This window comes from Vigna unguiculata, chromosome 3, assembly GCF_004118075.2.
Source record: "Vigna unguiculata cultivar IT97K-499-35 chromosome 3, ASM411807v1, whole genome shotgun sequence".
Taxonomy (NCBI): domain Eukaryota; kingdom Viridiplantae; phylum Streptophyta; class Magnoliopsida; order Fabales; family Fabaceae; genus Vigna; species Vigna unguiculata.
This window is the reverse complement of record NC_040281.1, coordinates 35,529,144-35,601,232: the sequence shown is the minus strand read 5'-3', so window position 1 is coordinate 35,601,232 and position 72,089 is coordinate 35,529,144. Positions and strand designations below refer to the sequence as shown.

Genomic DNA, 72,089 nt, shown 5'->3' with positions numbered 1-72,089 from the left:
AGGGATGGAAATGATTTGGTTGTGACACAAAAAATCTTACTTGTAGAGGCTCTTGTGGGAAAGACTCTCAACTTAACAACCTTGGATGGAAGAGAGCTCACAATTCAAGTGACTGATGTGAAACCAAAATTTGTGTTGGTGGTCCCAAATGAAGGAATGCCCATCTCAAAGGAACTTGGAAAGAAAGGAAACTTGAGAATCAAGTTTGATGTTATGTTCCCATCAAGGCTTACCACACAACAGAAGTATGAGCTGAAAAGGATTTTGAGCAACACTGATGACTAGTTCAGTCTTTCATGTCTTGTGGCTTTTTCCCAATTAACACACATGAGGTGAGAGCTCAGTTTACGGTGTAAATACTTGAAATACAACTTTAGTCTTAGACATGAAAAGTGTGCATAATACAAATAAACCAAGCATGTTACTACCATGTCTGCAGTGAGGTGTAACTTTGGAATAAAGCGATTTCAGCTGCTGTAAGGGTCCTGGACTGTGTTCAATCAATATTACAATACAATGCATTATTGAATGGATGAGAATATTTACAGTCCTAATATGTTTATTCACCCTTTTCTTCTTTTCACCTTTTCCTTCTATTCATATTTAAATCTTGACTTAAATAACTTTTAGCCTCCGTAATTATGTTTATCATTTTAGAATTTGATGTTACCGTTTCTGTTAACAATGCCATCATTTATTAAAGACATCAACTTCAGCGAAATAAGAGGTCTTTTCCATCAAAAGAATGCAAAGAGCACGAGAGACTCTGCAATTGGCATCAAGTCAAATAATATCAATAAATCAAAACGAGTAGCTAAAAAGACAAAAGGGACAAAATCAAACCCAAATAAGAATAAACTATTTGAACCTATAATTTGAATATTTTTATAGAAGTCGGTAGCTATGATCTAAGGGAGAGATTTCCACCAACCAAACTCATTTAAGGAGTGAGCTTTGTTGCAGCAACATTCAAGTTCTTGGTTAGATGAAAACAATTAGACCACTTTTGTTGAAGTCTTTGATTTTGAGTGGCTTAGCAAATTCAACAATGGAAGATATCATGGAGGAACTGATTGTGTTTTCAGTGAGATGACCTTCCTAATGATTAGGGAGATAACATTCTGCACTGAGTTGTTGGAGTGTCTTGTATTGCTGCAATGCTAAGTGGCCCAAAGATCAAAGGTGATATTTTTTTACAAGCTTGAGGACAGAGAATAAATATTTTCCTAAATGGCTACCCGTAGAGGGTATGAAATAACCTCTCAACCAAATCTTGGTGTTCATTGCTATGAAAATGACTAGTCTGTAGATATTTGCTGATAAGAATCTACATTCATTTTACAGTGGCCGTGCATTTGGTCCCATGATATGTCTATCAATTTCTGCATTTACTTTATCAGAACTTTGAAAATAAATTCCTTTTCTTTTTCTGAGAGAGGTGTGGTGTTTTGCTAATAATGTTGATTGTAATGGATACTGATAAAGTGTCAAATATCACTAACCAATCCAATGGATGTGACCTTTTAAAACATATATATTATATAGAAATTGGATGCATCAGAGCCCTTTTGTGTCGTTTTTCATTCATGGCTTAAAATCAGCACCGACACATTACAAATTGCAAATAGGTCTAAATATTAAATTGTGATGTGAACATTAAACAATGACACTTGTTTTTACTTGAAATAATGGTACCAACTTATTCAGCATCCTATGAGTTGTTGGCTTTTCCTTTTGTTTATTTTCTCAAAAAAAAAAAAAAACAGAAAATTGGACTAAACTAGAATCCACGAGGGAACGAAACATGACGAGAAACATCCCCAAAGAAAGTATTCAGGACACTCAATATTCTCTGGCCGTGACTATGAAAGATTGTGCATAGCAAGAAGATCCTGTAAAAATATATGTTGAAGTGAACTTGCTGATTTTAGTTTATTGCTTGATGACACATTCATTTTCTGTGTTGTTCAATCAACCTTTGTAGCTCCTCCTTTTTTACTCCCACCACTTTATCAGTCACTTTTCCTTTCTTAATTAGCATGAAAGTTGGCATTCCCTGTACTTGGAAAAGTTCTGCTACCTCCTGTTTTCACAATCCAAATCATAAAAAGAGTAAACTTTTGATCAAAATTGACCTTGGATAGATGATTTTAATTACTTAGTTTCACCATTTTTTATGAAACTTATCATATTAAAACGAGAGATGAAATTTACCAAGTATATAAATATGGAAACTCAGACAAATTTTTACCAAAAACTAACACATGTGATCCATAATAGAGTTTTGTAATGTATGATTTTTGAAATTAGAACCTAATGAGTTAAAGTGAAAAGGACTGAGTGATCATACCATTAACTCATCCACATCAATCTTGACAAACTCAACATCTCTGAATGTGGCAGCAAACTCTTGGATAACCGGGTCCATGAGTTTGCAAGGTCTGCACCATGAAGCAGTGAAATCAACCACCATCTGTATCAATGAAAAATTATCTCAGTAAAACCTTAGTAGTTTTGGGGTGAAAAGTAAAGCAAAACATTTCACCACTTCAATATGCTACACTAATTAACCAAAAGACAGTTTCCGAACAAACCAGTTTGTTAGTTTTTTTGAAGGCATCAAAGTGCTCATTCCATTTAGTAGAGGAGTGGAAGGTGAGGACTTGAGATGGGAGTGAAGTTGTTCTACCACCATACACCATGGCCATGTCAGATAAGTCTGATCCCACGTAGGTTGTTGAAAAAACCCTGTATGAATCAAAGTTAATAAGTTGAAAAAAAAAGAAGAGGTTCTTTGTTTCTGATGATGGAAAATTAAAGTGGAGGGAGAGGTTTATATATAGAATAACTAAGTAGTGGGAAACTAAGATATGATTTCTTTGAAACGTATCAGATTCTGGTGTTTGTGGCAAGCTGTAAATTGGACCCTCAAAGCTAGCAAGTTCAGGGACACAATGGAGAGCATAAGTACCTGCAAAAAATGGATGGTCCCAACATCATTCTCGTCCCATGATGTTAACATGAAAGTACAGTAACCTCTTTCAAATTCTCATTTTTTGGTTGTTAAGGTTTCTTTTTCTAGACACCACAAGGTTATCCTTGTATGCAAGAAGCTTCCCAAAGTACACATATTCATGATTGGCTAAACCAGGAATTTAACAAGTGAACGTTTCTGCTGAAAGATCAAGCCAATGTTTTGGAATTCAAAGATGGTGAATAAGAAGAAATCTGTACTTCAATCTCTGATATATTGTAATTGAGTTTGGTGTTTTAGTATTATTGTTAAAAATACACTCAAATTATCACAGCATTTTTAATTTTACAAAGTTTCACCTTTATTTTTCTGATTGAATATTCCGTTATTAACTAAGGATTAAAACCGAAATTTGATTGAAATACTGGTGTAAAAAAAAAACTCAACACCTAAAAAGAATACCAAAACAATATAAGTGGCAAAGATAAAAAAATATATAAAAGACCAGAAGGGAAAAATAAAAAGTATGATCCAAAGTAAAATATAAAATTTTGTATTGATGATGTGTAACTGACATGAAGTATCAGAAGCAGAGTTTGACTTTGAGTTGTTACACGGTTGGATTCAGCTAAAATTAATGCTGTAAAAGAGTTTGATGATAATGGAAAACATAAACATAAGTACAAAAACAAACTTTTCTATCTCTGCAACTTCGCCAAACAAAGGAATCATACAACCACCAATTTGCTGTCATTTATGGAATAAAAATGTCTCTGCCAATTCCTATATACGTAGATGCTGCCAATTACCGAACCAATTGCACTACATCTTTTTTTGTCTTTGCATCACCTTTTTCCTTCAAATTCTTACGTTTTCTACTATTTCAATGTTTCAATCTTCATAACACGTGTTCTAGCACAAGTTTCTCATATTATTATAACTAGGAAATGGTATCCTATGAAAAATAAAGTAACTTTTCTTTATTTTAGAGTTTTTTTTAATCGGAAAATAAAATAAATTTTACATATATTATATGAAAACATTCATTGTAAACTACTTTATTCTACCGATAGAACTTCTTCTTATAAAATAACTCATATTATCTCCTTCCTTGTAAGACACATTAGAGATTAATGCTTTTTAAACCATACAAGAACATGACAAAGTTACTCGACCCAACTTTCAGAACCTAATTTATAAGCTTTAAACATTGACATCCCCCACCCCGAAAGTATCTTTTATATTGACCACAAATAAAAATATATACAATTAAAAAACTAACGCCAAAGCATATGTCTTACACGAATGGTTCAAAGCTATAATTAGAAAGTGTAATACAAACCAACAAAAAGAAAAAAAGAAATTCTTCCTTAAAGTCGATTTTGAGAATAAGTTTAAAAAATTCAACAATAGGTCATCGACAAGGGTTTCCTCTAAAATATATATTATTTAATGTAGCAAAATAGATGATAGGCAACAATCCTGGTTTAACCAAGAGGTACTCGGTCTAATGAGATAGAAGCATTCGATATTTATGTTTTTTCATGACTTAATTTCTATTTTATCATTTTTGTTTTTTTCCTATGAAAATTTTCTTATTATGACCTTTATTCATCGTCCCCAACTCTTCAATGTTATCTATCCTTACAGATCTTAAATTGTCTTAAAATTTATGTAAAATTATTCGATTTTTTTCCCTCATAGTCAATTCAATTGGCATTATTACGGAATTAGGCACATTTTAAAAAAATTATAAAAATGGACAAAACGTGTGTGGATAGAACGTTTTTGTATGAAGAAATCGTCAGGCCCACAAACGATTTCTGGTCAAAATTAGTCAACAGGCGAAATCGTGTGGGGGGTGCACTATTTTTAAAGAAAGTCGTGTGGGGGGTGCACGTTTTTACATGAAATCGTGTATGGGGTAACGTTTTTCATGCAATAATCAATTACTGTATGATGTAATCGATTACTGCATGCGTTGTAGTGTTCTGGGTATAATGTAATCGATTATGCACGAATTGTAATTGATTACATGCGTAATTTTTTGAAAAAAAATGTTAACAAAAATTTTACTGGATAGGAAAGCAATGACATATGATATAGTTGAATATGAAACAAAAAATAGTGATAATAATGAAAAAAAAACATTACAATCAATTAAAGTACTAACATAACAAATAATAATGTCAATGTGAAAGTGCATTAAACAAATACAAAGTTTTTGAATGAAATAAAGATCAAAATGAATCTAAGAAGGAGGAAATTGGCGCCACACATAAGCCATGTCTTCCTCAAGTTGACCAACCCGAGCATCTATACTATCAAATCTTGAACCAACAAAAGTCCGAAGATAGCAGATTTCGTGGATAATATCATTAAGCATAGTAGCAGATGCATCGTGGGTAGGCTGAGGCGGTGGAGATGGTGTGTGGTCATCATGAATAGGTGCATCTTGCACATCACGTTTATGAATCCATTCACCGTTTTGGTTTTTTACAAAACCAAAGGAATGAATAACTTCAGCACCAATTGGACCTGTTCTCCAATTAACCTCCTCAAATGGTTCATCTTCTAGAGGAACATTAAACTTAATAAAAATGTCAATAATGTGGTTTGCATATGGTAAAGGGGCATGGTCTCTTAATGCCTTTTTCATGCGATATCTAACCAGATGACCCCAGTTAAGCTGCCTTCCAGTCATCATTGCCCACATTAAGATAATGTCTTCTTTAGTAGCTTGGGCAAGGTTAGTTGATCGGGGCACCAGGCATCGACATAGGATGTAGTGCAGGATACGTGTTTCCACTTTCATTTGACCTGCCAGTATTCTTCCTTCAATATTTACATTGTCACGAAAAATCATTAATTTTGCATTGTGACTAGAATAATCATCTCTCCATTCCTCCACCATGTTTCCCTTAAAAAAGACACCTTGAGTCCCCAACTGGGTTATACAATAAAACATATTTATATCCATTCTAATCTTGACATGCTTAACTTACTTAAAATAACCCCTTCATCAGTAATTTGTAAGTTAGAATAAAAGACTCTAACTAACTCCAGATAATAACATTGACCATTAGTCAAAAAAGGTAATAATCCCAAGTTGTGCAGTATATCATAACACTCAAAGTTTTGCTCAGCAATAAAATCATCAGGATATCTGGGTTCAATAATATCTCTGCCGGAAAATTTTGAAGTATACCTTTCATATTGTGCTACAGAAGAGAAGAGTCTTTGTGGCTGTGAGGGTGCAATCATTTCATCAAGTTCGTTGACGGCGGCACCACGGCGGCGATGAGCACCAATTTGAGTATTGCGTTTTCTTGAAGATTCAGCCATTTTTGGGTGTTTCTGAAGATTTTAATCGGTGGGTTTTGTGGAGAATTGAAAATCGAAAAGATTGTAATGAACGGGAGTTGATTTGGTTAAGAAATGAAGGCACAATGGTGAAAACAAGGTGGAGGCAATGGGGATGCGATGAAGGTTTGTGGTGTGTTGCGGCAGAGAGAGAAAATGTTGTTTTTATAGTGGAAGACGAGCTGTAATCGATTACACTAAGGGTTAGTGTAATCGATTACAACATGAAATTTTTTTTCCCAAAACCTCCAGTCAATAGATTACAAGGCTTCTGTAATCGATTACCAAGTTAGAAATTCTTATCCAGGAGCTCCTGTTAGTTCGTTAATCAATTACAGACTTTGTGTAATCGATTACATTTTATAATTTTGTTACAGGACAACTCGTTAATCGATTACGGGTATTATTTAATCGATTAAGGTAAGCTATAATCGATTAACTTAATCTGTAATCGATTACCTTCGCATCAGATGTCAAAAATTGATGATGGTAATCGATTACACTATGAAGGTAATCGATTATAGTACATATTTTTGCACCAAATTAATTGTGGTCATGGATAACATGGTCCATATAATTGATTACAACATAACATATTTTTGTCATATCATTTGTACTGCATTAATAAAAAATTTTAAAATATTGTACTAATTAAAGAAAAATAAAATGATTAACAACTTGCACATAACTTAAAATGGAAAGTAAAGAAAATAAACTAAATGAATTACGACAACCATCTATATCTTGTTCTCCCCGGTGATCCACAAACCATCCAGAATTGATATCTTCGTATTCTTCGGCAGGTGTTGGTGGTCTGATGTCTCTAGTTCAGATGAAAAGCTCGATATAAGAAGAGATACGCAGTTTTTTGATAGATTGGTCTAAACTTTGTACGTGGTTCCAACGACTGATCATCTGTGACACGTTAAAGTCACATTTGATTTCCGCGGTGTCATGAACTAGTCACCTGTTGCGTATTGTTGTAGGGCGACAATAGTCAATTTGTTTGACAACTTTGCGATCACCATACTCGACTAATTGAGTTATGGTTTGTAATAATTCATTGTAGGTGCAATCATGTCTGATGGAGAAGGTTTTCGTGGCAACCGAACCAAACTCAAGACCAAAACCAGATGGACTCTTTGTGATACCAGCACCTCTTAAAGGTCCACCATAATAAATAATAGTTGGTGAAGTTGGGACAGAGTTTGAGGATGATGTTAATGGGGTGTTTGTAGTTAAAAGAGAAAGGATTTCTTCAGGTGATCTTGTGAAGGTGACATACAATTCAATCATTGTGTTCAAAGGAAAAGAAGACTTACATTGCAACATTTGAAAAACATGTTCATCTGTTTTTAATTCAAAATGAGTCATAGACAATATTTCCTTCAAAAGTCATGGTGGGTCGTCTGAAGTATAGGTTGTTTATGGATGTGTTTGATTGGCATGGAATGGTTGCACAAACTCTTTGTTTCAGCATGTTGTATGTGCAGTTGTATGGAATGCGAAATATCTGAAGACTCTGACATATGAACTTCACCCCATCCTCACAGAGTTTCATTTCACCGTTTGTGTATAAGGCAGCTATGTAAGAATTGGTGAAATCCTGAGACTTTGTGATGCCAAACATTTCAGGGGGAAAATGTTCCATGTTAGGGTTTTCAATTAAGAAAGAAAAGGTAGAAGGAGATGGTAAACAATGGATGTGTTGGACACTTGAAAATTTGCATTTCATGTAGTGTAGGGAGGTTGTATTTATAAGCATAGTAGTGGCACCATTATTGAGTGAAAAAACAAAGAAAAAGTTATAGAGCTTCAATTGATTACGTACATATGCGATTGTCATATTGAAATAGTACAAATACATAGTACAATATTCTCCCATAATGTGATAATTTTATTTGACAATAACATTGTTCAACGATGGCTGCCTGTGCCGCATGGTGGCCTCCGTGTGGGTCGTCGTGGTCGTCTCTCAGGTTGTGGGGGAGGAGAGGGTGACTCACTTTCGTCGTCAGTATCTTCCACTTCCACAGATTGAGAACCTTCTTCTGAAACATGAAATGAAATTTCTAGTTTATAGTATTGTTGTGAAAATGACGGGCCTCGGTATGCAAATGGTGGAGTCAGTGATGATGTCCTAAATATTTGTGATGGAACACCCCTATAGCTGGAAAATTGTGGGCCAGATGAACCACCATAATATTGGGATGGACTCGCTCCAAAGGTTGATGGCGGTGGGAAAAAACCATATGAAGTCGGGACTTGCTGAGATGACGATGGAGGTTTCATTCTTTGATCCCAATTCCCATAACCCGGAGTTAGATTTTTTGGGTGAAAGAGGCCAGAAAAGGGTCTATCAGGACGAAGCTGTTGATATGAAGGCGGATTTTGATATTGCTCAGGCATGTCATACTGGAAGAAAATTAATAATTAATTGATATGTTTGAAAATCAATAATAATAAAAAGTTAAATTTAAGAATATGCATGAAATAAATGATTCTCACTTCATCATCGGATGATTGCACAATAGGCGAGATATAACAGATGGTATGATTTATGTACCATTGCATGTAGGGAAAGTTATCATGTAGATGACCACTTTTTCTGAAAGGTTCGCCCTGAACAACGAAATTATGACGATTATTCCATAGCATTATAAACCGATGATGATATTGCCTCTAATTAATTTCCCCCTTCCTCGGAGATCAATTCGGCGAACCTCATCCAAGTTCATCGGGTCGGCTGGGATGCTTTATCGCCAACCAAACTGTCTGACTACCCGATCGACTTGGTGAAATTTAACAGTCGCAAAACAGATAAGAGAAACCAATGCTCGACTTATGGGAGAAACATTTATGATTATCATGCGACTAACATGGGCTTGTCGATATGGTGTCCATAAAAACTGCAAAAATTAAGGTTAATATTAAACATAAAAAAACAAAGAGAATTTCAACAAACAAAGTAGTAGGGCATTGGTGATAATGAACCTGCTTTGGTTGAATATGATCAAATTTTTTTCGGAATTTCACCACAGTAGTTTGGTCATGGAAGACGAAACGTGTTTTTCGACACCACCTCCCACTTAAGGGGAGCGCAAGACCAGCCACAATCTCGTCATCCGTGACTGGTTGTATTTCTGGAGAGATACATGTGAATCTCTCCCACGCCCAACACTGCAGCAATAACATGCATCCATCAATGTTGTCTTGTTGGAATTTTGTGTTGTGATCCAGTGCACAATACAGACATGCCAACACTGCGCATCCCCAACTAAAATTTGAAACATGATCCAATTCTCTTAACAATGGCAAGAACATAAAATGCATGAGACTGGCTGATGTATCTGACATCAACATGCTGCCAATCAGTATGAGGATGTGTGCTCGTGCATACTGTCCAATTGTTGCTAGGTTTGCGTCATCCGGTAATTCTCGGAATTTTCTATTTAGCCATGATAGCTTTATCTAGTTCCCTGTGATCATATTTTCGGGTGGAATATCCCCCAATAAATCTTGACACAATTGCAGAACTTTCACTGGTGACGGGTTCACCATCAATTGGCACCCTAGTTGTAGTGAAACATCCTCCAATGTAACAGTTGTTTCTCCTAGTGGCATGTGGAAGGTGTGAGTTTCAGTCCTTCACCTTTCACATAATGTTGTTACCATGAGGTGGTTAATATCCATATTACTCACTTTCAAAACGTGACCAAAACCAGCTTCATCAATTAACATTCTGACCCTAGGGTCAATAAGATCTGTATGTTTTAAAATCCAGATAGAATGGCATCGTGGCCGGAGCACTCTCTCGTTTCCTTCCCAAATCTGGTTCGTGATGTAGTCGTCTTGATGACGCAATACTGACAAGTTTGCTAGCAGGTTGTTGTTCTGGGCCATAATAAACTACGTAAAAGAATATGAAAAGATTACCAGAATATCATTTAAACTTGATGAATAAGAAAACGTACACAAAAAAAAAATCATAAAAATGATCGAACCTGTGAAATTGATGGATGAGAAATTATTTTTGATACGCTGCAAATCCAACTACAATGGCAAAGCTATGAAGTCTTTTGTGATGTGAAATAAGTCTTGCACCTAACATGCCTATTTAAACTACATCACCATAGTATTCATTCACATACCTTCCCTTTCCATTTTTCTCTTTCTCTCACATACCAAATGAGTTGTCTCACCAATGACAGCCTATTGTCCTACACCACATGGCTTCTTCTATTCACCACACACACCTTTTTCTTCAATAATAATGACCTTCTGAAAGATTCTCACACCATTTTTCAAAGTTGCAGGTGAATGAGAGAAAGAAAAAGCATGCATTATTGTGAATAGTATTGTGCAGAAGAGAAAGCATGCTTTATTTTCAATAGCATTGTGCAGAAGCGTGAATTATTGTGAACAACATTGTGCAGAAGCGTGAAGTTCAAATAGTAATATGGCAGATTGCAGGTGCAGCAGACGTCCAGAGATCACGTTGAAGCGGGAAAATAAAGGAGGTGTAAGAAGAAAATGTCATGGGGGTAGAAAGTGTATTTTTAAATAGAAAACGTTTGGGGGGTACACGTTTTCTATATGAAAACGTGATAGGGGTGTACGTTTTCTTTATAAAAACGTGGAGTGGGTGCACGTTTTCTATAAGAAAACGTGTAGGGGGTGCACGTTTTCTTTAAATCCTTTTTTTTTTTGCTTTTCGTACTCCCAACCCACTTCTTTCGATTCTGGAAATTGAAATGCTTATATATACAATCACACTACCATTTGTTCTTCTATCAATACTTCTCTGCATACCAAGCTTCACATCTCAAATCTCCTAAAATATATTTGCATACTAACGTGTTCATAATGAGTTCGTGGAATTATGGAAGATCTTCTTCGTCTAATCCAATCAAAGATGAAGCTGTCATTCCAAACATTGTCGAAGAGTTTACTTCCGATGTTTTTTATGAAGACAATGCAGATGATCAAGAAATTGTTCTGGTTCCTACTATGGATTACAATCCATATGGGGAAGTCGAACTACAAGAACAGATGCAATTTGATTCAAAAGAGGCAACGATGTCTGCCATCAAACATTATCACATCACCAATGGATACAACTTCAATTTGGTAGAATTGAAACCCCATCTTTACGTTGCACGATGCATCCATTACAACAATGGATGTCAATGGCGTTTGAGGGCTAGTTACAGTAAAATCAGACATCATTGGGAAATCAAGTCCATTGATGGTACACATACATGTTTCTCTACATTAATTTCACAAGATCACTGCAATCTGGATTCCACCTAAATTGCTTCCATTTTTTTTTATTTGGTCCGGACAAATCCAAGCATTCGCATCAAAAGCTTGGTCGCAGACATAAAAAGTCGTTACGAATACACGGTCACATATAAAAGAGCATGGATTGCGAAGGAAAAAGCAATTACCATGGAGTATGGTGATTGGGACCAATCTTATAATGAAGTTCCCAGATGGTTACAAGCTTCCCAACAAACGAATCCTAGGACAATTTTTCAACTTTCCTGTCCTCCAGTTAATGTTGATGCTGAGGATGGGACATCCACATACATTATGGAATGTTGCTTCTGGGCATTTGGACCATGCATTGAAGGTTTTAAGTATTGTAAACCTGTTGTTCAAGTCGATGGAACTTTTTTAACAGGCAGATATCATGCCACCTTGCTAACTGCAATTGCTCAGGATGGAAATAGAAACATATTTCCTTTGGCATTTGCAATAGTAGAAGGTGAGACAAAAGAGACATTAATTTGATTTTTTCAACTACTACGAGAGCATGTAACTCCTCAACCAAATCTATGCCTAATTACTGATAAAGGCAAGGGCATTTTATCAGTCCTACGATCGGAAGAAGTTGACTGGGAATCAGACAATCTTCACTCTGTCTACTGCATATGTCATCTGGGTTCCAACTTCAACAACCGCTTCAAAAATGAAGATCTCAAGAAACAATTCATTAACTTGGGTACGACATTTTCCTAACTTTACATTCCACATGCACAAAATATTTCCTTCAAACAAAATATTTTTTCATTTCATTTTATATTTCTTTTTCACAGCTTACGAAATCAAACAACCTACCGTGCAAGCAAAACTTTCAGCTATGAGGTCCCAATTCTCACAAGCAGTAGCTTGGATTGATAAAATCCCCTTACATAAGTGGTCTTAGGCTTATGATGGGGGCGGAGGTACACGCACATGATAACAAACTTGGCGGAGTGCGTGAACTTTGTGCTTAAGGGGGCTCAATCATTACCTATTTGTGCACTATTGAAAATTACATTTCAAAACATAAATATTTGGTTTGTTGAATGCGGCTTAAAGGCAGACTCTATGTTAAGAGCTGGTCATCAATATCCAGAAGACGTCACTGCCTTGTTCCAACAAAATCACCAGAAATCTGCATATTGTCATGTTCACGCTACGATCGAGATAATTCTGAATTCGAGGTGCTAGAGATATCGAGCCCCCATCAATATCGGTCAAAACCAATCTCATTCACTGTCAGATTAAATGATTGGTGATGTGATTGTGGTCACTTCCAAGCTAGTCGGTTACCCTGTCATCACGTCATAGCTGTTTATTCTTTTGGTCATATGCCACTTTCAAATTTTATCGATCCAGTTTACAGCCTTGATTACATAAATAAGGCTTATTAAGTCCAATTCCACCCCCTACGAAATGAGGACTATTGGTCAACATATACAGGTCCTAATTTCATTCCGGACCCCCAAACTAGGATCCATAACGAAATGGATCAACCCATTACGGATAAGCCAAAAGAATGCTCTTATTGACACACTGAGGGTCATCATAGAGGACAATGTCCATTTCGCCAATAATTTGTACATTTTTAATTTTAATTAATTTACTTTTTCAATGTTTTTTTCTTCTTTCTTCAATGTCAAAATTAAGACAATTTTTATGACATTAACATTTCTTATGCCTTCATCCACTATAATTTCAAATACTTTATTCTTTGGACAAAAAAACTCTGTAAAATCATTATAAATTATTATGCTTGCCTCTATATCCAATTCTAATTTAATCAATTTTTTTAAAAAAAATTGGGACTGTAATCGATTACAATACCTTTGTAATCGATTACATTTAACCCGGACATAATGCATTACGCATGTAATCGATTACAGTTCGTCTGTAATCGATTACATTAGACCCAGAAAACTGCAACGCATGTAGTAATCGATTACATCATATGGTAATCGATTACTGCATGAAAAACGTTACCCCCTTGCACTATTTCATGTAAAAACATCCTGCCCCACAACAATTTTCTTTAAAAACAGTACACCCCCATACGATTTTGTCCTCTGACTAAATTTGACCAAAAAATGTTTGGGGGCAAGGCGATTTCTTCATATGAAAACGTTCTACTCCTACACGTTTTGCCCATTTTTATATTTTTTTTAAAATGTGCCTAGTTCCGTAATAATGCCAACTGAAATGCCTATAAGGGAAAAAAAACCAAAATTATTCATATTAATCTTCGTCAATGCGATTGACTTATATTTTATTAATCTGATATATCTGATATTGAATCTATCACCACACAAACCTTAAGCCTTAACTTTAAGAAACGTGAACTTGAGAGTTTGAGCCATATCTTGTTAATCTAACATACCAACATTAGATATCTCTCCACAAATCCAAAACATAGAGCAATTTGAAAACCTAACAAGTGTACCAAGTGTAGCAAGACATCCTAATGTTATTGATAAAAGAATAACAAAATAGCATGTGGTTGAGCCATGCTTCCATCTATTTAGAAAATGGGTAGAATTATTGGTTGAGAGTCATATTTCGCTTCCTTGGATTATATTTTTATGTAATCTATTATGTAATTCTTCATGCAAAATAAGATGTATTTTATCTTTACTATTTTCCTGAAGGTGAATCAAATCAAATGCATATTTTACTCTACAAATAATCCTCCATTCGTATGGATATTTTTTAAAACAAAAAGCCACATGAACTCGTAATAAAAATGAGATATTTTCCCTCTCATCCACGATTAAGAAGTGAAGAACACTTGTTGCATCACAACAATTTTAATTAAAGACCCTCCTCAAAAAATGCATTCATTTATGTATTTCCAAACCCACCTTCACACAACATGTAAAATAAATCTCCATTTCTCATTTTTCTATAATTGAAATCTCGTAAGTGCTTCCTGCCAAAAAGTGTGCTTAAGATAGATATATGAAATTATATGAACCTTTTTCCAAGCATGACATTTGATATGCACCTAAGTTGCCAAATTACATGTGAAGAGAATATTGGAAATAGATTCCATCTCACGGAAGCAAAATGGACACTTGTAATAATTGGGATCGCTCAAGCGGTGTAAGATATCATTTGAAGAATTTTAACAATTTCAAAAAATTAAAATGCATGTTATGAATAACTTGTAATTAAATATTTTTTAATTTTTAATTTTGTTTTTAGGTAGACTAATTAAAATATCTTATATTTTTATTTTTTATTTTAGATTAAATAATTAAATTTAGATTTAATTACTCTTTTGGTCCCTGTTTTTGTCCATAAAAGTCAAATTAGTCCTTCAGTTTGTTTTTTAAGTTTCAATTTGGTCTCAATTTTAAAAAAATTAATGCAATTTGGTCGTTTGGTTAAATTTATTGAAGCGAATCAATGATTTTTTTTTATCAAAATTGACACTATGATTATGTTAATCGCATCAATAAAGCCAATTATCCTTATTAACAACTTTAATTTTGATGAAAAATCATTGATCAATTTCAAGAAATTTAATGAAAAGGACCAAATTGCATCAATTTTTAAAAAATCATGACCAAATATAAACTTAAAAAAACTAGAGGATTAATTTGATATTTTTGGACAAAAACATAGACAAAAAAGTAATTAAACCTTAAATTTATCTTCTAAGATCAAATTTTCATTTTAAAAATATTTATTTTAAAATTAAAATTTTGAAATATTATTGGTTAAATATAAATGTTAATATCATATATAACAGTTTAATTTTCTTTTTCCGATATGAATATGTGTATAATGTGTATAGAGAGCACGATTGTCAATTTAGTCCAATCCATAGGGATTGTCCATCTTGTTGTGATAGAAACGAATATGAATAAATAAGTTTTAACTAGTGTAATAAAGATACCAATTATCATTATAAAAAACTCTATATGTTTTATTTATTTCAAAAAAATTAGAAACAAAGATGTTCAGAATATAAAGATTTGAACTGCCAAAATAAAGAATGATTACAAATAAGGAAGAAACGAATAGATTTAAATAGGAAGCAATATAAAATAAACTAATGCCTTGGTTCACATGCCTCGGAACCAAAAAAAAATATAAAGTAAAAGACTGGTAAGGCCAAAAGTGTAATAAAACTGAAGTAGTCAATTTGGGTTGAAAATTGAGCTGAGTCAATTCGGACCAAAAATCGAGCTGAGTCAATCCAGACCAAAAATCGAGCTGAGATGGCCAGGAACGAAGATCGAACCAAGTTAATTGGGCTGAGTAATTAAGCTGAGCAAGACCGAGCCAAAAGTTGAGTCAATTTATCCTGAAATTTAAATCAAGTCCATTGAATCAAAACTTGAAGTCAAAATTAAATAAAATCAATTTAATAAAATTTGTCCAAACTAAATATCAATCAAGTTAATTATAAAAAAAAATTCAAATTAGTCCAAGCCAAATATTAAAACAAGTTAATTCAGCAAATGTTGGTTCAAATCAACTTATAAAGGATTTACTCGAGTCAATTTGATCGAATCGAGTTGCTGTGACCAAAAGTTAACCCAAATTGGTCAGATGAATTAATAAAATTTTGAAATGAGAGATTCAAATAGTCAAACCACGCGGTCTTAGTTGTAATTGCAGTTTTTCGGAAGCATCTACTGTAAACCACTGAAATATTGAAAGTCAAAGTTGAGTTACCGATAAGTATTACAAAATTGTTGAGATGTTATAGTGATATGATTGTTTAAGAAATCAACACACTTTTATGTTGTATTACTGTTATAATTGATATGAGAAATGGTGTGCAGATAACATTCTAAGAGTTAAGAGTATAATTTTGAAAAATTTATATATATTTTAGAAACATGAAATTTCATAATATTGTGTTAAAATATTATATATATATATATATATATATATATATATAATATAATATAATATAATTAAGTTTTAAAATTATAAATCTAAATATTTTAATTGAATCTTTTTTAACAAATTTTGTTTTAATTTTTATTTAAATATCTTATTATTTGATTTTGTCATTAATAGATGATATAATAATATTTTTCTTCAAATTTTTTTCTTTTAATTATGAAGTAGAAAACATGAAATAGCTACTTCTGGTTTTAGAAGAATCCATCTGCATAATACTAATATCCCGAAGATTAAAAATATATAAAGAAAATAGAGAGAAAAAGTATAAAAATACAAAATAGATTCTTCAAGCATTAACAATCAAAGCATTATACATATTACTAAGATAAATAAATTTAATGAAACTTTAACAAAGTGGAAGTGGAATAATTCGAAAATTAAGCTCGCACATAGGCATCTATGAGAATACTAAAATAGAACATTATCTTTGTGCCATAAAACTAATAATCAACTAGATGCCAATAAACAAAGGTGTTTAACACTTTTTGAGTTAAATCATATCTGCCAGCTGTTACACCAATTGACTTCACTGTCATTAGGCATATTAATTCTTTTGGATCAAAATAAAGCTCATTATTTCACACCACCATAGTGTCAAAATAAAATAAAATCAAAATGAAAAGAAGATAAAGGAGATTGTTGACATTGTGTGTGGAGTATTAGCATCGACCAACTTTCCTAAAACATTTTATTAATTTAGTTCCTTCATTTTCATTAAATTATTTTTTTTCCTAAAATTGTTGTAAAGTTATATTTAATTTTTAAACAAAATTATAAAATATTTTTATCTTTATATTTTATAAAAAATGTAAAATATTATATTTTTAACTATTATTACGTATAAAATATTTTATATATTATTTGTTAGAAAAATATTTTATATAAATAAACGATTAAAATTTAATTTAAAATGAAAATATAATTTGAAAATAAAAAACATATTTAACCGTTTTCATTGTATTCTAAAGTTAATCTCTTAATATATTAATTCAAACAATTATATTATATAAAATATTATAGAATTTGCTATATCAAAAATAGTATAATGATAAACAAACATCAATACAATAAAGCAATAAAGACTTTACATTAAGAAAAAATATTTTTTTAAAAATAGTATTTTTTTTTATAGTGATGGATGTTTGGTGATGGGATAAGCTCATTTGTGTCGGCAACAACAACATGCAGTCCTTTCCTTTCCCATTTCATACCCTTTGTTTGGCACTTGGTGTCGGCAAAACATTCACCTCCATGAAATCTAAGAGTCAGTTACAATAGATAGTGTCATAAAACAAACAAAAATAAAAATAAATTGTTTCATACAAGTAACATGATAATAAATATTACAAGAATACTTGGAAAACTTCAAAAAAGATAAATGAACTCTACAACCCTTTTAAAAGAACAATTTAACTATACTTTTAAAATATAAATGGTGACAAGTAGGAATTTAAGCTTTTAATATTGTAATAAGTAATAAAGACACCTTTTAAGATTTTGATTGAAAATATAACCTAAACACTTGAAGTGAAAGAGGTTTTGATAATGATAAAATTAACTTAGCTTTTTTTTTTTTTTTTAAATGGGTTATTCTTTGTAAGAAGAAATAAGGGTAATGAAAGTTTAAAGGAGAAGTATTTTGACAATTTCTGGTTGTGGTGGTGTTTTAAAGTTGACTAGTCTGGGTGAAGAAGGTATAAAAGAATAGGTTATTAGTAGAAAATATAAGTGTTCTTTTAAATTTTAAGTTTTAAGGAAAAGTATAAAAAAATAAATTGATGAAGAATAGATTGTGAAATTACTTTGTATCTCTCGTAATTATGAATACAATGGTCCATTGCTTGTTACCATATGCTTTATCATCAACCTCTTTTAACCAGCTCAAACGTCACCATCCTTGCACTCTCTGGTTTCTATAGCTATTGCAACACAATCAACACAAAAATCAAAGGCATTTTTGACTTTTGGCGTAAATTATGTAGCAAATGAGCGGGTGCAGAAAGGGAAAGCAAATTTAGCATTTTAATTGGTCCAAAAACATTAATGGGTCAAGACTAGACTAATCAAAAACAAATGGGTTGGCCCGTTTTAATATTGGTCATTTCTTCCAGCACCCTATTGTTTCTTCTTGCACGCCTAACTTTGAAAATACCCCTTTAATCCTCGGTGACACTAAAAATCCTAATTCTTTTTTCTCTCTTATCTTCCCCTTTCTTTTCCATGCCGCCGCACTATACCCCATCACCACACAGGTCTCCTCTCGCGAACAACGCACACATCTCCCTCTAATGTGCATATGCTGCATGATGAACATTATCATCGGCAATGGTAGCATACGTTATTTGGGCAATGATGTCCTTGTTAGTTTCAGTTATTCACATGATAAAACACAACAATTCAAGCACATATAACAATTTTTTCATAAAGTAGGATACAAATCGAACCACAAAATGATAATCGGGTTTTACCTCATCAGTAAATTAAATCACAATTACAAACTATGTTTGCGAAAGAACAAGACATATTTTGAATGCAATGTGTACTGGGATGCGTAACCCAGAATACACTTTTGAAATGGCTAATCTAGAATGTATTACCCGATCCAAGATTGTATTCCAACAATTATTCAATCCAAAACTCAATTATGATTTTCGAATTGCTCGAATATATTTTGAATTGTCCAATTCGTAATTTAATAATGATCTTCGAATTGAAAAATCCTAAATATATTCATGATGCACTACTTCATACCGGATTGGTCAATACAAAAGTTATAACCAAGTTTCAAATTGGTTAATTGGAAAATCTACACGTGCTTATCATATTAAGCAATCCGGAATGGACTCCCAAATTTGGTATTACATTTTGAATTGCACATTTCATAGTGTCTTGAAGGAAGAACATGACTTGGAATGATAAGTTGAGGGAGGACGGAAGGAAGGAGAACAATAAAGACATTCATTTTGTTTTCTAATTTTTTGTTTAATAACATTTCATAAGAGTAAAAGGTGCAGGAAGAGATGGCCTTTAATATTTATAATATTTACTTAATTAACTATTCCGTGTATAGAAAAAGAAAGAGATCCTAATTTTATTCCCCTTTTTCGCATTGTGGGCACATCTTCATCCAACCACCTCCTCTCCCTGGCGACATTTTGGAGGATAGTTAAAAGTAATTAATTTAATTGATTTACTAAATTTTCAAAACAATGTTACAAATGCACGAAAATTACCCTCTTTATTTTTATTGCTAAGAAATTCTTTATAAAATGCTCCTAAACTAATAACTATCACGTTGGAAACTCCAACGGCCTTAAAAAGTTAAGGAGAGAGCACTAAAGCAATTTAGCCAGCGATATGTAGTTGGTTGAAGGAAGATTAAACACTAACACATGAACAATATAACTCCGTTCTCCATCTTTGATCACTCGTACTATAGTCATCACTTTCAAAGATTTAAGTTAAAGTATGAGTTGTGAGCTACATCTGTTTTATGCGAACTGTTTTTTTCTGCCATGAAAATAACAGAAAAGGAGAGCCGTGTAGCATCGAATAGACAAGTGTAATAAAATAAACGAGATTCGAGAGGACCTTTCATTCTGTCTATTCACTCGTTCATAAAGAACGAATTGTACTGTAATAAGAGAAATTTTAAATCTGTCCGACCATCACACCATGCGTTACTGTACAGTGCATTGCAGACCCACTTCTTTTACTTTCTCCGACTCTTTAACTTTCTCTACCATGCAAAAGCACCGGAGACGCCGATCTTGTTACTTCTGGTAATAACTGGCATAAGTGTCTCTACCATGTAAAATTACGCCGGTCCACATTATTTGTTATATCAGGCAAATAGGAACTAGGATGTTACAAAAACTTCTCACTGCCGAAGCTGCTACTGCTCAACAGAACATTGATCCCAGTAACCAAGTATGCGTTACCACGGGGTGAATGGTAAAGTCCCCTATGGGTATACATCTTCAAGAAAGATGGCTTTACCAGCATAAATATATTGCATTTCCTCTTTCCATGTCTGCATAATCAACAAAAATTGAGTAAAAAAGACTGAATACAAAATCAAACTGAAAGTATATAGGGTTTGTTTCTCGATCTTTTTCACCTCGTATCGGAAAGAAATCCTCAAACTGGGAACATTTGTCTTATGAATATCATTTCCTTCAGGACCTCTCAACAAATATTTTTCCCCAAGCCAGTGTGACTGTAAAGGAGGATAAAACATTAAGAAATTAATATAAACAGAAAATACATTCATAAATAAGAACAGAATGATTCAACAAGAACTTAAAGAAGATATATCAAAAGAAGATCAAACCAAGCACCTACAACTAACTGTCCATAATAAGTTTTCAGAGCCTCGGTACAGGTGAGCAAAAACAGAATATTCCTACATTGTCTTCTAATTTACCTTTGCCTGGTGTGAAAATCCAGACTGGTAGACAGAGTTTCTAGCTATCTCACACAGATCACAGGCTGTGAGCTTCCATACCTGCAATGCACGTGTTTAAGTAAAATAATTCCGCAGTAAATATAAAACAGAATATTTAACCAACATATCTAGAGAGGCTAGGAGTTTGGCAGAAACTAGACCTTTGCTGCAACACTATATTCTTCTAGCAGTGCCTCTTTTGTCAAATGAATTTGCAAAGGATCATCGGAGGAGAGAGAGACATTTAAACCTCGCTGGAAAAACATTGGCAGTGGATTGCGATGATAGTCCAAGAAAAGGGAATTATTGCTAAGTGGTGACATAGCCAATCCAATCTAAAGTGATAACATAATGGTATTAATATATTGTCACAATTTATCATGACAAAGAGAAAGTAATAAAAGTATTGGTACTGAACAGGACCCAAACTCAGAATGGCAATGAAATATGTAGTGTTCGGTTTCAACTTTTATAGAATCACAAGGTTGGCAAAATGATATTCCTAAGGGCTAACCTGTGCAAGATAATACAAGTACTGCAAAACTGGAGTTTTACGTAGATTAATCCCATGAGAAATGTTATGGCATAGTAGGAAGGCGGCAGCCAAATGATCACTGTCACCTGCCTGCATCAGTAGATTGGGTAATAAATATCATATTGAACATAAAGAGTTAAACTATGCTTCTAGTGAATAGAAAACAACCTCTCCACAGTGAGGCCGCAACTTTATTGTGGTCATTCCCTTAGATTCACGCAACTGAAACAGATGGTGAGATATTAATATTGTTGATAACCAGGAATTATTTTATAAATCTATTCTTCCTGTTTCAAGTTGTCTATCAAGTTGCTTGAACTTGAAGACCTCAACTTCACCACACCCAACCAAAAAAAGAAACAAAAACCACTCAACCACAACTATAACAAACCACCAATTATAGAATGTCCGGTTTCTCTCCAGACGGGACTTGACCATGGAAAAGAAAAAATTGTCCATTAGAAAAGGCTCTCGAACAATTTGTTAGCCACCAGATAAGAAAAATATATGGCAGAATCCCTATAAATAGAAACAAGATACACAAAGGAACAATTCATGATGAGGGAATTGTAGAGCCCTCAGAAAATGACTAAAACTAACTATTTCCTTACTGTTTCACTTTTTTATTTGCCTCTACAAATACCCTTGTCATCCCTATTTCTTCAAGTATAGATCTAACCAAAAAATCTCTGCCCCAATGGAAATTAAAAAGGGCAATGGTTAGTTGTTAAACTCTTAAGCTCGACAAAGAAAGAAATAGTATAAACCTTGTTGAGCGTGTACAAGTTTGCATAGCTGTAATAAAGGTAATAAGAATATGCCGGATTGAATTCATTTGTCCACTCAGCTGGAGTAGGCATGTGCTTAGTTGGACGCCTTTCTGGTTTACTTTCATCATCTACAAGATCAAATCCAACCACCTGTATGCAGAAGAAGCTACTTAGAAAAGAAAGAAACTCTAGAAAGAACAGAGTTGCTTCATTTTATCAATATCTTTCATCTATCAGTTTTAAACAAAAATCAAAACTGACTCATCATGAGAAACAAATTTAATGGTAAATACGTTCAGTCCTCAACTTATTCTATACTAGCAAAAACAATCTTACATTTATAAACTGCAATAAAAAAAAATCAAAATACAGTAGATACACCCCTTTATTACTTTAAAGTGCATTGAGTTTTTTAAACATTGCTTGCAACAAAATCAGAAAATCAGTTTGATTTGACAGATATGGAGCTGATTCAATTAAAACTTCAATTGAATAATAAGAATTGGCAACATGAGAAAAGAGTAGAATTGCAAAGTAAACTGTTAGGAGAATTTACATACATTAAAAACAACAGATAAAATCCTACAACGGAGGGAATACATCTGAAAACAGAATAACCTTATCTCCCTTGATGAGATGGATCACATGTCATTGGGCTTAGTTTAAAACCAATTTCTCATGAATATTATTCATCTCGAAATTGCTTCTATTACTTTCTTCAAACGTCCTTCTCCCTCACTCCCTCAACCCCATTTCACCAATGCCTCCAGTGGCATTTGAATGTGCCCAAATCATCTTAACCAATTTTCTATCATCTTTTCCTCAATAGGTATGCCTCCCAGTTAATAATTCCATTTGTAATATCGATTCCAAATATTTAACCTTAATCTACACTGTAATATTCTCCATTTTTTACCTCTAAGATATGTTCCCCTAGCTTCTTGTTAGATTTGCAATGCATATACCATGCCTTTACTTGTATTCAAGTTAAAACCATTTGATCCTGACTTCGTTCTCCAAAGCTCTAGTTTGGAGTTAACTCTTTCCCTATTCCTCAATCGAAAACAATATTATCTGCAAAAGCCATATATTCAGGGGTAATCTTCTATAATATATGTTCATGTTAAGGACTAAGCACATCAAGACTAGATTAAATAAGCAAGGACTCCAAGAGTATCCTTGTGGAAAATTCCTTGGTCTTGCCTCCAAGAGTTATCTCTGGAATGATTTCACATTATACTTATCTATCCATTCTCTAGTAGATATAAATAACACAAACCCTTTTCTTTTCAAAAGTCTTTACCAATTTTGAATACTTTTGCTTCCATGTAAATCAAAACCATATGCAAGACACTTTCTTTATTTTAGTACCTTTCTATCAGCTCCTATACAAGATAACATCGATTGCAGAACTTTCAGTATAAATCCAAATTGATTTCTTGCAATCCTGATCTCCTCTTAATCTGTGCCAGGCCATCCCTTTTTCCTATGATTCTATAGCATGACTCCATAGTTCTTCTATCCCTTTGCTGCAGACAGAAAGCTTATATCTCCAAAGCTGTTAATAGTAACCAAAGTGCTACTCCACTCATTTATCATTTTCTTAGATATCAAACCCCATTAAATGGCTTTGCAAGGAAATTGATAACGAACTTCAATGGGAACACCATCAACATCAACTTTACTCTTATTAATTTTAAAGACTTCTTTTACCACTCCCTTTCCAACTTGGATTTTATGATAATAAGCCAAAGCTTGGCTATCCCCGTTGGATTTCTAATCCTTCAATATTGCAGGTTGATCATTGATCATGCTTGGATAAAGACCTCATTTTTCATCTTTAATCCATCTTACTGGTTCAGATCTCTTGACTTTCTTTCCCTAATTTTGACAAGCTTATTTATAGTATGTTCCTATTATGTCCAAGATCACAGGAAAACTCCTCAAAAGTTTTGGGTTCTACCTCACTCGCAGCTTTTCCTATCTTATTTCTTGCCTTTCGATAGCATGCCTAATTTTCAATGTTATTGAACTGTATAAGGCTTTAAAACTCACCTTTCTGTTTCTTATATAACAAGATAGATGGTTTCATGTACCAGTGGCACAGTGTAACACCAGGAAATACATAGTTGTTAAATGCTACATTTGAAAAATTAGGTAACCATACAACTAAATACATGTACACGCAAACAAGAGTAGGGTGTGCAAGCAAATAAGAAAAAAAATGACTAACCTGCATCAAAAACAAATGTAATTGAGGATGAGAATTTGGATCCACTGTGACTTCAAATAGAGGAATAAACACATTATCCAGAATATTCTGAAAGGAGGTAACAATTCCCATATTCTTGTACACATTGTATAACCGTGGTAACTGTGCGAATAAAAGTTCACAAAACAAGGTCAAAATCAACAAACAGAAAAATATCCCAAATCAAAAAGATGGCAACAGGGAAAGCAGTCAAAGCACGAAACAAAATTCTAAATAAACGCCAACAAATAAGGAACATTATATCAAATCAAATGGAATATACATAAAATTCATATTTATGGTGATTCTCATGATCCAATGTGAACTAAAGTCACTGACTTTCTGTACAATAAGTTGCCTTACACATTCCATTCTATATAATAAGAATCAGTACCATATAAAGTGGACTTTTTTGCTTGTACTTCTACTAGGACTTGAGCACAAAAGGAGAGTCCAATCCAAAAGACTAGTCTATCAGGTGAGAGAACCTTTATGTACCACATCAAGTAGCTCATCATAATAAATGTGAGACTCCTAAATTTGTCACCCCTTTCCAGAGCTGACGTCCATAATGACTCTCATTTTATTGATATTGACCAAGTATTCGGTTTGCACCTTAGTCCAGCTTATGAGTAGTACTTTTCGTAGCTTAACACTTGATGAAAGCATCCATTGCTCTGATTTAAGCATAAGAGGAGAGTCCAATTCAAAAGACTAGTCTATCAGGTGAGAGAACCTTTATGTACCACATGAAGTAGCTCATCATAGTTAATGTGAGACTCCTAAATTTGTCACCCCTTTCCAGAGCTGACATCCATAATAACTCTCACTTTATTGATATTGACCAAGTGGTAACTCTTTCCTTTTTGAGACAGCTTCAGTTATCTATAAGTATTCAGTTTGCACCTTAGTCCAGCTTATGAGTAGTCCTTTTCGTAGCTTAACACTTAATGAAAACATCCATTGCTAGGATTTAAGCATAAGAGGAGAGCTCAACCCAAAAAGAATAGTCCATTAGGTGGGAGAGCCTCACAACTTAAATACCACATTCAGGTAGCTGATCTACTCAATGTAGAACTCCTAACAAGTTCCAAAGATACAAATAATGTTAACAAACTCACTTTTTGCATTCTTTTTTTATTTTTCGAGGTTCAGGTTGCTTACGAGACCATGTTAGTTAAACAAAATGTTAATCCCAATGAGCACTTCAAACACTTCTCAAGCCTTGAAAAAGGAAAAGATGTAGGCAATCTGGTGATAACGCTGTTGACAACAAGCAGCCTTTTCCTAGTGCAACCATCAACACTCTAAATAAATAAAAGTAACATAGAAGAAGTTGAGGTGGAAGATCCATCCAAAACGGTAGAAAAATTTATATGGAAAAGAAGAGAGAATGCAAAATCAAAAAATAGAAAATATTGTTCACAACAATAATATTGCTTTTGCTGATGCAATCAAACATCACATATTTCAGCAACTGTGTAAAAGGATTACTGCACACTTCTTGAGGAGATATTGACATACACAAGTTAATCTTATAAGGAAAAGCAAGTTGAGTATAGAGCACATGAGCAATATGGTGCACAGACTGTTAGAAACCTCATATTAAGTAGGAAGTGATTTTGACCAATGTTCCAAGGGCATTTGTTGTCAAGACTCTATCTAAACATTGTACCATTGCCGCTGTCATTGGGATAAATAATGAAATGGTCCTAGAACTCAAAGACAAGGAAGAGTCACTCAAGTAGTAATTCTTCAAGAATTAAATAAGAAAAGGGACGTTATTGTCATAATGGAAAACTCTTTTACCATAAACTCACGTGAAATTGGTGTAAACCAATCTGATTGAAACTGGGTAAGTGTTAGTAACCTAAAATTACGTAGGAAGTGATTTTCACCAATGTTCCTAGGGAATTTGTCAAAATTCTATCTAAACAATGCCATTTTCATTGTCATTGTGGTAAAAAAGATGAAAAGTCCCAAAACTCAAAGATAAGGAAGACTGAATGAAGTAGTAATTTCAAGAGGGGTTAAATATTTTTTAAGTCCTTGAACTTTGACACGAAATGAGAATTCGTCTTTGTCTGAAATTTTGATATATTTTGATTCTTAAATTTTAAAAATTAATGGATATAGTTTTTTAACCCACTTACGTTAATTTCTTACATGTCAAACATGTTTCCTATCGAACATTGAAGCGCGAACGTGTCAAATGTTGTAAGCAACATAAATGCTAACATAAAACGTATTTGACACATAAAAAGAATCTAACGGAATCGGGGTAAAAGGACTATATTAATTTATTTTTAAAGTTTGGAAATCAAAATGTATTAAAGTTTTGGACAGAGACAAATTCTAATTTTATGTTAAAGTTTAGAGATTAAAAACATATTTAACTCTTTCAAGAATTAACGAGGAAAAGGGTAGGTTAGTGTCTTAATGGAAAAGAACTTCTACCAAAACACACATGAAGCTAATGTAAACCAATCTGATTGAAACTAGGTCAGAGACTAGATGCTGAATAGTACCTGGATTAGCCAGACAGCATTCTTACTATAAAGAGCATTGTTAACAAACCAACTTGCCAGCTGATCCCACTCACTCTGTTTTCTTCCATAGACAGAGATCCTATACTCAGCCATCTGTAAATTTTATTTTTATTTATACATAAAAAATGAATTAGGATAGGAGACAGACATCATAACAAAATATATTATAATGGGGATAAATAACCTGATATTTGCTTGCTTCAAGATCTATCAAAACCTCCTTTGTTACTTCAGCAAGAAACCTTCCTGTGAATTTTAGTGGCTTTAAGCCCGTATGAATTCAAGAAGCAAAAACTAACACTTCTAATATTCAATTAGAATTAATAAAAATACAAGAAAATAATAGGGAACATTTATATACAGCAACCAACCCTGGATAAGATTATCTTGCTTTAAAAATATCTCTCTTAGTCTGCTCTGTCCACAAGGATTATACTTAAGGTTGAATTTGTCAAATCTATGGAATGTGGTCTTATCTGCATGCACGTCCAACAAATCAACATTCAGATCATATCTGCGTCATAATTTCCATTAATTAGAAAAGGTGCCGACACACAAGCAAATAAATATTTCCAAAACTCAATTATCCAAATAGTAAGATGAAAAAAAAGTCAGAGAACAAAATAAAGCATACCCAGTCAAATCCAAACTCTCAAAAACCTCCTTAAGTGTCATATATTTTCCATCTCTAAAGATAACAACCTGTTAACATAAGTATTGATATGGAAAATTAGGAAAAACTAAGAATCTCGAAAGTAAAATAGAAAGAGACGACGGGGGAGACGAGCAACAAATTACAACCTCATAAAAAAGTTAAGTAGACCCAAAAGTTATTTTCACCTCATCAGATTCTTTTCTTAATTTTGACTTGATGAAGCGCACAAGATGCTTCTGATTCATGCAAGCAGAATGATGAATATGAGTATCAACTTTTCTGATATTGTAAAAATCCCGGTGTGGTGCACCCTTCTGAGCCAAAAACTCCCTATCTGCATTTAGTAACAGATGAAGGCGGAATTTCTGTATAATGATCAGATGAATGTTATAAACAAATGCCACTGGCAAGCACAAAGAGACCATGTAGACTAAAGTTTGTGAAGACATACTTCCTCAAGAAATCGTAGCCTGTGGTAGCATGCAGAGCGAACATTCCCAATAGACATAACTTTTAGAATGTAATGCATATCAGTAAAAAATCTTGTTGAGCTTGCAACAGGGAAGAGCTCTTCGGTATCTGAGCAGTTTCACAGAAATCTTAGTTCTTTGAACTTTTTTTATCCTTAACAAACTAAATAATCGACAAAATAAAGATAGCAGTGGAACCATTCCATTTTCATGTTGTTAACACTCCATGCTTACCAGTTTTACTTGCAAAAACACGAATGACTCCATCTTCCATCCTAAAGTGGTGCTGTTTGCAACATAAAGAGTCAATATAAAAATATCAGTTGAACACTTCGGAGCAATACAACAATATCAACAGAGCACTTCAGAACAAAATTGACCATAAATAACTCAAGAAGATTCCACATGTAACAGTATGTGCGACTAATAAAAAAGTAATAACAGAGAAGTAGCAAACTTACTTTTGTTGCTTCAACTGGTTCAAAATGATACGGGTCAAAGTTAGTTTCCACAGGTTCTGTCCTCAATGGAATATTTTCCTTGTAAATATATTTCTCACGCAAATCTAAGCATTCTTGAATCATTTTGCATACTTCATCCTCTTCTATATTTGTCTCTGAATATATTGTGTAAAGTAAGAAAAAGATTATGTATTAGATTCTAGCTTTTTCAATCTTGCTCCACATTATACAAGTCACACTATGAACAAAAAAATTAAAATAACTATATTGTTTGATATACACGAAAAAGGAAAATAAAACAGGGGGCATTTAGAATCAACTTAAAGATAGCAAAACGGGGATAAAAATATGTAACATGTCATGCAGGGGTAATGCTTAAATTATTTCACATGAATCAATATATAGAAGGACTAAGTAGAACAGTAAAGATAATGATAGTGACATGAATGTACCATGCCCAGGGATTCTTGCAGGCAAGACATTATTGGCAAACACACGGTCATCCTCAGCTACATGTACAGAAGTTGAAGAAACCACATTCATATTTGCACCAGCTTTCGCTTCCTTTGAAACCTCTCCATACATCTGATTTTTTGCACAGTTTGCATCATCAACTCTGAATGGAACAGCAGACAAATTGCCCATGTTTGAATTTACTCCCTGCAACATCATGAATCACTAAAATATAAGGATAGAAATAACTGTAAAATGAATAATGACAATCCAAAAATAAGCAAAGATTAGAAAGCCAGAAGATTTATGATTATACACCAGACCACACTGATACTATATAATTTCCAAATTATCAATAAAAAAGTTTGTATACCATGAAACCTTGAACCATCAAAGCCCTAAGTTGACAAACAAAAAGCAACTCAAGACATTACGTTAAATAATATCCATTCATTTTGAAACCTGATAAAACGGTAACTAAAATTATTGAAAGGAGGATGCATCTTTCCCAACTCCCCCGAATAACAATCAACTACAGCCTACAGGCCATACTTTTAGTCGACAAAGTTTAAAACAGTTGCCATCCTTGCAATAAATAAGAAATCAGTATTCTCACGTAAGTATCTGAGAAAGGAATGGTATTGTTATCAGCAAGCTGTGTTTCCTCCTCATCAGAATCCCCAGCACTTTCGAATGCGTTTCTCCCTGGTGACCTCGGAGTCATAATTCTACCAACAGAAGATATCCTCTTATACGAACGCGAAATCTGAGCACTCTCGCCTTCACAGACCAAACCAAAGAAACATCATTAAAACAAACGAAAAAGAAAAAAAAAGCTTAATTTTCAAACACTATCAGTATATTATTGTACACGCAACGATTAAAAACCATAATTTTAAAGTAATTATTACAAAAATCAACAGTCATGCTATATATGACATTTTATGTTTGGATGACAGTCTAAAAATGCATGCGAATTAAATTTTAAGAAAAACTCCCATTTTAATAAAAATAAGAAACATAACAGAACTGAACAAAAGCTGTACATAGCTAAAACGAGAATTAACATTCAAACCATTGGTGGAACCCGTCCGATTAGACGGAAGCCCTAGCGGAGCGAATTGAAGGTTTTCGAACGACGAGGCACGATTCTTAGTGTCCTCGGGGAACCAATCAGCTGCGGAAACCACGTTGGGCATCGAAGACGAAAACCTATAGCTCCGAAGCACGTTTGATGTGTCGTCCATAGACTTCGAAAAGGTTCGGAAATAGTTCCTCGGATCGGCGTCCTTATCCGTTCCTCCGTCATCGTCTCCGAGCCCGCTAAGATCATCGTCGTCATCCTCGCTGTCATCGTCGGAGGCGGCGAGCGGCTTGCGTCGGATTTCGACGAGGCGGTGGAGGACGTGGTCGACGGTGCGGCGGTGCATGTAGAAGGCGGAGATGGCCATGAAAGAGGCTCCGAGCAACGCCGCCATGGCGAGGTGAAGCGATGGAGGGAGCGACGTGGAAGATGAGGGATCCATTGGAGGAAGCGACTATGAATGCGTTTGGTTTAAATGATGATCTTGGAGGCTTTGGTCGGAGAGCAGTGAGACACGGTCGCACGCACTCTGTGAAGAGTGAGTGGAAAAGTGAAGAGGGAAATGAGAAAGGTGGCTTTAGCTCGACCTAACTAACTGAATACGTTGGCTTCTCTCACATGGGACCCAAAAGAACACGCAACACGTGGCAACTTTATATTTTCGCTGAAACTTTGGTGATGTTAACCCGTGAAATATACGGATAATGAAAATATTTTTGATGAATTAATGTTTTAGTTTTATTATTTATTTATTTCATTTTATTACTAATCTGAAAACTCAAACTTATCACTTTGACAAAATGTAACAATCTTCTTGAATTAGATATACTAAATCTAATATATCTATTTATAAAAATACAATTGAGTAGACACAAAAAGCAAAACCATGTTGCATATGACACACTCTTCAGAACACATTTTAAAACTCAAAAAGATAATTTCCATTATAAAACACCTAATGCATAAAATTGCAACATGTAGCAGAACAAAGAACTTTGATACGTGTTCAATTTTTAAACTTTCTTTCCGTTTTTCTCCAAGACCATTTCTTTTCTTTTATTAAACCCTAATTAATCTTCTTTTTGTTTCTTTTTAGATTCAACCTTTCACCCTAACGCATCTTTTGCTTTCTCTTCTCATTTACTTGATTCACCCTTTCTTTCTCTCCCTCTCACCATGGCTATTTCTCATTTTCATCTCTCAATTTCTCCATGGCGGATCTCTCAAGCACAAGGTCAAAGGTTTGATTTTTATTATTTCCATGTTTTCAAAAGGTTATCATTTTATTATTTCTTCAAAAGGTTTAATTATTGTTATTGTTCATTTTGGAATTTGCTTTTTATTTTCTTCTAATCTAACAAATATTTAATTTCAGTATTTGTTTTGTTAGAATAGGAATCTGCAATTTGGTTTACGTTAATGATTGTGGTTAATTGTGGTTTAGTTTTGATGTTTTGCTCCATTTATTTTTTTCGATGTGTTTAAAGTTTCCTTGTGTAAAGTCTACTAGAGTTACATTTATTTGCCCAGTTACAAGTTTACAATCATATAACAAAGCAATGAAAGAAAAACAAACAAGAATCAAAGTGTTGAACGCTACAAGACTTGATTTAGCCTCTTGAAATACCATATTACAAGATATACCTGAAAATCATATCCAAGTCACAATCCTTACATACAAATACAATTGTTACAAGAACAAAATCACTTAAATTAGATATTTAATTGTGCACATGAAAGCTCCATAAAGATATAATTGTCTCAATTTTAGCTCTCTAAGAAAAAAAGGTTTTCTGAAAATATACACTTGATTACATAGTTTTGCTGATATGAGATTTTTATGGGTGCAGTTTGATCTGACTTCTTCCCAACTTTTTGCGAATGATGGATTTTTTTTAGGAATGTTAGCTTTAGAAAACAACTTTCAGACAGACACAGAATGCATTGTTGGGTATAAGGGTTGTCACAATGAAAATGATCCTATTAGTATTAGGAAAGCACAATATAAGGTAGGGTGATTTTTATTGCTATCGAATTATCTTTACATTTTATTTTAATTTTTAATTGTATTCCAAACATTAAAATGATAATTTGTATGTTTAAATACTAATTTGGTTCTAATTTTTATTTAGTTTTTTCAATTTGGTTGTAATATTTTTTTTCAATTTGATACTAATATTTATTAATTTTGTTCAATTTGATCTTTTTTATTACCGTTTAACAAATAGTAGAAAGTGATTTGTCATTGTCATTTCGTGTTTCTTTAATTTTTTAATTTTTTTATTTAAAAAAATGTTCACGTGACTATCAGATCAGTTTTTTATATTCAATTTGGTTCTAATATTCATTATTTTTATTGAATTCAATCTCAATCTTTTTTTAAAATTGAGCGATTTTGTTCTCTCAAAATTATGACAATTAATTTTTATATAAACATTATACTATTATTTTTATTAAAATTCACATTTTTGTTAAATATTTTTGTTTTAGGATTACAATTAGTTTAAAATTAGAACAAAAACTTTAAAAGTGGAAAATAACACCATTGATTTAAAATTTTAATTTTAAAAAGTTAAAAATCACGTAAAAATGTCATATAACATTATTATATTAATCGATTATATTTTTTTATTTGATTTTTAAAATTTTAAAATTTTAAACTAATTGTGTTATTTTTCACTTTTAAATGTGTGATTAATCAACACATTTAAATATTGTAATTAGTAACATTTTTTAACTTCCATTTTTTATCTATTTAAAAATAAAATTTGAGACGATCTTGACTTGTCATAAACTATAGTTTGAACTGAAAAAATTATATATTTTTTTGTACTAAAATGACACTTTAATATATGAAAATTATTATTGATTAAAAACACAATTTAATAAATAAAAATAAAATGTCAGGAATTATTATTAGTTTTAAGTGTTTCAATCGAATAATTCAATATTTTAATTGATTAAAATATTTATTGTAACATTTTTGTATAATATGGACTAATGAGTCCATGCCACAATGTCTCGAACCAACATTAGACACCGACCAATCATGTTGGTAGAGCATACCAACTCGACCAAATCTTTGTTGATATCAATATTGATGTAAATCCTTCTTATTTTAGAAGTTTTGTCATCATAAAAATTTCTCCGAGCAAGTGTAGGCCAGTCAGTTGTTAATGTGACCGAACGGTCGAGCATCCACTGTAACTAATTAATACAAAAACATAACACAAATCAACATAATAACCGTATTAAGGTATGGTTAGACCATAATTAGACTAACGGTAAGTAAAAACTCCTTACAAGTGATATAAATATAGAATACTACTCATGTGTTTTTTCTTCTTACAAGAATGTTTGTTAGGGAGAAATTATATATATATATATATATATATATATATATATATATATATATATATATATATATATGTGTGTGTGTGTGTGTGTGTGTGTGTGTGTATAATATGAAGTCACAAAAGGAATTGACTTTATTCTTAACTTAAAAACATAAAACAGTTTATGAGTCTTTTTTCTTATATGATATTTAACTTTGTTATTTTTATTCTATGTAGAACTTAGATTTACATTTAGATTATTTTTATATTAATTCATCTAATGAAAATCAAATTCATGCTTAAGTAAGAGATTCTAAATTATAGAAGTCAAGAACAACTTCATAAGATGTATATAATTGCTCATAACATGTATATAATTGCTCAATTGAAGTTTTTTATTTTACTAAAAAAAATAAGATAACAATTAAAGTCATTTAATTATTGAAATTGTTTATTTTCCTATCAAAGACACAATCATTATTATAAACAATATTCCTATATATATATATATATATGTATGTGTGTGTGTGTGTAAATTTCTTAATTACTAAATTTAATTTAAGTTTATAAAATTTATTTGTGTTTCTTGTACTAATATAAAGTTTTTTTTATTAATTATTCTCAAAATATGAGATTATTAATTATTATTTCATTTAAATTTGAATTCTTTATTTTAATTACTCAATTTTTATATTTTATTTTAAAAAAATATGATATAATATATTTTATTAAAATAATGTATAAATAATTTAAATACACTTTTCAACATAAAATTAATAAAGTATTATTATTTAATTTTACAAAAAAAATACTCATATTAAATTTTAATTGTATTTTATAAATTTATTTTATATAATAAATATATTTATTTTTAAAACCGTGCAATGCACGTGTAAAAATGCTAGTTGAAGTAAAATTTCATGATATTAATTATAGGACACCTAACTCGTGGTATATAAAAGGCATTGTATACATATCTACTATATATCTAAGAAATTCTTAGTATAGGTAAATTACTGAAATAGACATCTTAACTTATTGACAACTGTCTCAAATTGAGGATATTTTTGTCTTCTGGATTTTTTTTTCCCGCTGAAAGCATTAAATGCTGATTGATGTTTGCTGACAGTCGGAGGCTTCTTCTTCAAGGCATTGCATTTGGTGGAGGCATTTCAATTTTTGTTCTTCGCTTAGCTTTGTTGAAACACATATTGGCTTTCTTTTTTCTTCTTCTTCGACACTTCATTGCATCTTCTTTCTTCTTCTTCATACCAACGTAAGTTTTTTTTTGGTTGTTTATTTTTGTTGGCTAATCGTTGTTATTTTTTTAAAGCTCCTTCTTTTTGTTCTTCACAGTAGCTTAAGTTTGAAATTTTTTTGTTCGTGTTTTTTTATTTTTTTGTTCTTCCGTTAGCTTTGTTGAAACACATATTTGCTTTCTTTTTTCTTCTTCGACTTCATTGCATCTTCTTTCTTCTTCTTCGTACCAACGTAATTTTTTTTTGGCTGTTTATTTTTGTTGGTTGATCGTTGTTATTTTTTTTAAAGGTCCTTCTTTTTGTTCTTCACAGTAGTTTAAGTTTAAAATTTTTTTGTTCGTGTTTTTTATTTTTTTGTGATTGTTGTTGTTGAAGGTTTGCAGAAGTTGTTTTCGGTGTAGTTTCTTTTTTGTTGTATTTTTATCATTTTTTGTTGTTGTTGTTGTTCTTCTTCTTTTTTTTTGTTCTTCTTCTTACTCGGTGCACAACTTTTATTTTCTTATAAAGCTGAAACATATAATTTTTCCTATGTTTAGGGTGTCGAAGAAAAGGTTGATATTTTTTATTTACAAACTGTTGAATATTATTTGTTGTTTTAGATGTTGTTATTTTGAGTGTTGTTCATGTGTTTTTCATGTGTTTTGTTATTTTGAAGTTGTATAGTTTTTTTTCCTGTAAAACATTTGACCTATTTTATTGTTATGTATTAGATGGCAAGGAAATTTGATATGATCAAGGATATTGATGGAAAAAGGGAGACTTTGAAACTTGTTGTCCGAATTGTGGATCTGTGGTTTGTTGAGTCATGGGAGTCCAAACGAAATATGGAGATGATTTTGACAGACCAGAAGGTAATGTATCATTGTATGATCTATGTGCATTACATGTTTGAAATTGGAGAAAAAATGGATATATTTGACGTTTATGCATGATTATGCTGGTTAGGGTGATGTTATCCCTGCTATGATTAAGAAGGAAGACATTAGTACGTGGGAAGACAAGTTAAAGGAGGGAGAAAGTTATATAATGCATAACTTCAAAATTCTTAACAACAGAGCTCAATATAGAGTTTGCGACCACCCCTTTAAGCTATTGTTTATTGGAGCAACGTTTGTACGACGACAACCAATTGCCAGTATTCCTACAAAAGTTTGGAAGTTCAAGAGTATAAAGGATATCATTGATGGAAACTATTCTGCATATTTGTTGGTTGGTAAGTTTTTTATCCTTCATTCATATATGTTTGCTATTTTTTTGTTATGTTTACTTACTGTTTTGTTTTTCCATTTTAGATGTCATTGGTGTGGTGGATAATGTGGAGGAGAAACCAAGTTCCAAAAATATTGTGTTTGACCTAAAGGACTTGAGGTACAATTGATTATAATGTTATTATTTGTCAAAGATTAAATTTATTATTTCATTTTAATGCTCTTTTGAAGTTGTTTTTTTTTCTATAATGTAGTGGTGCGTCAATCTGTTGCACTCTTTGAGATTCATATTGTATGCGATTGGTTAGTTATTGGAGGGAAAGTCGTGAAACACCTTATCTTGCTATTATTCTTACTCAGGCAAAGATAAAGGTTGCCTCAGGTTTCATTGTATTTCGAAATGTTTGTTATATTTTTTAGTCTGCGTTATTTGGAAATTTATTTAAATTATTTTGTATAGGTCCATGGTCGGTGTCATTGTCTAATTGTTGGAATGGATCGAAGTTGATTTTGGGAGATGATATACCTGAACTGACTGAATTTAGGAAGGAATTTTCAAAGTAATAGTTTTATATTACGACTATCTTATTGTATAACTCTTTGTATTTCATAAAGTACTAACTAATGTTTATTGTGTAGAACCTCTACTCATGAAATTTTTGAGGAGGGAAGCCAATATAGTGGGTCTTCCCAGATTAGTCATGTTGATAGGTTTATGTATAAAACTGTTGTTAAAAGTGTTTCAAAGAGCCTGACTGTCATAGAGGTTGTCGCAACCGAGATCGCGACGGGACGACGAACCAAAAAAAGAAAACAGGTTTAAAAAAGAGATTTGGAGTCGCCACCATAGTTATTCTGGAAAACCATGGAAAACCATAAAGATAAGACAAGTCCGCGAAAAACCAGATTTTGGATCCGGGAGTCGATTACGCGTAGGGAAGGTGTTAGCACCCTACAGCACCCGCCCGAGGGCGGTACCTTTAATTAAAAAGAATGCAAAGTTGATGTGGTTTTCAAAATGTTAATTTTCCCCAAAAATAATGAGATAAAAATGCTAAAAAGAAACAAAATATTTTTTTAGTTTTTTGGGCCCGACAAGGATTGACCTTGGTCCTAGGTATTCTCATTAAAAATGAGAAATCAGGGTTACATAGTTCTTTAAAGAAACGATTTGGGAAAAACGATTTGGAGAATGATATGATTATTTTGGAGGTGAACCTGACAAGGACTGGCCTTGCTCCTACGTATCTCACAGTGGAGAATCAAGGATCACGTAGTTCTTAAAAAGACTGTTGTTTGAAAATATTGACATTTTTTGTATTTTTTGAAATTTTATATTTTTTTGGTATTTTTGAATTAATTGAGAATACGTGTCACACGACGTGGGCGGTCGAATAGACACTAAAAAGGAAAGAAAATCATTTTTTATATTTTTAGAACATGAGTGTCACGCGGTGCAGACGACCGAACAGACACAAAAAAAAGAGAAAGAAAATTATTTTTAGTATTTTTGAATTATTTGGAAGAAAATGTCACACGAGCAGCCGGACAGACACAATAAAAAAAGTAAGAGGACTTTTTTTTATATTTTCTATATTTGTAATTTTTATAATTTTCAAATATATTTGTGTTTTTTTTAAAATAAAAAATAAATAAAATAAAATAAACAAATAAAAGAATGAAATTACTAAAGAAGGATAAAAGTGGAAAACAAAATATGTGGGTACATGAGTCATTAGTGGGGGTGCACAAAATAAACACAACAACAAGTCCAAAAACAATAGACAAAGATATGGGATGCATGAGTATCACATGTGGGAGGTGTATGAAGTAAATGAGGTGTGTGTATTGAAAGATGGGGGTGTAGCGAGTAAAATATAAAACAAGTCTAAAATAGGAGTAAAAAGCGTGTGCAGGGGTGCGGGATTAGTAATTGTGCGGGTGCGCAAGGAACAAAGGTTGCCAGCCCAAGGAAACTCGCGGGGTGTGTAGTTAATATTGGGGGTGCGCGAGAAAAACCACGCAGACCCAATTTTAATACACAGGAGGGTGAAAGTGTCAAAAATGGTGGTGCAAGGAGTGAAGTGGGCTGAGACTTGATCACGTGTGACGAATATGATTAACCTAAACCCTAGCAACTCCTGAATCAAGAGGCAAACCCTCTCTCTATCTCTCTCTCGACGACACCAAGACCCACACCAGCGCACACTCGCCACCATCAACGACCACCCTCACCGTTGCATCACCACGCCACCGCACCATCATGCGACTAGCTTGCCAGCGGCGCCCATTGACGGCGGAGACGTCGCCCTCGTTCTCGGCGGCTCAACGATTTGTTCGATTTGTTCTCGCGCACGCGTTGACTCGAACCTCGAAAGATCGTCACCTCGTCACCTCGTCACCATCGACCACAGCCATCGCGGGCGACACCGGTGTCCACCACGGTCGTTGGCGACGAGAGCCTATGCGACCTTCACTCTCCTTCCCCTCATGCGCAACTCGAACTGCTTCTGCGCGAACTACAGGGCCACTGCCATTGGTGCGCATACTCTATTTTTTATTTGGGTTTCTATGCAGGTGGATTCGAACATTGAGGAAGGAAAGATTGTTGTTAGATGAAGGTATGAATCTGGAGATGAAAGCCGAGACAGATTTGGGCTCATTCGTGTGTGAGAATGTGGACGAGATAATGGTGAAAACAGGTCCTAGGAATGTTCACAGCTTTGGCTATTTAGTTGGATATGGAAAATGGTGAGGATGAGTGAATAGAGGTTCTCTGGCTTTGGTTGTTTTGTGCAGATTGGAGGAATGGGGAATGTGTTTGAGGTTGAAGTTGAAGTGAGGACGTGAATGGAGGAGATTTTACGTGCGTGCTGGGTTTGGTCTCGTAGTCTTGATTGTCATATAAGAGAATGCGACATATTGGTGTGCACTAATGTGTGTGAGAAGATTGGTGAGCATAGATGAATGAGGATCGTGACGAGGAAAAGAATGGGGAGTAGCAAAATCGTGTGATTCAAATCCAACAAATAAAATGCAGCAAACACAATAATATCATCTTGTTCATGGCATTCGAGGATTAGAACGAAACATATCAGACTTAACACGCCCGCTTACATCATGCTCAATCAAGTATAGGCGCAGGGCTCACCTCTCGGAGTTCATTAACTTGTGCTGTGGCCCCAATTCTTTCCTTGCTCGAGCTGCCTGTTTCTCCCTTCTTCTCTCTGTTTTTAAAATCTTTCTTCCTCCCTTGTTGTTGCTTTGTTGAGTGTTGCTTCGTTGAGTGTTCCCTTTTTTCTTGCTCTTGCTATATGTTATATTGCGAAACTGTATCTTAAAATTTGTTATTTCCAGTTAGCTTTTGTGTCCCCTCCTCGTTCTCTTTTTTCTTGTTATACTTATGAGATCCCTTTTGTTCGTGGTTGAGAGATGTAACATGGTGTAAAGTGGCGGTTGCTTCTTTGCCTTGTTCTGTCTGCCCCCTCTTCAATCAATCCATGCATATGCAGCTGATTTAATTTCCATTTTTGTGTGATGAGTCTGCAGCAACGGGACTTTCAGGGTAACAAATGAGGAAAGGGCTAGCCTATCCTGTGCAGAAAAATTGAATGTCCCGCACCTCTCTCTGTTTTTTTTTTTCAAATCTCTCTTCTCCTATTTTTTGTTTTTCTTTGCTTTTTTTTTTCAAATATGTTTTTCTTTTCATGTTTTTTAATCCGTTTTTAAAATAATAAATAGTAATAAAATAAAATAAATATGAAGAGAATTGAAAACAAAGAAAAGAAAGAAGAAAGAAGAAAGAAGAAAGAAGAAAGAAGAAAGAAGAAAGAAGAAAGAAGAAAGAAAAAATAAAATAAAATAAAAATAAAATAAAATAAGATAAAAGGACATAATAAAATCAAAGTAAAATAAGATAAGAAAGAAAATAAAAATAATAATAATAATAAAATAAATAAGTAAAAATAATAATAATAAAGGAATATATATATATTATAATCCGGACAAAATTGGGTGTTGACAGAGGTAGTTTTGATTTTCTATACTTTTATAATCGATTTTTGTTATTATTAATCATTCTTTTATTGTTGTAGGAGATTTCATGTGTTACTGTTGCACATACACTTAAATTTAACTTAGGAAATGATGGATGGAGTTACTTGGTTTGTAACTTATGCGCAAAAAGAACATATGAAGTTGGTTCTTTTAAGTGTTTGAATTGTGATGGTTATAATTAGTATCCAAAAATGAGGTTAGTAATAGTTGTGTAATAAAATTATCTTACTAATTAGTAATAAATGCTTAGTAGATTACGTATATTATAATCTTATTTATGATTCAATATATGTTTTCAGATACAAGCTTGAAATTCAAGTGACTGATGGAAAAAAGGTTGCTAACTTCATGCTTTGGGACCAAGACTGCATCAATTTAATTGGTGTTTCTACTGGTGATTTGCGAAAGAAAATGATCAAGGTTGTACAACTTTACTTTTCCATTAGTAATATAATAGTGTCATAATAATACTCATATTTCATTTCATCTTTGTTTCTCAAAATATATTAGGATGGTGAGGAGGATCCTAAGTGTTTTCCAAAGGATCTAGACGTTCTTTTGGGTTGTACTTTGGCTTTCAAGGTCAAGCCCCAAGGAAATAACCGACCTGCTTCAGTAATGAGAGTTTCAACTGATCGTGAAATTATAGGTCACATTAGTAGTATTCTTGGACAAACTCAGGTTGTAATTTTAATTGTTGTGTATTGATTATGTCATCTATTTTGAGATAGAACTAAACAGATCAAATTTTCCAGGTAATCAAATTTGTTGAAGCTAAGGAAAATTGTTCTGATGAATTACAACTTCATAAGGAGAAGTCCATAGTGAATAGATTTGAAATTGGCTACTTTTATTAATACCCATTTTAATGTATTGTATGTTTTATTGTATATTGAATAATGCAGGCAATTGAGGTTGGAAAACGTATGAGTGCCAGTGAGTCTGATGTACATACTCATACTGGGAGTTCTTTAGTAAGTATTTTAAAGTCGGTTTGATTTGTGGTCTGATCAAAATTTATAATTTTGGATGTTAAATTTTTCAGGCAATGGAACTTGCTGAATGTGGTGATAATGCAGCATGCGACTTATCTGCTGATACTGATAGTTCATTAGTAAGTATATAAGTAGATACAATTACCGTCATAATTTTACTGGACAGTTTAAAGATGTAATAAAGATGTAATACAGTTTAAAGATGTAATTTTACTGAACATATGATTCATTGCAGATGTGCCTTTCTAGGACTGCTGATCTTGATCCAGATATTGTTTTATGTGTCATGCCCAAAAAAGATGTTTGTACTACCAGTAACAATGAAGACATAGAGTACATTCCATCAAATTTCATGGAATTTGATCTTTTGGAGGACATGCCATTAGCCCAATTGTCAGCTACAAAGACAATGAAGACTATCAAGAAGGAGAAATGATATTTAATTTATGAAAGCCTTGGAAATTATTGTAGTAAATGTTGCTTAAAACTTTATGTTCATTTTGTTAGAAATGTTTTGGCTCCTTCAAAGGCTACATTCGTTGATCCTGTTTTGATAAATTGCACTGGTGAACCTTCTTTAATATTTTAAATAGTTTTGGTTGTGATTACCTAGAAGGAAGTTTGTGCACTTTTTTTATGTTGTGATCTTTAAATATTTAATTCATTGATATATTTAGAGATCGTATTTAGCAATTCATAAATCATAGTGACTTTATATCTTAACATTTATAAAGTCAACACTAACTTGTATTATAAAAAATAATTTGTAGCCTTCCATACGTTAATGTTTTTATTGTCAGAATTGAAGATGTTATCAATTGTTTTTAAAGTAGACTACTATCAGACTGTGTTATGAATATTTTTTAAAGTATACTACCATGATACCCGTTCATACATGATTGTTAACATGTATATTAATTCGAACTTTTGTTACATTCCAACCTATCCATTCAGTTTTACATTTGGATATGTTTTTAATAACATCTTATATGGATTGATTAGACATGCATTTAATAAAGATACGTAAAAGTTTATGGAGTAATACGATATCATAATTCATTTAAAGCAATGATCAGATCGGCATTTAATAAAGCCAAAAACGTGCAATACTTAAAGTTGATGGTACGATATTATAATGTATTAAACCAATGAATTTGATGATTATTTCCTGCACTACAAGCAATGTCTAAGAACAATCTGCATGTACAATGTCATATATAATATAATGAAATGTAAATGTATAAAGCTGGCAGATTAGACACATTAAGGTGAAAAGACTTGCATTTAATAACCCCAAATCATGCTTCCCATTGACATGACTTTATAGTGGTGTTAATTTTGGCGGTAAAAATTTCACGATTCATCTATCCAGTAACATGCAACTGCCAAAATATGTAGATAGCCTTATGTAAACACAACCTTTAATGGATAAACATATGAGAATTTGGTAAATCAAATATGTTCTAAACGGTTGAAGCACAATGTACTATTGTTATTCATTAATTGGAGTTGTAACATTTTTCTGTTGACAAAGCAGGATTATGAACTATATCTATAATGTTTTGAAAATTTCGTGTAGAAGTTTTTTCTATCATCTTCATATATAACCTTTATATAATATGCAAATGTTGTTGTTTCTGAAATAATTGTCAATCTGTGTGCTGTTTAATGTAGAATGATGGCCGATGAAAATAAAATTTATAGTTCAAGTGCAAGAATAAAAAGAAAACTGATAATGCAGGAGAAGAGGATGAATGCTACATGCAAAAATCAGAAGCGCGTTGAAAACAAAACACGATATCGTACACCATTAGCTGATGTAACAACTTATTTTGTTAATCAAGATACATTGCATATGGAATCACAACTTCAATGTTCTGATGTTAGATTCAGGAATGTTGAAAGAAATGTTACAGCAACACGAAAAAAGCCACAAAGTTTGCTTGAGAAGTTTGAAATCACTGTGAATAATGTGACTAACATAAGTCATTCCAATATACCAACTCAATCATTTGTATTGGAAGATGTTCATGAACTACAATCAAATTCGGATAAGTCTGAATCACTTGGTGAAGCAATAGAAGGTAATTTTATTTTGGTAATGAAATTAATAGTCATTTCATTTACCAAAAAATTACTTAGTTTTACCATTATTACTGATATGTTCATCATTATTAATTAAGCAGTCATTGATGAAGTACATGATATGAACCATCGAAACACGGAGGCTAATGCAAGATAAGTAATCTAAAAAGTTTTTCATAAACATAATTGTTATCATATATAGGAAGTTGAACTAATAATTATATTAATTTGCAAATTGTATGCATATATAAGAGATCCGATCTATGTTTGTCAACATTGCAATGCATATATGTGGTATCAAGAACGCATTGACAAATCTCATCATATGATTAATCCAAACTTTCAACTGTGTTGCTCAAATGGAAAAGTTGAATTGTCAATGTTGAAAAAAACCCCTAATGAGCTAAGTCAACTTTTATTTCAATCAGATTCAAAACAGAGCAGAAGTTATCAGAAGAATATTAGAACATACAACACGATGTTTGCATTCACATCACCTTGAGCAAAAATTGACAATAAATACAACAATGGAGGTGGTCCACCAAATTTGAGAATCCAAGGACAATCATGTCACAGAATTGGTAGTCTTCTTCCACCAATTGGACAACAGCCAAAATTTGCTCAACTATATATTTATGATACTGAAAACAAGATACACAACAGAATTCAATCTCTGAGGTACAATACATTCGTCTTAATAGTTGTTATTATATTATGTTGCATCTTTCTATTGATCTGAAATTCAATGTAGGAACAACAATGATATTGATGCTGAAATTGTTAGAACACTAACAAATATGCTAGATAAGTACAATATGCACGCTAAATCTTTTCGAATGGCAAGGGACAAATATGCGGAGTAGCTATATCATGATCTTAAATTAAAACTTATTGCTGATAGGCAGAACGATGGACGTATATATAACATCCCCACCGTTTCAGAGGTTGCTGCATTAATAGTAGGAGATGTTGATACTGCTTCTCCTAGGGATATTATTATGGAAAGCAAAACATGAAAATTACAAAGAATAAATGAGTTACACATAAGCTACTTGGGATATCAGTATCCTCTGTTGTTTCCCTATAGTGAAGATGGATATAGGCATGATATTAGTCATCGTGATTGTTTGGCACTCAAACGTAACCACTTAACGATTAGGGAATGGTTTTGTTTCAGAATTCAAACCTGACAATGTGAGGCAATGACCATTCTTAGATCAAGAAGATTATTCCAAAAATTTGTTGTAGATGGATATACAATGATTGAGTCTGAAAGGCTATCATTCATCAGAAACAATCAGTCGCAGCTTAGGGTTGACAAATACAGTAACCTCTATCAACCAAGTAATGATAGCTACATAGAAGCTTCACAGAAAGGAAAACGTTTTGTGCTTCCATCTAGCTTTGTTGGTGGTAGGAGATTTATGGATCAATTATATTTTGATGGCATGGCAATATGTGGTCATGTAGGATTCCTAGATCTTTTTGTAACTTTTACGTGCAATCCAAAATGACCCGAGATTTCCAGAATATTGAACCCTTTAAAATTAACTCCTTTAGACAGGCTATATATCATTGCAAGAGTTTTTAGAATCAAATTTGACCAACTATTATTAGATTTAAGAAAGAAGAACATATTGGGAAGGGTCATAGCATGTGTGTATATTTCATATACTTAATTATTTACTTATTTCATTTAATTGATTATTCTAATCATGTAACTGATCTGTGATTGCATAATGTATAGTATTGAATTCCAGAAACATGGTTTGCCACATGCTCATTTGCTGTTATTTTTGCATCCATCTAGCAAGTATCCGACAACCATGGATATTAACAAGGTAATCTCAGCTGAAATACCATGTGCCAACGAAGATGCAAAATTGTATAACTGTGTAAAAGAACATATGATTCACGGCCCATGTGGAATCTCTAAGACATCATCTCCATGCATGAAAAATGGATCGTGTTCTCGATTTTATCCAAAGAAATTTCAAGATACTACAACAATTTCAGAAGATGGTTTTCCTCATTATCGTCGAAGAAACAATGGTCTTAGCATTGTGAAGAATGATATTGCACTAGATAACCGATTTGTGGTTCCTTACAATCCTACCATATTACTCAAATATCAGGCTCATGTGAATGTAGAATGGTGTAACCGATCTAATTCAATCAAGTACTTATTTAAGTACATCAATAAGGGCTGTGATAGAATTATTGTTGCCATTGTTTCTAATGATAAGCCAGGTTTTTCAACTGATCTTCCAAGTGATGAAATCAAACAATATATTGATTGCAGATATATTTCTCCATGCGAAGCATGTTGGGGAATATTTTCATTTCCAATTCATGGAAGAAATCCAGCTGTTGAACGATTATTTTTTCATCTACCTGGCGAGCAATCAGTGTACTTCAAGGATGATGATGATATTGATGAAATTATGGCAAAACCGACAGTTAGGGAGTCCATGTTCACAAGTTGGATGAAGTGCAATAAGAAATATTCAGATGTAAGGGAATTAACATATCCACAATTTGTTACTAAGTATGTATATAATAAAAATCAAAGGTGTTGGAAACCAAGGAAAAAAGGAAATACCATTGGAAGACTTATTTGGGTTCCCTCAGCAACTAGTGAACTTTTCTACCTAAGGAGGATGCTAACAATTGTTAAAAGTCCAATATCCTACATAGATCTACGAACTATTGAAAACATAACTTATCCTACATTTAGATAAGCATGTGAAGCTTCTGGATTTTTGGCAGATGATACAGAATATGTCGAAGCTATCAAGGAAGCCAAAGAATGGGGATCTGGAAACTTCTTGAGGAGATTATTCGTAATTGTCCTCATGTCAAATAGTATTAACAAACCTGAGGATGTTTGGAAGAAAACATGGGAATGGCTTTCTGATGGAATTCTATATAATGACAGAATTATTTGCAAGAAATCCAGGTGAAATTGTTTTTAACAATATTAATCTTAAGTTTGGATATGAAAGTATGTTAACTTAAGTTATTTGTTGCAGGCCTCAACCTGAATATGGAATTGTTGCAAAATTTGACTTTGATTGAAATTGAGAAGCTTTTACAAAATAATAGAAGAACATTAAAGGAATTCCCCTCCATGCCTTATCCTAATGATTTTGTAGTAAATTACTATGGCAACCGATTAGTGTATGTTGAACTTGATTACAACAAGGATGATGAACTACATATCTTTCAATCAAATTTTAGAAGTATGACAGGTTAGTCATTTCTTCTAAACATTTTTGCAATACAAGTCATTGCAATATATCTGAATTATTATTGATATGCAGATGAACAAAGACATATTTTCCAAAAGATTATAAATGTGGTGCATGATGAAAAATGGGGCATGTTCTTTTTATATGGATATGAAGGAATTGGAAAAACATTTATGTGGAACACATTATCTGAAGCAAAAATAGTTCTAACAGTTGCATCAAGTGGTATAGCTTCTTTGTTATTGCCTGGAGGTAGAACAACTCATTCAAAATTTAAGATTCCAGTTCCAACACTTGAACACTCTGTCTGCAACATTACAAAAGGTAGTGAATTATCAGATTTGATGAAATTGGCCAACCTCATAATTTGGGATGAAGCACCAATGGCACACACGTTTATTTTTGAAGCACTGGATCGAACTTTAAAAGATATCATGAGAGAACACAACAAATCTGATTTTGTTTTTGGTGGCAAAGTAATAGTATTTGGAGGGAATTTTAGACAAATTCTTCCTGTTATTTCTCGAGGAAGTAGATCTTATATTGTTCATGCAACTATCAACTCATCCTATCTATGGGAGCTCTGCCAGATCCTAAACTTGACCAAAAACATGCGACCGTTACAGCAGGGATTGCACAACTCTACTATTGCTGAAATTGAAGAGTTTTCTTCCTGGATAATCAAAATTGGTGATGGTTCACTGAATGAACCCAATGATGGCTTAGTAGATATAGAAATCCCTCCAGAATTTCTAATCAAGAACTACAAAGACCCTATCCAAGCTATAATCAGTAGCACTTATCCACAACTACACGAAAAATTCAACGATGAGATGTTTCTGATATCAAGAGCTATTCTAGCCAGTCGAATTGAAACAGTAGATGAAATCAATAAATTTGTTCTGGATTCTATTCCAGGAGATGCTTAACTCATACTTATCATTTTTTCATACATTTGTCATCTTTTAAAAGTTTAACAATTGTTATTCATCTAATTCAGGTGAAGTCAAAGAATACCTCAATGCAGAATGCATTGATACTTCTGACACCATGGACGTTGATGTATATGATGGTATTACACCAGAATTTTTAAATTCATTGAGAACATCAGGATTACCAAACCATAGTATAAGACTCAAAGTTAGGACACCAATAATGCTTTTGAGAAATTTGGATCAATCTGAAGGTCTCTGTAATGGAAGTAGATTAATAGTCACTAGACTAGCAAAGCATGTAATTAGTGCAAAAATTATAACTGGGAAAAACAAAGGAACAGAAGTTTACATTCCGCGTATGTCCGTGTTCCCATCTCAGTCACTGTGGCCATTCAAGATGATTAGAAGACAATTCCCGATCATGTTATTCTATGCTATGACCATAAAGAAATCTCAAGGTCAATCTTTAGATTGTGTTGGATTGTATCTGCCTACACCAATTTTTAGTCATGGTCAGTTATATGTTGCAGCTTCTAGAGTTAAAAGCAAGTCAGGATTAAAGATTTTAATCCATGACACTGAGAATAATCCTTTGACTGCTACCACAAATGTAGTTTTCAAAGAAGTTTTCAACAATGTGTAATGAACGATAAGATACATGTTCCTGTATTTTGTTAAGAATGCATATCTGTAATAGTTACAAAAGTAAGAATGCTTAATTGATGTGCATAAATATGATGTTCTGGCGTAATGTATTAATTTTTTGTAACAATGCCTTGCAGTAATAAATGAAGATCTGGTACTTTGATGTTATCCTTTCCATTTATCATGTCTGAAATGACAATTACATTATCGTAAAAATCGTATTGGGCATAGTGCATTAAATATGCAAACTACCATACACCAACAAGAAAACAAGAATTAATTATATGTAGACATTCAACCAAATGATGTTAGTACTTATTATGGACACCATCCTAATTCTTTGGTACCCTTGGCACAATATTTTCGAATAACTCCTGATGTAGGTTCATATAGCAATTGCTTATATAGAGTATTACTTTCCAGCCATATAATTAGCCCAATTAATATTGAATCTTTTTACTTGACACACCACCGTAATCATGCAGTTGACCTCCCACAATTGTCAGCTTAATAATGTTTTGAACCCGAAGAAGACTTTGCAAACTCATATCAGCAGCCCAAGTAATATTGAATATTTAACTAAACAGACTACCATAATTATCAAACGCACCTCCTACATGTCTGATATTATTAATGTAATAAGCCGATACAAATGATGATCCATGTTCATTTATTAACAAGTTGTCCTAATTATAACTATCCAAACTATATTAAATCCAACAAATTATGAACATTACAATTATTTATAAAATTGACTTTTTAAAGATAAATATAACTAATATTATTATATACAAGTTATTTTGTTTTTATATTAATGTAATATTATAGTAAATTTTATCGTAGAAAACGAATGGTTAATTTTTTATAAATAATAACAATAATAAATGAATTGAATTCCTCTTAGTTAATACTATTCCAAACTAGAATACTTATATTATTTTTAACTTGTAACCATTTTTACCGAATAACAATTATATAGATAAACAATATTCTTTATGAAATCGTATTAACAATAACTATACTAAGGTTTAATTATAGTTTTACTAATTATAAAATAATTGAATATTTGGTAATAATACTTTTTATTTATTGAAATTTTTCGCTAATATCAAATTTATATTTATTCAAATTTTTAACTTAATCAAATAATGTAGATAACGAAAATTCAAATTTGGTATAGTAAACACAAGACACATGTACATATTTATGAATTAGTAGACATAGTCAATATAATAAATAAATAAGCAATTCTATATAAACATATATATCAACATTCCAAAACATATTAATGTTGATATGCAAAATATTTAACATCTGCAATTCATAAAAACGAAACTGAAACAAAATGTTCATAGGTCCTACATAATAGTTGTAGAGACAAAATATTCAAAACATTACAACAAGCTAATTCTTCAATATATGGATGACGCTCTTTTCTTCATTCTCCATAACAAATCTTATGCGATCACCGGCAGCCAATCCATTTTCTTTGCAGAATTTCTTCCAACCACAACTCAAATAACACTCATAGGAACTTCTGTCCGTCCAACGAATTTTGCAGTTCCAGAATTGAGATTGGCCATTCATCAGCGTGTAGCTTTTGCATCCCTTGATCAAGCATTCTTTTACAAATTTGGAATCCAAATACTACATTCAAACAAAACGTGTCAAGCCACCATAAATATGAACAAAATTATAAAAACAACACTATACATATAAATCTTACCAAAGAAGATACTTTAACATCATAATTGCTTAATACTTTCTCAAAATCAGCAACAACAACTGGAACTTGGGTGTTTGAAGCATTGGCCGAATTCCTGTTATAATCCATTTCTATTCCTTCGGTCGAGAAGATCCTATGAAGAAATATATTGTTTCCTACATAGTTTAAATGTAGGTAACACGGACCAGTCAACCCATAATATGGAATGTACCTACTGAAACCAAACAGAACCATCCTCAAAGACTCATCTGTATCGACATATATTTCAAACATCTTCGACAGAGGATCATACAACTTGACCACATAATTAAACGCAAGTTTATCCTGACAGAATATTTGGAAGTAATCCGGCAAAGTTATCAACAACTACGACAACAATCAACAGATAAAATATATTAGTATGAATGACTATACAAATGCAGTTCTAAATATAATAAAAATGGATTAATATTGCATATGTGGCTGGGATGAACTGCACCCTGAATGCTTGGAAAAACCTTATTGAGGACAAAGGGTTACATGCAAGAGAATTCTTTTTTTTACCAAGATACTCAACCTCCATCCAATCCAAGTCGAAAACCCTTATACGAAAATAACGATCTCCACAATAAACGGTACAGACATAGTAAACATTGTTTAGGTTATAAAAGGACAGAATCTGCCTCTGAGCCAAAAGACCTTCTTCAAACTCTATATTTATCACATTTCCTTTCGGATCACTAAAAAAGTTGGTCCCCATCAGTAGTAATTTGCCCCATTGTTCACAAAAACCAACTTCAAACTCGAGACATTCTTGACATATACCAAAGGAGAAGGATTCATAAAAATCAAAACTTTGAACAAAAAATTTTAGAGACACTTCAACCAGAACACCATCGTACAAAAAAAATATAAACTTTAGGCCAGAAAGTAGGTATTCCTATCCAAAAAAGCAAACTTTAACTAAATGAAAGAAGATAATCGACCAACCTCTGCGGGCTCCATCACCATGACTGAGTTCTGGTAAAAGTTTGTGAAGCTGATAGGCCTGGATGAAGACATTTCTAGGTTTGGACCGTGCTGTAACTGCGAAGGATGATGGTTTGTTCCTTCCTTTCTGACCAAACACATGCACACTAATCCAACTTACCTTTTAAAGAAACCAAACGTAACGTCTGCACCAAATGAAACCTCTTGACGAAACCAATCAACGTGCTTCACAAATATCACCCCTCGATAAGACATGTAATAACTTCATATTGCCGCCATCTTTTCATATTCTGATACAAATATTACTTTTATTTTAATTATATTAAATTGGTAGTAAAAAACGTTTATCATAGCACTTTAATGATGTACTGTTAGGTCAAAGAATATCTGAAACCATAATCACAAAACATACAACATTTAACCGAAATTAACGTTAAATTCAAATTAATTGTGAAATTAATAAAGCAATAAGACCATACTATTACAAATATAACAACACTAATATATAAGCATAATTAATTCTACAAAATTATATGAAAATTATATTTATTTAAGGAATATAATTATTACATATTCTTAAATTAAGAAAAAAAGTCTTTAGAATCATGTAAATATAAATAGTAATGGGTTTATAAAAAATAACTTTGAAATCTGATTTCAAAACAAGAAAATTCAAAACAAAAAAAAAATCCAGACCTGTTTTTTACTCTTTAATCTTTACTAGAAATCTAAACTTATTATCACAAACAATGTTTTGTTATTAAACTTCTAAAAAACATCATACTGTTATTTCTTAATCTAAACAAAATAACAATTAATGTAATCACAAATTGATTATTCCAAATTACTTAAAAACACATAACATATAACACATAATATATAGCAATAATTAATTATACGTAAATATATAATTATATCATTGTTAAATGAATCTTATCATTCAATATATTTAAATTGACAATTATAACTTCTATAACTTTTAATTTAAATTATTGATTTAGTGATAATAATATTAAAATTTATTTTCTAAACAAAAAAATTTTAAAAACCAACGGGTCTCATGCTAGTTTTATCCTAAAATATTATTTTATTGAATTTATATTTTATCCAAAAATAAAAAGCAAAATGGATATTTTAAAATAAATGAAGGGTGTAGAAGAAAAAAGTGGGAGTGTAAAAAGAAGGACCTTTTGAATTGGATATTTAATCCAATCACTTCTTCATACGATTGATCCAGGAGTGTTTCGATCCAAACGGAACTGTGGTAGATTGCGTTGATGAAATTTTATCAGGTTAGTGAATTTGACAAATTTTTTGTGCTCGATTGTGTTGGAGTTTGGTGGGTGAGATTCTATATTTGAGGCATAAGGTTATGAATGGAGATGAAAGTATTTTATTTATATTTTTCAAATAATAAAAATGCTTATTTACGAGGATATTGAGTTTTTCTTTTATATATTAAGAGACAATGATTTTATGTTTCAAATAAGAAATTATAATGCATTTCAAACATGTTTATTACTAAGTAAAATTTATGTAGCTTTATCGGTCTTATCTTTTAAGACACGAAAACAAAAACTAATTAGAGAATGAGAAAAAATATGTTAAATAAGAAATTGAAAGAGTCTATCGATAACTAACAAAGTCAGCATATATTTTTAGATATGTATATTTATGTTCATTTATCGTAAACAGGGTGGAACATTGTTGTGAGAGGGGAGCACGCTCCCCAAAAAATTTTGGAATTTATTTTTCATATATATTTATATAATTTTTAAAATTATATTTATATATTATTTACATTACGAAAATTTATAATAAAAACTAAAATAAAGGTTAAATAAAAAATTAAACGGAGACATCGGTTTATAAAAAAGATTAGAGTTATTTTTCTGATTATAAGATTTTTTTATCATATAAGTTATCATGAAAGTACGTGAGGAGAAAAAAATACAAAGAGATAGAACGGAGAACACATGTTAGAAAATATACAGATTGAAATTAAACTATACATTCTCACATGATCTCTTATTGATTAATATTAGTGTCTTATTATGATTTATGTATGTTAGATTTATTATTCTTCTTATGATGTTTCTCCCAAATTAGTATTAACCCTAATAGTAATTTTAAAGACTCTTTTATGAAATTAGTATAAATCCTAATTATGAAATTTAGGAATTTTTTGTTTTCCTAAATTTGTTAAAGTTTTGAAGTTATACGGTCTTGCTTATTTAGTAAAGTGGTATGAGTTTTGTTATATTTTGCAATGTGATAATTATGATTTGTGAAGATAAATTTTATATTTTTCTAAATAGATGAGATGTGATAATTTTATATTAGAAAGATTATGATAAAGAGTAAAATAATTAATTTTATTTAAAGACGAAGGTTTGTGATAAAGATGAGAAAGAATGCATATACGATAACTAAACTTGAGAAATCTCATGAGAACCAAACATTCAAGACAATGAAAAACAAATCTCTAAAGTTTTTAGAGTTACATATAATAAATTAAAAAATTTATTAGAACGTGATATGAGAAAAGAGTCATCAAATTAAATTAATGAGGTATGAAAGACTTATCTAAGATGATATTCATAGTTTGATATCATGATATATCAGTGAATGATAGTCATTTTTCTTATTCTACTATTATGTGTGATTTTTTAAGTAGAGAAAATGAAAAGCTTTTTTAGCTAAAAAAAATTTATATATAAAAAATCTAATTTGGTACCTTATATTTTTTTTGTCCAAGTTCCGCCACACATCATAAAAATATTACATTATCAAATCATTAAAAATTATGCTAAATTTATTATTATTAAACAAAACCGATATCTTAGTCGTGATATTGTAATTAAATAGCAATGTAAAAACTCAATATTTTTCACAATAAATTATAATTATCTTTTATTCTTTCTAAAGTATATTTAAATTCAAGTCAACTTTATATATTTTAATATTATATTAGAAAGTAAATTTTAAATACAATTCAATTTTATTTTATGTAACTAAATTGATATTTTCATTCATATATGTATTATAATTTGATGTGTATTTTTATTCGATATAACTAAGATATGAATTCATTGACATAACTAAGATATGAATTCATTTATATAGTAAATATATATGCATTATATGCAATTAAATATAAATAAATTTTATAATTTTATTGTGAATTATTTTTATTTATTTTATAGGTACTAGCATGAACATAAATATTGTCACACTTGTGTCCACAAATTTTAAATAATTATGTTATAACATAGGTTATCAACATTTTTAAATTAATTAATTTGATATGTAAAGTAAATTTTTATATTCGTTAATAAAGTTAAATATATCGTTACAGGTACGATGAAAAAGAAAGTAGTTCAACAAATTTATAAATAGCGGTTATTCTTGAAAAAAATTGTTAAAATAATTATATTATAAAAGGTAAAATATAAATATAAATTGTGTACATAAAGGAGAAAATTTGATCATATTCGATATTAATAAATTAAGATGTGAATTCATTTTTATATTATTAGGGAAAATATATGCATTATAGTATGTATTCACTCTTTTTTTTAAGATAATAAAAAATAATAAAATTATTATTATTATAATTATGAAATTAAATATAAATATTTTTTAAATTTATTGTAAATATTTTTAATTTATTTTGTAGGTACTATTAGACACATAAATGTTGTTGTACATGTTTGTTCTATTTTTTAAATAGCTGTATTATGACATAGGTGATTAATATTTGTAAATTAATTAAGTTCATATGTAAAAGTAAAATTTTATATTTGTTAATAAAGTTAAATATATTTTTACAAATATGATAAAAAAGAAAAGAAACAGTTTTATTCAACAAATTTCAAAATAGCAGTTATTCTTATAAAGGCAGTTAACAATCTGTATGAAAAAAAGAGAAATCTTCTTAAAATATGTATTATATGAATTAAAAAAATGGTAAAATTAAAAAAAATGTTAAATTTTAAAAAATAATAAAATTGATAAAATGATTATTTTAATTTAAAAAATATTTTATTTAAAGGGTAAATACGAAAAATAAATGTGGACATCAAAAAGAGCAATGCTTTATATATAGTTATAGATAATTTGATCACATTATATAACTAAATTGAAATTTACATTCATTTATATATTATAATTTAATAATATTTGTTCTTTATGTAAATAAGGATGATAAAAAGTAAGATATGTACAAATTTAACTATCTCATCTCCAAAATATAAATTCATCCTCATCCTCATTTAAATATCCAATGAATAGGAGACTTTTCTCACATCCTCATCCCGTTGAAGAATAAGTGTACTCGCACTTAAGTTCCTACCGGTCTCTTTATTGTTTTAAATATTAATTAAATAATTTTTCTTCAAAAAATAAAAAATTATAACAAAGAAAATATCATAGTATCAAATATTAAATGTTAAAGATACATTTTTTTCCTCCCATGTCAAGTATAAATAAATTATAACGATAAATTAAGGACCAAAGAGAATTTCAAATAAATATTTTAGATTACTTAATAAATTAATGATATTTTAATAATTTAAAAAAGAACGAATATGAGGATGCAAGAATAGGTGTTGCGAGGGGTGTGAGAACGAGAGACATGACATTTATGTCCATACACATCTTCGCCCCCTATTCAATTTAAAAATTCGAATATTGCTCATACTTAGTCAATACAAATTTTTTTAATTAAAATCAGAACAAATTTAGATAATATCCTCATAAAATAAATTCACTTGTCACTACTATGCTTCGGCCCATAACATAATTAAAATTGTGTAAATTCTAAAAATTTTATTATTATAAATATTAAGTTCACCCAAAAGATACCATTCTTATATACTTAAAATAAATCCAAACTTAAGAGATAAAGCATTGCATTGTATACTTGATGATAATTGATGTGGTACTTTGTTCTTGATCACTACTATACACGAGAGTTTTTATGTCAGGTGTACGAGGCTTACTATTATAGTTATTTTGGTACCATAGTTGCAGATATAGAAAATGTGCACTTTCTATGACGTGGCGAAAGATACGACATATGCTAGGTGTACAAATAATAAGTCCAAACTTCTCTAACTCTCGCGCTTCCAACCGAAAGAGAGTCCTACCATTCTCCATCTCCTTGTACACCAACGATAAGTGGCTCTCACCGGCGAACCTACCCATGACAAATTCGTCATCATGCAACCTTTACATGGTCAACTCTGATGAAAAATCAGGGAGACCATTATGATATTCAATTTGGGAAAGGATATTGATGTCACACTCAATCAAGATGAGAATGTGAGTGATAAGTCATGTGGTTGATCGCCACAGGTTACCTTGACAAGATCAAAATTGGGGTTCATATAACATATAACTCCAAAAAACTATCACAAAGAGAAAACTCATTTTTCTGACATAATTCATATATATATCAATCTATTACAAAGTGCATCCTTGTATAGGATGAATTAGGAAAGATCCTACGAATTTCATAATAATTCTCAATAACTAATATACCTACTAATACGACATTTAATCTCCATTATATGAATCCTTATTTCCTATATTTAATTAAAAGATAAAAACTACAAAGAAAATTCAAAAGACTCTTCAAGATCATATTAAACCCTAATGCCGCCTTCCTCGATCTGACTTGCAACTCTGCTCTCCGATGATACTTGCTCTGAGGACAACTCATGGCAGCATACCAAAATAGTCATATGAGTAAATAAACAAATGTGCAATGTGTGAGGAACAATAAGAACAAATTGCTCTTTCCCAAATTGAAGCAATTTTGAATATAACATTTTAGGATTCAATAACTGACCTCTTCATGAGAATTCAATAATGGAAGAAGACAACCACCACGAAAGTTGTGAGAATGCAAGACACGACAATGGAGTTGGCGAGAATGCAAAGAGGAAGCATAAGTTGTGAACTACTGTAGAGATAACGTGGAAAGGAGAAATGAAATACTCGAGAAAAAACACTAATAAGGATTCAAACAATTCAAACATACTATGATGAGTATCAAATTAACATATATGCATGATAAACATATACTATGACAGGTCACTCAATAACTGATATAACAATTGTACAGGGTGAGGTGAAAGCAACAAGTTCTCAGCCTAGGATGGCTGGACACATCATGGCCAATACCACCAGTTATCAGTGGGCCGAGTACGTTTCGACCATGTGGAGTCATGGGTTTTTTTTTCCTTATAGGGAATTCAGTTTGCATTATTATGGAACTAGGCACATTTTAAAAAAAAATACGGAAATGGGCAAATCGTGTCAGGGTAGGACGTTTTCGTATGAAGAAATCATCTAGCCCCCAAACGTTTTTTGGTCAAAATTAGTCAGCGGGCGAAAATCGTGTGGAGGGTGCACTATTTTTAAAGAAAGGTGCACTATTTTTAAAGAAAGTGATGTGAGGGGTGAACGTTTTTACATGAAATCATGTAGGGGGTAACGTTTTTCATGCAGTAATTGATTATCATATGATGTAATCGATTACTGCATGCGTTACAGTTTTCTGGGTGTAATGTAATCGATTACAGACGAAGTGTAATCAATTACATGCATAATTTTTTGAAAAAAAACGTTAACAGACATTTTACTGGATAGGAAAGCAATGACATATGATATAGTCGAATATGAAACTAAAAATAGTGATAATAATGAAAAAAACATTATAATCAATTAAAGTACTAACATAATAATGTCAATGTGAAAGTGCATTAAACAAATACAAAGTTTTTGAATGAAATAAACATTAAAATGCATCTAAGAAGGGGGAAATTGGCACCGCACATAAGCCATGTCTTCCTCAAGTTGACCAACCTGAGCATCTATACTATCAAATCTTGAACCAACAAAAGCCCAGAGATCGCGGATTTTGTGGATAATATCATTAAGCATAGTAGCAGATGCATCCTGGGTAGGGTGAGGCGGTGGAGATGGTGAGCGGTCATCATGAATAGGTGCATCCTGCATATCATGTTTATGAATCCATTCACCAAACTAAAGGAATGAATAACTTCAGCACCAATTGGACCTGTTCTCCAATTAACCTCCTCAAATGGTTCATCTTCTAAAGGAACATTAAACTTAATTAAAATGTCAGTAATGTGATTTGCATATGGTAAAAGGGCATGGTCTCTTAATGCCTTTTTCATGCGATATCTAACCAGATGATCCCAGTTAAGCTGCCTTCCGGTCAGCATTGCCCACATTAAGATAATGTCTTCTTTAGTAGCTTGGGCAAGGTTAGTTGATCGGGGCACCAAGCATCAACATAGGATGTAGTGCAGGATACATGTTTCCATTTTCATTTGGCCTGCCAGTATTCTTCCTCCAATATTTACATTCTCACGACAAATCATTAATTTTGCATTGCGACTAGAATAATCATCTCTCCATTCCTCCACCATATTTCCCTCAAAACAGACACCTTGAGTGCCCAACTAGGTTATACCATAAAACATATTTATATCCATTCTAATCTTGACATGCTTAACTTCACTAAGAATAACCCCTTCATTAGTAATTTGTAAGTTAGAATAAAATACTCTAACTAACTACGGATAATAACATTGACGATTAGTCAAAAAAGGTAACAATCCCAAGTTATGCAGTATATCATAGCACTCAAAGTTTTGCTCAACAATAAAATCATCAGGATATCTGAGTTCAATAATATCTCTGCTAGAAAATTTTGAAGTATACCTTTCATATTGTGCTACGGAAGAGAAGAGTCTTTGTGGCTATGAGGGTGCAATCATTTCTTCAGGTTCGTTCACGGCGGCACCACGGCAACGACGAGCACCGGTTTGAGTCTTGCGTTTCCTTGAAGATTTAGCCATTTTTTGGTGTTTCTGAAGATTTTAATCAGTGGGTTTTGTAGAGAATTGAAAATGAGAAAGATTGCAATGAATGGGAGGTGATTTGGTTAAGAAATGAAGGCACAATGGTGAAAACACGGTGGAGGCAAAGGGGGTGCGATGGGGTTTTTGGTCTGCAGCGGCGGAGAGAGAAAATGTTGTTTTTATAGTGGAAGACGAGCTGTAATCGATTACAGGGTTAGTGTAATCGATTACAGCGTGACATTTTTTTTTCCTAAAACCTCCTGTTAATCGATTACAGGGCTTCTGTAATCGATTACCAAGTTAGAAATTCTTATCCAGGGACTCTTGTTAGTTCGTTAATCAATTATAGGCTTTGTGTAATCGATTACATTTTACAATTTTGTTGCAGGAGCACGTGTTAATCGATTACGGGTATTATTTAATCAATTAAGGTAAACCGTAATCGATTAACTTACTTTGTAATCGATTACCTTCGCATCAGATGCCAAAAATTTGATGATGGTAATCGATTACACTATGAAGGTAATCGATTACAGTACATATTTTTGCACCAAATTAATTGTGGTCATGGATAACATGGTCCATATAATTGATTACAACATAACATATTTTTGTGATACCATTTCTACTCCATTAATAAAAAGGTTTAAAATATTCTACTAATTAAAGAAAAATAAAATGATTAACAACTTGCACATAACTTAAAATGGAAAGCAAAGAAAATAAACTAAATGCATTACGAAAACCATCTGTATCTTGTTCTCCCTTGGTGATCCACAAACCATCCAGAATTGATATCTTCGTATTCTTCGGTAGGTGTTGGTGGTCTGATGCCTCTAGTTTGGATGAAAAGCTCGATATACGAAGAGATACGCGGTTTTTTGACAGATTGGTCTAGACTTTGTACGTGTTTCCAACGACTGATCATTTGTGACACATCAAAGTCACATTTGATTTCCGCAGTGTCATGAACTAGTCGCCTGTTGCGTATTATTGTAGGGCGACGATAGCCAATTTGTTTGACAACTCTGCGATCACCACACTCGACTAATTGAGTTATGGTTTGTAATAATTCATTATAGGTGCAATCATGTCTGATGGAGAAGGTTTTCGTGACATCCGAACCAAACTCAAGACCAAAACCAGATGGACTCTTTGTTATACTAGCACCCCTTAAAGGTCCACCATAATAAAGAATAGTTGGTGAAGTTGGGACAAAGTTTGAGGATGATGATGATGAGGTGTTTGTAGTTAAAAGAGAAAGGATTTCTTCAGGTGATCTTGTGAAGGTGACATACAATTCAATCATTGTGTTGAAAGGGAAAGAAGACTTATATTGCAACATTTGAAAAACATGTTCATATGTTTTTAATTCAAATGCGTCATAGACAATATTTCCTTTAGAAGTCATGGTGGGTCGTCTGAAGTATAGGTTATTTATGGATGTGTTTGATTGGCATGGAATGGCTACACAAATTCTTTGTTTTAGCATGTTGTATGTGCAGATGTATGGAATGCGAAATATCTAGGGACTCTGACATATGAACTTCACCCCATCCTCACAGAGTTTCATTTCACCGTTTGTGTATAAGGCAGCTATGTAAGAATTGGTGAAATCCTGAGACTCTGTGATGCCAAACATTTCAGGGGAAAAATGTTCCATGTTAGGGTTTTCAATTAAGAAAGAAAAGGTAGAAGGAGATGTCAAGCAATGGATGTGTTGGACACTTAAAAATTTGCATTTCATGTAGTGTAGGGAGGTGGTATTTATAAGCATAGTAGTGGCACCATTATTGAGTGAAAAAATAAAGAAAAAATTATAGAGCTTCAATTGATTACGTACATATTCAATTGTCATATTGAAATAGTACAAATACATAGTACAATATTCTCCCATAATGTGATAATTTTATTTGACAATACATTGTTCAACGATGGCTGCCTGTGCCGCATGGTGGCCTTCGTGTGGGTCGTCGAGGTCGTCTCTCAGGTTGTGGGGGAGGAGGGGGTGACTCACTTTTGTCGCCAATATCTTCCACTTCCACAGATTGAGAACCTTCTTTTGAAACATGAAATGGAATTTCAGGTCTGTAGTATTGTTGTGAAGATTACGGGCCTCGGTATGCGGATGGTGGAGTCAGTGATGATGTCCTAAACATTTGTGATGGAACACCCCATAGCTGGAAAATTGTGGGCCAGATGAACCACCATAATATTGGGATGGACCCGCTCCAAAGTTTGATGGCGGTGGGAAAAAACCATATGAAGTCGGGACCTACTGAGATGACGATGGAGGATGCATTCTTTGATCCAAATTCCCAAAACTCGGAGCTAGATTTTGTGAGTGAAGGAGGCCAGAAAAAGGGTCTATCCGGATGAAACTGCTGATGTGAAGGCAGATTCTGATATTGCTCAGGCATGTCATACTAAAAGAAAATTAATAATTAATTGATATGTTTGAAAATCAATAACAATAAAAAGTTTAATTTAAAAATATGCATGAAATAAATGATTCTCACTTCATCATCGGATGATTGCGCAATAGGCGAGATGTAACGGATGATATGATTTATGTACCATTGCATGTAGGGAGAGTTATAATGCAGATGACCACTTTTGGTGAAAGGTTCGCCCTGAACAATGAAATTATGACGATTATTCCATACCATTATAAACCGATGGTGATATTGCCTCCAATTAATTTCCCCCCTTCCTCGGAGATCAATTCGGTGAACCTCATCCAAGTTCATCGGGTCGGCTGGGATGCTCTGTCGCCAACCAAACTGTCTGACTACCCGGTCGACTCGGTGAAATTCAACAGTCGCAAAACAGATAAGAAGAACCAATGCCCGACTTATGGGAGAAGCATTTATGATTATCATGCGACTAACATGGGGTTGTCGATATGGTGTCCATAAAAACTGCAAAAATTAAAGTTAATATTAAACATAAAAAAAAACAAAGGGAATTTCAGCAAACAAACTAGTAGAGCATTGGTGATAATGAACCTGCTTTGGTTGAATATGATCAAATTTTTTTCGGAACTCCACCACAATAGTTTGGTCATGGAAGACGGAACATGTTTGTCGACACCACCTCACACTTAAGGGCAACACAAAGCTAGCCACAATCTCTTCATCCGTGACTGGTTGTATTTTTGGAGAGATACATGTGAATCTCTCCCACGCCCAACACTGCAACAATGACATGCATCCACCAATGTTGTCTTGTTGGAATTTTGTGTTGTGATCCAGTGCACGATACAAACATGCCAATACTGCGGATCTCCAACTAAAATTTGAAATATGATCCAATTCTTTTAACAATGGCAAGAACATAAAATGCACGAGACTGACTGATGTATCTGGCATCAACATGCTGCCAATCAGTATGAGGATGTGTGCTCGTACATCCGATAATTCTCAGAATCTGCTATTTAGCCATGATAGCTTTATCCGGTTCCCTGTGATCATATTTTCGGGTGGAATATTCACCAATAAATCTTGACACAATTGCAACAGGTTTCTGGAACTTCCACCGGTGACAGGTTCACCATCAATTGGCACCCCCAGTTGTAGTGAAACATCCTCCAGGGTAACAGTTGTTTCTCCTAGTGGCATGTGGAAGGTGTGAGTTTCAGTCCTCCACCTTTCACATAATGCTGTTACCATGAGGTGGTTAATCTCCATATTACTCACTTTCAAAACGTGACCAAAACCAGGTTCATCAATTAACATTCTGACCCTAGGGTCAATAAGATCTGTATGTTTTAAAATCCAGATAGAATGGCATCGTGGTCGGAGCACTCTCTCGTTTCCTTCCCAAATCTGGTTGGTGATGTGATCGTCTTGATGACGCAATACAAACAAGTTTGCTGGTAGGTTGTTGTTCTGAGCCATAATAAACTACGTAAAAATATATGAAAAGATTACCAGAATATCATTTAAACTTGATGAATAAGAAAACGTACACAAAAAAAATCATAAAAATGACCGAACCTGTTAGATTGACAGATGAAAAATTATTTTTGATACACTACAAATCCAACTACGATGGCAAAGCTATGAAGTATTTTGTGATGTGAAATAAGTCTTGCACCTAACATGCCTATTTAAACTACATCACCATATTATTCATTCACATGCCTCCCTTTTCCTTTTTTCTCTTTCTCTCACGTACCGAATGAATTGTCTCACCAATGACAGTCTATTGTCCTACACCCCCATGCATACCACTACATGGCTTCTTTTATTCACCACACACACCTTTCTCTTCAATAATAATGACCTTCTAAAATATTCTCACACCATTTTTCTAAGTTTCAGGTGAATGAGAGAAAAAAAAGCATTCATTATTGTGAATAGTATTGTGCAGAAGAGAAAGCATGCTTTATTTTTAATACCATTGTGTAGAAGCGTGAATTATTGTGAATAACACTGTGCAGAAGCGTGAAGTTCAAATAGTAATATGGCAGATTGCAAGTGCAACAGACGTCCAAGAATCACGTTCAAACGGGAAAATAAATAGGTTTAAGAAGAAAATGACATGGGGGCAAACGTTTTTAAATTGAAAGTGTATAGGGGTGCACATTTTCTAAATAGAAAACGTTTCTATATGAAAACGTGATGGGGGTGTGCGTTTTCTATAAGAAAATGTGTAGGGGGTGCACGTTTTCTATAAGAAAATGTGTAGGGGGTGCACGTTTTCTTTAAATCCTATTTTTTTTCTTTTTGCACCCCCAACCCACTCCTTTTGATTATGGAAATTGAAACGCTTATATATACAATCACACTACCATTGGTTCTTCTATCAATACTTCTCTGCATACCAAGCTTCACATCTCAAATCTCCTAAACTATATTTGCATACCAACGTGTTTATAATGAGTTCGTGGAATTATGGAGGATCTTCTTCGTCTAATCCAATCGATGACGAACCTGTCATTCCAGAAATTGTTGAAAAGTTTACTTCCGATGATTTTTATGAAGACAATGCAAACGACCAAGAAATTGTTCTGGTTCCTACTATGGATTACAATTCATATGGGGAAGTCGAACTACAAGAACACATGCAATTCGATTCAAAAGAGGTAACGTGTCTGCCATCAAACATTATCACATCACCAATGGATACAGCTTCAATGTGGTAGAATCGAAATCTCATCTTTACGTTGCACGATGCATCCATTACAACAATGGATGTCAATGGCATCTGAGGGCTACTTATAGTAAAATCAGACATCATTGGGAAATCAAGTCCATTGATGGTACACATACTTGTTTCTCTACATTAATTTCACAAGAGCACTGCAATCTGGATTTCACCCAAATTGCTTCCATTGTTTTTCATTTGGTCCGGACAAATCCAAGCATTCGCATCAAAAGGTTGGTCGCAGACATAAAAATTCGTTACGGATTGAGATCAATCTTATAATGAAGTTCCCATATGGTTACAAGTTGCCCAACAAACCAATCCTGGGACAATTTTCAAACTTTCTGGTCCTCCAGTTAATGTTGATGTTGAGGATGAGACATCCACATACATTATGGAGCGTTGCTTCTAGGCATTTGGACCATGCATTGAAGGTTTTAAGTATTGTAAACTTGTTGTTCAAGTCGATGGAACCTTTTTAACAGGCAAATATCATGTCACCTTGCTAACTGTAATTGCTCAGGATGGAAATAGAAACATATTTCCTTTGGCATTTGCAATAGTAGAAGGTGAGACAAAAGAGACATTGATTTGGTTTTTTCAACTTTTACGAGAGCATGTAACTCCTCAACCAAATCTATGCCTAATTACTGATAGAGGCAAGGGCATTTGTCATTCCTACGATCGGAAGAAGTTGACTGGGAATCAGACAATCTTCACTCTGTTTACTGCATACGTCATCTAGGTTCCAACTTCAACAACTGCTTCAAAAATGCTGATCTCAAGAAACAATTCATTAACTTGGGTACGACATTTTCCTAACTTTACATTCCACATGCATAAAATATTTCCTTCAAACAAAATAGTTTTTCATTTCATTTTATATTTCTTTTTCACAGCTTACGAAGTCAAACAACCTATTATGCAAGCAAAACTTTCAACTATGAGGTCCCAATTCCCCCAAACAGTAGCTTGAATTGATAAAATCCCCTTACATAAGTGGTCTCAGGCTTATGATGGGGGGCACAGGTACACGCACATGATAACAAACTTGGCGGAGTGCATGAACTCTGTGCTTAAGGGGGCTCGATCATTACCTATCTGTGCACTATTGAAAATTACGTTTCAAAACATAAATATTTGGTTTGTTGAAAACGGCTTAAAGGCAGACTCTATGTTAAGAGCTGGTCATCAATATCCAAAAGATGACACTGCCTTGCTCAAAAGAAATCACCAGAAATCCGCATATTGTTATGTTCAACGCTACGATCGAGATAATTCTGAATTCGAGGTGCAAGAGATATCGAGCCCCCATCAATATCGGCCAAAACCAATCTCATTCACTGTTAGATTAAATGATTGGTGGTGTGATTGTGGTCACTTCCAAGCTAGTCGGTTACCCTGTCATCACGTCATAATTGTTTGTTCTTTTGGTCATATGCCACTTTCAAATTTTATCGATCCAGTTTACAGCCTTGATTACATAAATAAGGCTTATCAAGTCCAATTTCACCTCCTGCGAAATGAGGACTATTGGTCAACATATACAGGTCCTAATTTCATTCCGGACCCCCAAACTAGGCGCAAGGCTTCCGGACGACCTACAACGACTAGGATCCATAACGAAATGGATCATCCCATTACGAATAAGCCAAAAATATGCTCTTATTGTCGCACTGAGGGTCATCATAGGGGACAATGTCCATTTCGCCAATAATTTGTACATTTTTTATTTCAATTAATTTACTTTTCAATGCTTTTTTCTTCTTTCTACAATGTCAAAATTAAGATAATTTTTATGACATTAACATTTCTTATGCCTTCATCCACTATAATTTCAAATACTTTATTCTTTGATGGACCAAAAAACTCTATAAAATCATTACAAATTATTATGCTTGGCTCTGTATCCAATTCTAATTTAATCAATTTTTTTAAAAAAAATTGGGATTGTAATCGATTACAATACCTTTGTAATCGATTACATTTAACCCGAACATAATGCATTACACATGTAATCGATTACACTTCGTCTGTAATCGATTACATTACACACAGAAAATTGCAACGCATGGAGTAATCGATTACATCATATGGTAATCGATTACTGCATGAAAAACGTTACCCCCTACACGATTTCATGTAAAAGCGTGCTGTCCCACAACGATTTTCTTTAAAAATAGTACACCTGCCACACGATTTCGTCCTCTGACTAAATTTGACCAAAAAACATTTGGGGGCAAGACGATTTCTTCATATGAAAACGTTCTACCCCCACAGGTTTTGCCTATTTATGTAATTTTTTTAAAATGTGCCTTGTTCTGTAATAATGCCAACTGAAATGCCTATAAGGGAAAAAAACCGGAGTTATGATAGGAATCGCCCAGTTAAAACTTGCAATGATTAGTGTTTAAGGCGTTAAGTTACGATAAGGTATTTACGAGTATTTATGGAAAAGATCTAGATGTTACTAAAGGGAATGAAGGAAATCAGGTATATAATAAGGATTAAAGGACAAGTAAAAGGTATCTAAGAACTATTCCACCGCTATCTAATATCATCGCATGCTCATTCCTTGGTCACTCATTTGAGTGTCGATATACTTAAAGGTACTACCTCCCATGTATCCACTTATTTTGACAGTTCTACTTATACTGGTGATAATAAATTTAACCTTTATTACAAAACTCACTGTCAACTTGTTATGATAGATAAATTTACTAATCTTAATAATTTAAACTTTTTAATACAAAATCGTCACCGATCAATTTAATAATAATAATAATAATAATATGTGAATGATTTGTATTTTTTATTAATGGATATTCCTATAGTACGACAATATTTAGCATAATATTACAAATATACAACACTCTTACTTCTCTATTCACTCCTTTGAAAATTATCACCCACCGTCCAGTGTGGAAGCTCCATGCATAATTCCAAACAATAAAATTCACTGCTTATAAAAAAAAAACTTCAAAAAATATACTTTCTGCGTACTAAATACTAAAGCAACTGCACTGTCACATCACACAAAAAAAAATCTAATTCTAATTCTAATTCTTCTACTAAAGAAACTTCAAAAATACTATGCAAAACAAAACAAATATAATTAATAATCTTATTCTTAATGTTAGACATAATCAAAACATATCATAGAAAAAGAGTAAGAGAGTCAATTTTATTACCCCAATTTCATTCTTTTTTTCAATTTGTGTTCAGCTAAAATGACATTTAAAATAAACAAATAATATATACAAAAGAGAGAAGAATATATATATATATATATATATATATATATATATATATATATATAAAGAAATTTGCGTAAATCTAACAACATATAGTTTATTAAATATTCATTTATTTATTTTCTTCAAACAAATTTTTAACATAATTATCTTAACTTTTACAATTAAAAGAAAGAAAAATTACTATTTTTTATTGATGCATCTAACATTTTTAAAACTCTTTTAAAATAATTTGATGAAGAAGAAAAATTAGGAGAACAAAGAGAAAATAAGCAACATGAAAGAAAATGCATCACGATCGATATACCAGAGGTAGCTAAATGAACCTCTTAGGTAGATTTTAAAGAGAAAATCATAAAAACATGGAAAAAGCAAAATTAGTCCAACAAACATTATTTCTTGCAAAACCAATTTGGAGAACAACATTTGTGAACGATGAATCCAGTTAAACAAAATTCTTGTCCGATAAGATTTATAAACTGAAAACAAGTGTCTTCCAAGTCTTCTTAGATAATAAGAAAAAAAAAAACTGACTCAACAGGCTACTTATGTAATGCTCTCCCATTAGCTCAAAATATTGAATAGAGAAGATGCTTTTTTAGATGGGTGGGCAGAAAGAGGATAACTTGGTGCAAAGTAAGATTAGAGAACACATATTTTTAATTTTTTTATTTTGCTTTGAAGTTAATCAAGCTAAATCTTCACGTAGTAAAAGTAAGATGTAATTACCTAACCCTCTTGATTTATTTATTTATATACAGTTACAGGTTCAATTTAAAGGGAAAACAAATAAAATATTCGTTTTAGCCTTCTAGTAAAAGAAAGTTTCAATTTTTTTACTACTAATATTTTTCTATTAAATTAATTATAAAATTATTATTTTTTATAAAAGGCCTCACATATTTGTGTGTACTAATATCCCTTTATTAAATTAATTATAAAATTATGTTTAAAGAAATACTTTAAAAATATATTTTATTATTAGTGTGTATTAATTTTTGTTGGTATTAAAAATGATAATTAATGAGTTAGAACGTTTTTTTGTAAATTATGATTTTGTTTACTAAGAAGAGAACAATTAGTTATCTTTATTCTCTTATAATCAATTTATTTGGATACTATTTTCTTTTTTTTATCTTTTTATCTCTTTCTGATTATTATATATTTTCCTTACTTTCTTCTTTTATACAAGTCTCTTTAAGGTTTTGGCAAATTACATTCTTGAATCTCATATTGTCTGTGTGTACCAACTTTTTCAACTTCATCTTCGGTTAGTATGTGTTTTTTTTTTCTATTTATGTTGATGTTGCTTTTATTTTGTTTTGGATTTGTATTAAAATTAGAAATGCATTTATTTTATCCAAGTTTGTGTTTCGATACTTTCAATTTACGAGTTTTGAGAGTTTTATGTATATATCTTGACGAGGAACTATACTTTTTCTAAAAAAATATTAATTAGATTAATATTTAGTCTTTTAGATAATTCAACTAAAAAATATATGAATTATCTATATATTTTTATTTCTTATAAAAATATATAGATAATTCAACTAAAAAATTTGGATCATGCTATTCAAAAATAAAAAAGAATAAAATAATTAAGATTTTAATTGCATCACGGTAAGGGAATACAAATAAATTTATAAAAATAGATAAAGAATGAATTAGTAAATACATGTGGGTCAATGATGTCTCAAAAAAGATTAAATGAATTAATTTTATTATCTATTGAAAAAAAATGTTGTTTGAGATTAATTATATTATTTAATAAATTTTAGTATTTTAAACCTCCCAATTGAATTATATATATATATATATATATATATATTAAATATAAAGTTAATGTTTATATGTAAATTAAGTTATCTTTGTCTTATTTAATATCATTACTTAAAAAATATATATATATATGCTTAAGTTGGTACAATCTTACAATAATTGCATTTAGAGTAATTTCAAATTTTCAATGATTTATTTTATGGAATAAATAATATTAAATAAATTTAATAAATATAAAATTAATCAGAAATTACAAAATATAAATTTTTTGATGAAAAACCTTTCTTATATCATCCTATTTTAAAAATATTATAAAGATAGTAAATATACTTTATACAATTTCTTTTATCAAATATATAAAAAATTCTTATAATATATTTATCATTTTGATTCTCATAATTTTGTTCTTTTCTGAGTTAACATTTTACTATTTTGATTGATGTCACTTGAATCTTATCTACATATTTTGATTTCGATGAAGTGACATTTTGTCGTGATTATTTAAGTCTTTAATTATAACATGCTTTTTTTTTGTGATATAATAGATTTTTGAAAATATTGTAAAAATAAATTTGGATGAATTTGAGTGAATAAATATAAATTTTTAAGTAGATTTAGAAGATAAAAAATGTAAATTTAAAAATGAATTTGTTGAAATTAATGAGTAACTTAGAGACGTGAACGTGATAAAGTAAAAGAAAACATAATAGATATTATATTAAAAATTACTAAAATATCTTTATTGATAAAAATCAAATCAAATAATTATGAAATAATTTAAAAATATTAAAATTTAATAATATTTTAATTATTATATACACAAATTAGTGATAATAATAATTATAGATATTATTATTTTTTAATAATATTTTAATTAATATTAATTATCATGCCTATTTATATAATTTTTATATACTTAATAATAATTATTATTTTACATATTATTAGTTATGATATATTAAAATATTAATTCAGGATTAGTTTTTCTATCATCATGAATTTAATTTTTTTTTTCTATCACCAAATCATGAATCTGAATCAATTTTATTATTATGGAAACAGGATATAAAGGTTAAACGTTTAATAATTAATGTAAATCTACCAATTTTAAGAAGATGAGATTTTGTTATTATCCCGCAAATCCATTTCTACATTCAATTTCAAGTCATTTCTATAAAACACGAAATCAATTTTATATCGGTCTCTTCAAATTAAATGATTTATTGAATCTCTTCAAATGGACACTCTCTAAATCTCTTTCCTAATCTATGTTAGTTCCTTGAAACAATGGGAATTGTGGACAATAACAAGTTGTACCTACGAGTAAAATTGAATTTAAATTTTAGATTTTCTTAAAAATGATAAACTATTAATAAAATTTGATAGATATTTTCTTCATATAACATGATTGATTGAAAAATAAAATAGAGTGTGGACATAGATTTGAAGTTATGAAGGTTCATATTTGTCAACATTTCTCAATGAAATTTCTCAGTGAAAATGTTATGCTTTTGGCATTTACTGAAACATTTCAGTAGCCATTTAATAGCGCCATTAATATGCATTTAATGTAGTTTGAACATTCAAGGATGATATCGAACTTTCTTTTATACTCAAAGCAAGAAATCACGTTATCTTGAAGATTCCATTTTGATAAGATATTTATGGTATATAATTGATTATGAGTTTTATTTTATAAATTGGTCTTTTAGAGTTGAAATAAATTTAAAATCAATTTAGTAAGGTAGTATCAAAGTTACTCAAATATTATTAAAAGAAAATTGTTGAGTTTATAGTTAATCGGTTCGCTGAATTATTCATAAATATTCAATTTTATGTTTATCTTGATTAATATAAATAATGTATTAAACATCTGACGTGATTATATATTATATATGTAGAAGATATTTATGAATTTTTTTATACTTACAAGTTTAATTTTTCAAAATTATAAATAAAATCATTTAAAATATAAATCTAATTAAAAACTTAATATTTAAGTATAATTCAAGTTAAATTATTCAATAAAATATTAATATAATTAAATATAGTCTTTCTTAAAAGAAAATTGACATAAATTGTACAAAAATATAATTTTTTATAAAATAATTTCAATTTTAAAGTCTAAATAGAAACATACAAATATATGAACTCAGATTTTAAATAATTTTTTCATGATTAATATTACTTTTATTAATACCTTATTTTGATCACTTAATTTAAAAAAAAATACTCAAATAAAATTTATTAATAAAGTGAGTATTTATAAATCGGATATATCATATCATACTTGTCTCATAAGGAAATGAATAATAAATACTTATATCATACTTGTCTTATAAGAAAATGAATAATAAATATTTGTATTTATTATTTAGGAGTATCCATTAAGATATCCATTTAAAATTAAGAATATCCAACAACATCTAAATGTGAACTTGTGAGTACCAATTCTTTTACCACATTAAGATATCCATTTAAAATTAAGAATATCCCAATTTTTTTTCTATTTATATAATTTAATATAAAATGTTAAATATAATTTTTAAAATTTAATATTTTTAATATATTTTATGTATTCAATATTCTAAAAATTTATATATATATATATATATATATATATATATATATATATATATATATATATATATATATATATATATATATATATAAGGAATAGTCTATTATTTTATGTCTACATTTATTTTTCAATTTTATCTTTTAAATATTTTTAATAAAAATAGTTATTTTATTAATATTATCTTTTAAGTTATCATTTGTTTAATTTAACTATTTTTTTATTTGATTATTTTTTTAAACTTAATCATTACAAATGAAAATTAATTATGTAAAATTATTAAATTTATTTATATTTAATTTTATAATTCTAATAATAACAATAATTATAATTTTATTATTTTTTACTATCATAAAAAAAGTAAATAAAATGTTTTGATTAGTTTATATAAAATTTTTGGAATTACTCTTTTTGTTCTTACTTTCGCTTAAAAATATCAAGTGAGTCCTCTAGTTCTTTTTAGTCTCAATTTGATCATAATTTTTTTAAAAAATGATACAATTTGGTTATTTTTTTGTTAAATTTCTTTAATCAGATAAAGTTTTTCTTTTTATATTAAAATTAAAGTTGTGAATAAGGCTGGTTTCCTTTGTTAGTGTAATGGACATGATCTTAATGTCAATTTTGATGAAAATTCCTTATTCCGCTTCAAGAAATTTAACAAAAATGATCAAATTGCATCAATTTTGTAAAAGTCAGGACCAAATTAAGATTAAAATAAATTAG

The 72,089-nt window shown here is 31.7% G+C and overlaps 6 protein-coding genes and 1 pseudogene across 6 annotated transcripts in view; 5 read left to right on the top strand and 2 right to left on the bottom strand.

Annotated features, from left to right (window-relative positions):
- Positions 1-562, top strand: part of LOC114178301 (dnaJ homolog subfamily B member 13-like) — a 2,422-nt gene extending 1,860 nt beyond the window's left edge. The window contains exon 2 of the mRNA XM_028064128.1: positions 1-562. This exon is cut by the window's left edge and continues 163 nt beyond it. Coding sequence (XP_027919929.1) covers positions 1-285 — 285 coding nt within the window. The 3' untranslated portion in view covers positions 286-562.
- Positions 563-1,537: 975 nt separating this feature from the next.
- Positions 1,538-2,859, bottom strand: LOC114176816 (thioredoxin H2-like). Its single transcript, XM_028061984.1, has 3 exons — positions 2,595-2,859; positions 2,351-2,473; positions 1,538-2,083 (listed from the first exon to the last, which is right to left on the bottom strand). Exons 1-3 carry the CDS (start codon positions 2,706-2,708, stop codon positions 1,952-1,954), a joined length of 369 nt encoding a protein of 122 aa, XP_027917785.1. The 5' UTR covers positions 2,709-2,859; the 3' UTR covers positions 1,538-1,951.
- An 8,929-nt stretch (positions 2,860-11,788) lies between these two features.
- Positions 11,789-12,548, top strand: LOC114175380. The gene is made up of 3 exons (XM_028060152.1): positions 11,789-12,107; positions 12,198-12,344; positions 12,439-12,548. Exons 1-3 carry the CDS (start codon positions 11,789-11,791, stop codon positions 12,546-12,548), a joined length of 576 nt encoding a protein of 191 aa, XP_027915953.1.
- A 7,409-nt stretch (positions 12,549-19,957) lies between these two features.
- On the bottom strand, positions 19,958-30,814 carry LOC114178258 (probable AMP deaminase). Its single transcript, XM_028064066.1, has 19 exons — positions 30,231-30,814; positions 29,772-29,935; positions 29,155-29,362; positions 28,703-28,857; positions 28,476-28,527; positions 28,223-28,350; positions 27,957-28,136; positions 27,751-27,818; positions 27,488-27,630; positions 27,301-27,362; positions 27,096-27,209; positions 24,550-24,690; positions 22,314-22,466; positions 21,715-21,768; positions 21,526-21,636; positions 21,173-21,346; positions 20,991-21,071; positions 20,685-20,783; positions 19,958-20,597 (listed from the first exon to the last, which is right to left on the bottom strand). The coding sequence occupies exons 1-19, from the start codon at positions 30,679-30,681 to the stop codon at positions 20,529-20,531; spliced, it is 2,607 nt and encodes an 868-aa protein (XP_027919867.1). The 5' UTR covers positions 30,682-30,814; the 3' UTR covers positions 19,958-20,528.
- A 4,729-nt stretch (positions 30,815-35,543) lies between these two features.
- LOC114175379 lies at positions 35,544-38,796 on the top strand. Its single transcript, XM_028060151.1, has 7 exons — positions 35,544-35,684; positions 35,779-36,046; positions 36,126-36,201; positions 36,350-36,423; positions 36,502-36,601; positions 36,681-36,752; positions 38,619-38,796. The coding sequence occupies exons 1-7, from the start codon at positions 35,544-35,546 to the stop codon at positions 38,794-38,796; spliced, it is 909 nt and encodes a 302-aa protein (XP_027915952.1).
- Positions 38,797-40,063: 1,267 nt separating this feature from the next.
- Positions 40,064-41,628, top strand: LOC114174924. The gene is made up of 6 exons (XM_028059656.1): positions 40,064-40,293; positions 40,397-40,517; positions 40,608-40,778; positions 41,003-41,071; positions 41,143-41,211; positions 41,328-41,628. Exons 1-6 carry the CDS (start codon positions 40,289-40,291, stop codon positions 41,526-41,528), a joined length of 636 nt encoding a protein of 211 aa, XP_027915457.1. The 5' UTR covers positions 40,064-40,288; the 3' UTR covers positions 41,529-41,628.
- Positions 41,629-43,466: 1,838 nt separating this feature from the next.
- Positions 43,467-48,006, top strand: LOC114175378 (annotated as a pseudogene).
- Positions 48,007-72,089: the final 24,083 nt, after the last annotated feature.

Coding starts and splice junctions, on each gene's coding strand:
- LOC114175380 (XM_028060152.1), top strand. CDS start 11,789: ATGGAGTATGGTGATTGGGACCAATCTTATAATGAAGTTCCCAGATGG. Junction 12,108..12,197: donor GGCATTTGCAATAGTAGAAG/GTGAGACAAAAG, acceptor TTACTGATAAAG/GCAAGGGCATTTTATCAGTC. Junction 12,345..12,438: donor GAAACAATTCATTAACTTGG/GTACGACATTTT, acceptor TCTTTTTCACAG/CTTACGAAATCAAACAACCT.
- LOC114174924 (XM_028059656.1), top strand. Junction 40,779..41,002: donor GTATTCTTGGACAAACTCAG/GTTGTAATTTTA, acceptor TGAATAATGCAG/GCAATTGAGGTTGGAAAACG. Junction 41,212..41,327: donor CTGATACTGATAGTTCATTA/GTAAGTATATAA, acceptor GATTCATTGCAG/ATGTGCCTTTCTAGGACTGC.
- LOC114176816 (XM_028061984.1), bottom strand. CDS start 2,708: ATGGCCATGGTGTATGGTGGTAGAACAACTTCACTCCCATCTCAAGTC. Junction 2,474..2,594: donor TCAAAAAAACTAACAAACTG/GTTTGTTCGGAA, acceptor TCATTGATACAG/ATGGTGGTTGATTTCACTGC. Junction 2,084..2,350: donor TTGATGTGGATGAGTTAATG/GTATGATCACTC, acceptor TTGTGAAAACAG/GAGGTAGCAGAACTTTTCCA.
- LOC114178258 (XM_028064066.1), bottom strand. CDS start 30,681: ATGGATCCCTCATCTTCCACGTCGCTCCCTCCATCGCTTCACCTCGCC. Junction 29,363..29,771: donor TTCCTTTCTCAGATACTTAC/GTGAGAATACTG, acceptor ATGATGTTGCAG/GGAGTAAATTCAAACATGGG. Junction 21,637..21,714: donor TGCGGCCTCACTGTGGAGAG/GTTGTTTTCTAT, acceptor CTACTGATGCAG/GCAGGTGACAGTGATCATTT.
- LOC114175379 (XM_028060151.1), top strand. CDS start 35,544: ATGGCAAGGAAATTTGATATGATCAAGGATATTGATGGAAAAAGGGAG. Junction 35,685..35,778: donor TGATTTTGACAGACCAGAAG/GTAATGTATCAT, acceptor TATGCTGGTTAG/GGTGATGTTATCCCTGCTAT. Junction 36,202..36,349: donor TTTGACCTAAAGGACTTGAG/GTACAATTGATT, acceptor GCGATTGGTTAG/TTATTGGAGGGAAAGTCGTG.